Here is a 55,906-nt window from a genome sequence, read left to right as displayed (position 1 = left end):
ATGATGGAGGATTTATTTAAACATTGAGGGTCACTGTGGGTTTGGAGGTCTTCTGCAAGAAAAATTTGATCATAAAACACTTGTATTGAATTTTTATGCCTCAATTTGTGGCTTTTCTGAATATCTTTGAGAAAAATAAAATTCAGGAACCAAGTGATAATAAATTATGGAATACAATAAAATAAGTATTTATTGTGGGGTCACTTTTTCTCCCTTAACATGAGTCCTCAAATACATCAACTGGAGACCTGATTTATTGTAATCTCTTATTTTCTGTCTTTTGTGTGATCATTGCTTTAAATATGATGTGTTTGCACCAGTGATACAATGATGAACTGTAATTAACGTATATCCACAGTTCATATTCATATACAGTTCATTCATTTGTTGGATTCTTGTATTAAATTAGTGATAAAGGTGTTAAAGCACTTGAGGGGTAGGATTAAATAAGTTTATTCTTCTTCCTACTAATTTTCAACCATACAAAATTCAGACTTGCATGTACTTGGAGATAGATTCTGTTCATTTAAATGTTATTTTATTTTTGTCTTAATCTACTTTGTTTTGCTTTATTTTGTTTCTTTGCATGTTCGAAAAAATAAATAAATAAATAAATAAATACATTTCACATAGACTGTACAGGTAATACATGATCCTAGTCTACTTGAAAAATATATTGTAAATTTTAACTGAATTTTTAAAAAATCTGCTAAAAATGGGAATTTTGTCTATTGTGTCTTTGGATATTTGAGTCATCATAACCTCAATGTCAAAAAATAATATTATATCCATCCATCCATCCATCCACTGTCTGCCGCTTATCCAGGGCAGGGGCAACAGTCTAAAATTATATGGACATTACAATTCTTTACAAATTTTAAAAACATATTTTAAAACTTAGACAAAACATTTTCAATAACTGTTGATTGGGGTCATTTTGTCTTAAAACCTGAAGTTGGCTTTGGTTTTGATCTCTGAACCACTGACAGACTGGAAAACAGCACAAATCATCTCATACAACCACAACACATAAGAACTTTAGTGTCTTTTTATGCTTTAACCCTTTAACCCCTGAGACATTATTCCAGGTAAATGCTGTGTTGTGAATTTGTGTCTGTTTCAGTGTCATAAAAGCTGCTGTGAGTATGTGTTTGTGTTCCTTTTTTTTTCAGGGTTTTTTTTTTTACTGTGTGTTTTAGGGTCATAACAGGTGGAATAACAGAAAAAGGCAAAGAAAGGAATTGAAGTTTTATAGGTTTTTGCTAAATAAGGCACTCAGAATGTACATCAATAAAGAGATTTAGGATGTTGAACATGAACTGTGAACTGGAACACACTGAAAAAAAAATAGGACCAATGGCCCTGTAGCTTACCAGCCAAATTAAAAGCTTTGGGAAATATATCCAGATGCCATTTATTATCACCCAGTTCTGTGTATTTATTATATTACAGAAATAGCCCATGTGACTGTGACTGTTCAGAATTGCCTACCCCCCATAAGCTCTAATCTCCATTCTACTACTTCATTTCTATATATAGTAATTATTTGTTTTAATCTGTTTATTTCTTTGTATTTTATGGATTGTTTGTTTTATCTTGTTGTACAGTGTCCTTGGGTGTCTTGAAAGGCGCTTATAAATAAAATGTATTATTATTATTATTATTATTATTATTATTATGTTTTGGTCATATTCCAATCAGATCTGTAAAAAATTCCAATTCCAACTTGATATCATTGATATTTACTGATTTCTTGTATCAATCCACTTCCTATCTGTTATAATGGGAACATTTTTCAAAGTCGCACCAAATCCAGAATCAGATCTGTATTGAAATAATTGCAATACCATTTGCTGACATCATCATAAAGAAGCTGTATACCAAGTTCGAAGTCAATCAGAACTGGAGTTGGGGAGAAAAAGACGATTGAAATTTTTTCCCCATAAAAGCCCATGTTAAATTTTTCGTAAGTTCCCGGATCCAGAAGAAGATCCTGATCAGCATGTGGACATTATGTTTTGGTCATCTCCCCATCAGGGCTGGACTGTAGAAATTTACACTTGATATCATTTATATTTACTGAGTTATTGCATCGATCCACTTCTTATCGCTTATAATGGGGAAATTTTTCAAAGTCACACCAAATCCGGAATCAGATCCAGATCAAAATAATTTCACTAACTTTTGTTGACATCACCATAAAGAAGCTGTATACCAAGTTTGAAGTCAATCGGAATTGTAGTTTCGGAGAAGAAGATGATTGAAATTTTTGTAACAGATGACAGACGACAGACGATGATGACAGACGACGACAGACGAGGACGGACGCCGCATGACGACAATAGCTTACGGCCTGTCAGCCGGTAAGCTAACAAGCATTTAAATTTTGGCCCAGTAGTTTCTGTTTTGGAATTTTTTTTTTTTTTTTCTAATTCCAGCTGCTTTTTGGCACCTGGTTGAACTCCAAAAAACAGTTACACGGTCAAAAGTCAGTAAAAACCCAATAACAAAAATGTGTGAAAATCACTACAACACTGCAAACAACTGTAAAAAAAAAAAAAAAAAAAAAGACAAAGAAACCAGTGTAAAAAAAAGTTTATCTTTATAGCGAGTCAGTCTCACTCACTGCTCTGTGTTTTACCCCCCATTCCACAGGTGGCAGAGGGTGAACTGAGCATGCTCAGATGTCTATGGCAGAACAAGGCCTATTCTATCAGCATGTTTGGAATTTCTTCCTATTGATCTAATGGTTGAATTTTTTTTTTTTACAATTAGTTTTTATAAGTTATTTATCATTTTGTTATACAGAACATAAGAAACAACAATCGACAACAGACAATAGACATAATCCAATAACAAAGATAATTCAGGCGACAGTTATGAAACAGCAATCCAATGACACAATCACATTTTTAGAGCAGCACTTCACACAGCACTTCACATTACTATGAGATAAACCACACATTATTTGTCTCTAAAGAAACGAATCCATTTGCCCCACCGTATCAAACAGTTGAATTTTTATGAATATTTCAAATAAATCATACATTCAGAACACTCACCACTGACACATCAGAGGTTAAAGGGTTAAATTGTAGTGGGAAAAATGCATCTACATGCAATATAAAAATCATTTGTTACATACAATACTGTCCAAGCCTTATGCTTTATAGAGTGCCTATTTTGTGTGTTTATTTTATTAACTGTGCCAAAAAAAAATCTAAATTAAAACTCCCTCTCTAAGCATTTCCCCTCAGTTGTTTAATTCTGTTCCAGTTTCCCACATTTCAGCAGGATTTCTCCTCATGTTCACACCCTTGTACACATTTAACCCTTTCATGCATGAATTATGAGAATGTTAATCAAGATTTTTTTCTTTATTCCTCTTTAGGCATTTAAAAAACAATGAGATTTTTTTTTTCTTTTTATGAAGCTATTTTTCACGGAGTTGCAAAAATGTGTGTTTAATTTTTAAAGCAATGAAACATGCATTTACTGATATACTGTGTGAAAACTATGAAATAAAAACATTTAATGCTGCTAATTTGATGTTTTCTTCACATTTTAACATACATTACAAAGAAAAAGTTATGGATATTTAAAATCTTTGGGGCTAATTTTTTCAGTTGGGATTTTTTACACAACGCTTTTTACTTTTTTTATGTGTGTGAATTGAATTGAAACACAATTTTTTTTAATGACCAGACATAGTTTTATTTACAAATGGCAAAAATGACAAAAAAAAAAAAAAAAAAAGAGATATCATTAACTTTTTGTTTGCAGTGAACTACAATACTAGTCACTTCATGGAGATAATATGCAAAAAAAAAAAAAAAAAAACTTTTGTTGTTAATTACAGTTAATAACAATAACAGAATTGATTTACACTCAGACATGTTAGACTTGGTTTATCAAGAACAGCCATGTTACAGTAATGTTATTAATGTCAGTGTATTGTGTATTGTGTTGGCTGATATGAAACTAAAATAACAAAATCCACAAATATACAAGAGAACAGCTGGAGAAGAACTGTCCACTGGAGTGACCACTGTGCATGAAAGGGTTAATATCCTCCTGAGACCCAGTAAGTAAACATTTTCATCATTTACATTAAATAATTGCCTTAATTGGAAACAGCATGATGCAACCGTTTTTTCAGATACATTTTTTAAATTTTTTTTAATGTAATGTCCTTTTCAGTGGACTTTTTTTTTTTTTTTTTAAGTAAAGCTGTGAAACTCTTGTCCACTACAGAGGACAAAAATGCATTGCTGGGTCTCAGGAGGTTATAACACATATCTGTGCTTTACAATGATTGTATGTGAAATATGTGTGGTAGACACCAGAGTTACAGCGTACAGTATGTGTCAAGCAGGGCTGTTTTAATGGGATTTTGATATATTTCATTGAGAGTGAAGTGGGTAAGGCCATCAGAGACAAGATCACAGATGGAACTGTGAGAAGAGACGTCTTTTACTGTGGGAAGAATATGAACTCTATTAATAACCATATTATTGACTGAAAACTAAAACAGTGAATAAATCTATCAGTGTAATGGTGCTAGTACAAACATAGAATCCAAATGCAGAACTCAAACACCAAAAATATAGTTCAAAAGGTTTATTGAACACACACAGGTGAAAAATAATGATCAGTGACAGAATCTTGAGGATAATAGTTGGTGATATCCTCCTCTGATTCGTCCTCCGGATCGAGGGCGAAAGCCCGTCTCCCCGAGCGGTGTTAGGGGTGTTTTTCCCGACTAGGGAAAAGCAAAGGGAGGTCAGGGACGGAAACAGGTCATACACAGGTAGGCAACCAACCGGGCAACAGGACATAAGGACAAGGCAAAAACTCACGTACCGGTAGTCAGGGCGAGAAGGTCAAAACCAGGTATCAGAAGAGGCGGACAAAAACCAGACAGGGAGCAGGCAGAAGACGAGAAACCGAGGAATCCAAAAACAGGTCAAAAACAGGCAGGCAAACGAACAAACGAGGTCAAAACGCTGGTCTGAACTGCTAGAGTTACAAACTGGCGAATGACCTAGGGGAGAGACAGGGTTTAAATACACAAAAGGGAGGGAAGCCAACTAGACACAGGTGAAGCAAATCAGGGCGGAGACAGGTAATCAGAACAGAGGTCAGGATGAACAGGGAACAGGAAGTAAAGACGACAGACAAGACACATGAGGGAAAACTTATCAAAATAAAACAGGAAGTGACAAACAAAACATAAAAGATAGACAAGACCAGACTAGCGTCTGGCAGCAGGTATGACAATCAGAGAGTAGGATCTTGTGTTTATATGAGATTATAATTAATATTTTGGAAGTGAAAAAGACACAGAGCTGAAGGAAAAAAGATAATTATTACAATGTTGCTCATAAACTTTGAATTATTTTGTTTTCAGACACATTCCTGTTATTGTCCTGTTATTATGGAATCGAATTATTATTATTATTATGCCAGATAATCGAATAACCAAAAAAGTATTTGGCTGGAGTAAGACAAGGTCCCCTTGGGCGGCAGAGGTCAGAGCTGTCTTTGCAGAAGCACAACTACAATATATATTTCACAACAACCTTTCATGTAGTATTAATAAGATCAGAGCTAACCTAATGTCTGCTACTGAAAAAAAATGGATGAATGGGATCCTGACAAAACTGAAGCTGCAGACATACATTCAACTAAAAAACACGTATGTAGTAGCTTCACCTTTAACCACTACAACGGTGTGGAAGGGTTCAACCTGTTGTATTTTCGATGCGTGAATGAATGAATGTCCGGCTGGGCTTCTTTGTGTTTGGATATGCCAATCCATTTATGTTTCAGTGTAAAAGTCCAAGTGTTCATCACTGTTCACGATTTGTCTTTCTAAATACTCTCGATATATAAACAAAATAAGCCTCTTAACACAAAAGATGACATTCCAAAAGCCGACCAACTCAATCTCTTGCTTTCATGTTCTACGGTCAGAAAATTGTTTGGGGCTGTCCTCACACACACCTCGCCCACCTCACACAGCAGGTATATGTAAGTTCGCCACGCCATAGATGAATTGCACCTGTGGCAATCACAGCCACACCCACTAAACAATTAGTAAACTAAGGTCAAAACAAAAAGAGGAATAAACAAACAAAACTGTATTTTGGCTCCAACAACGTATAAAACAGAATTTTATGTCAGCGCAAATTTGACCAGGAACCAAAGGTCCCTAACTGCTCAGCTGTGAACAGGAATCCTTCCCTTGGCTTTAGAAACTGGGAGATTCACCCAAACCCCAGAAGAAAACAGACTTTGTGGACTGTGTGATTTGGGGGAAGTGGAAAATGAATCACATTTTCTTTTGTATTGTCCTCTACATGATGAACTGAGAGCCCTTTTGTTTGATATGTGTATCTGAAATCCTGATATGTTCTGGAGCACTGATGATGACAAGATGAAATGGTTGTTTAGTTCTAATGTATATAAATTAGCATTGTTTGTTAGTAAAGCCTGGAAAAAGCGGCAGATGTGTTTGTTTAAATAGGTCAGTATTTTGTTTTGTTCATATCTATTGTGCCTATTGTCTGGTGTTTGATTTTTGGTGTTTTATAAGCCCATGTAAGGGCTGGGCATGTTCTTTATGCAAGACACAATAACAAAAACATTTATTCATTCATTCATTGTTCCTATTTATACAGATGAATAATCACCTTTGACCAGGTACAATAATTACATATGAGTCCCAGTTACACTTATGATAGTTATCTATCAAAAATAAATCACATTGTCACAATGCTTTCATGAGAAGATGTGAAAATATTTTTATTTTTTCTTTATGGACGACTGTGTAAAATCATGTATTAGGTGTAAAGAAACAATCTGCACATTCAGAAGGGTTCATATAGAGGCTGATTGGAATGATTGGTTGAATGATAAGACTGGATTTGGACTAGAATTACCAACTATGAAGGAAAGTAATAGCTCAAACAAATAATTTTCATTCTTTTTGCGGCTAGTTTGATGTTCAGTTTAATACATATTCATTTTCAGTTCGACTCATCTGGTTTCTGGTAAAGTTGAAGATGATTCATTTCTGGTTGCGTCTGATTTTCTTCAGCAGGAGGATGGTGTGATATCAGCAAAAATGATGACGAATTTATCAGCTTTTTTCTGTTCCAAACTATTGCTATTGTATTTACCTTTAACAATCAGCTGATCTTTGACATACATACACAGTACAATTTACAGGAACAAAAATCTGAAAACAGAATCATGGCCCTAACACCAAGAAGATCATACAAACTTTATTTACTCACAGCTCTTGTCATGTTTAACTATTATAGCATGTTCTAGTGCTCCTAAATAAAGATCTAAAAAAAAAAAAAAAAAAAAGTATATTGACTTTAACAGATCTATATTATTGGCATCCTTCACCCTCCATAACTTCAGAAAATCCAGAGTTCACCCTATTTCATGAGGAGAGGTGCAAATATTTTATTCGAACTTCATGGGCAACAGTGTATATATGAGTTACAGCATTTTAAATACAAGTCATATATTTTGAATAATGAAAGGGACAATCTTCATCTGTTGAATTGACCTGGATGGATAGTTTCCACTTTCCTCAACTCTAGGATGATCTGAAATCCAGACAGAAGTCAGATCTGACCACTTTTCATCAGAAGGAGTCCTACTGTTATGGAGGATCTTCTCTAGTATTCAGTTCCTGTTTTAGCAGGACAGGTGATGTTTATATTTCAACATTATAAAATAAAATCATACAGACATATCAATTATTTACAAGTTTTAAAAGCACATTTAAAAACTTAGACAAAACATTTATATTTATGTCAGAATTAGAATAATTTATTAATCCCAGGGGGAAAGTATTGTGTTACAGTTGCTCCATTCAATCATCATAGAAACAGGCAGGGAAGAAATTATACAACAAAAAAGAAAAATAGAAAAAATATACATATATATGTAACACTCTAAATATACAAATACACACATATATACAGCTCTGACTACATATATGTACCAAATATATATGTTAAAACACTCTATTAAGACACAATTAGAACAGCAATTTGTAAAATATGTACTAGACAATATATTATGATTATGGTAATTACAGAAATATACATAAATGAGTGCAAAAATATTTTTGTGTTATAATATATAGTTCACATAATGACTTGATTGAAGAATAGAAGTGATATTTGCTTTAGTTTTACTCTCTGAACCACTAGTAGCCTGGAAAACACAAAAATCAACACGTATGATCACAACAGTATAATAAGAGTTACAGTGTTTAGAATCTGCATCTGTTGAATTGACCTGGATGGATAGTTTCCACTTTCCTCAACTCTAGGATGATCTGAAATCCAGACAGAAGTCAGATCTGAGCAGTTTTCATCTGAAGGAGTCCTACTGTTATGGAGGATCTTCTCTAGTATTCAGTCGTTGCTTCCTCAGTTTTAGCAGGACAGGTGATATTTATATTTTAATGTAATAAAATAAAATTATAGACATCTCAATTATTTGCAAGTTTTAAAAGCACATTTGAAAACTAAGACAAAACATTTCTATTTATGTCAGAATTAGAATACTTTATTAATCCCAGGAGGAAATTATTGTGTTACAGTTGCTCCATTCAATCATCATAGAAACAGGCAGGGAAGAAATTATTAATACAAAAAAAAAAAAAAAAAAAAAAAAAAAAAAAAAAAAAAAAATATATATATATATATATATATATATATATATATACACACACACACACACACATACACACACCCCAAATATACATGTTAAAACACTCTATTAAGACACAATTAGAACAGCAATTTGTACAATATGTACTAGACAATATATTATGATTATGGTAATTACAGAAATATACAGAAATAAGTGTGCAAAAATATTTTTGTGTTATAATATAATTCACATAATATAGTTCACATAATGACTTGACTGAAGAATAGAGGTGATATTTGCTTTAATTTTACTCTCTGAACCACTAGTAGACTGGAAAACAACACAAGTCAACACATATGATCACAACAGTATAATAAGAGTTACAGTGTTTAGAATCTGCATCTGTTGAATTGACCTGGATGGATAGTTTCCACTTTCCTCAACTCTAGGATGATCTGAAATCCAGACAGAAGTCAGATCTGAGCAGTCTTCATCAGAAGGAGTCCTCCTGTTATGGAGGATCTTCTCTAGTACTCAGTCGCTGCTTCCTCAGTTTTAGCGGGTGATATTTAAAACAAAATGACGCGGAGTGTAGTTTGCGCCAATGCCAACGGAGGGGGGCGTCTCCAACTATTTTGTTACAAACACGAATCCGGAGTAAGGAGTCTTTTTCCTGGGTATGTAACAGCTGGTTAAACTAAATAATATTATTAGTATTAGAGTTAGGAGCAGTGAAGGGTGTTTGTTTGGGAAGGGGGTGCTTTGCGTTAGCAGTCTGCAGTCTTTTGTATGGTGAAATGAATTGAAGGGGCTTTTTCTGCGCGTAAACGGCACCAGAATAGCCCAAAACAGAAGGTGTTTGGTGGTAAAAGGTGTAGCTGCTGGTTGGCTGTGGTGCTAAACAGTATAACCCGGGTTGTGTTGTGCCAATCTGTGGCATCCCGCTGTCTTGAAGTCGAAACATTGTGGTCTGCAGGGTTGTGTGAGCATGGAACGCTTGTTTGCAAATGGATCGGTAGGGGGAGGGAGTTGTTGTGGTGAGACAGGTTAGACATTTTACTCTGCCACTATTGAAGTAAACAAAGAATAGGGTTCAGGGGGAGGAAAGCGCAGCCGTCTTCATGTGGAAGACAATGTGGGCTTTGCGTGTGCGTGTTTTGGGGACGCGGGGAATGGCGTGGCTAAGCCGTGCCGATGTTTCCATACAGCTACGCCGTAGTTCCCGTTCCGTTTGACTTTGGCATTGTTTAGTAAGGGCAACTGGATCCGCTCCTGCCGCCGAGAAAAGATGCAATATTAGCCGCCCAGGCCCTCCTTGGCCCTGCCCCCCCACCCTCATCCATGTGTTGGTGCAAAGCGTCAAGTAAAAGGCTGATGCGTGTTAATGCCGTGAACCCTTTTGTTTGTGGAGTGGACTGCCAGCAAAATACCCACGTCGACCGACGCGGAGTGCAGGGGCTAGCTCCGGTGTTGTGGGGGGGGGGGATCTCCACGGCCCCGCACTGCGTTCTATAGCACGCCTTTACACCAAACTTGTGCATTTGACTTGCAAAGCTGTCGAGGATACACTTCTATGTCGTGTGTTGAAACATTACAACCGGCTGGATTTTCACTCGTTTTTTTTTTTTTTTTTTTTTGAAAAGAGAGCAGAATAAATGCGGGTAATATATATATATAGAGAGAGGGGGGTGGAGGGGGGGGGGGGACCCCGTCGAGAAAGCCGAGTGTTGTGTATTTGCATGTGTGTTCGTGTGTGTGCTGCTGCAGCCCACGGTCGCAGCTGAATCCCCCTGCCTGGCTGGAAGGAGGAATCCCGGGCTGGTGTTGCAGCTCCGCCTGTCGTGGGCGATGGTTTATTTTGGAAGTTCCACCTTTTCTGGATTTGTAAGAAAGACAGTGAGCGATGATTGGCTGAAGGGTTTCGAAAGAGGCGGGACGTACGTGCAAAGGCACACATACAGCCCCCTCCCTCCATAGCGCCCCCCCCCCCTCTATGGTCACGTGTCACCAAACTCCAGGAAGTATGTATGCATAGATAGATAGATAGATAGATAGGTAGATAGATAGAATTATTTATTTAACCCCTTCATGCATAGTGGTCACTATAGTGGACAGTTATTCTCCAGCTGTTCTCTTGTATATTCATGGGTTTTGTTGTTTTAGTTCCATATCAGCCAACACTGGACACTTACGCACATCCAAAACACTGCAATCCATACAATTACTGTAACTTTGCTGTTCTTGATAAACCTGATCTACAGTAACATGTTTTAGGGTAAATCAATTGCTAATTGTTATTAGACTGTAATTAACAGTTTTCTGAAACAAAAAGTTTTTTTTTTTTTTTTTTTTTTGCATATCCTCCTGAGACCCAGCAATGCATTTTGTCCTCCGCAGGGGACAAAAGTTTGACAGTTTAATTTAAAAAATATTGTCCATTGCAAAGGACGTTCCATTAAAAAATCAATCAATAAATAAAATAATTTTTAAAATGTATCTGAAAAAACTGTTGCATTATGCAGTTTCCAATCAAGACAAATTTTTAATGTAAAAATAGCTAAAATTGTCAGTTTCTTGGGTCTCAGGAGGATATTATCTCCATGAAATGAGTAATAACTAGTATTTGAGTATGATAAAATGTGATCATCATTCCATACACTGACATTCACACCATTACTGTAACTTTGCTGCTCTTGATAAATCTGATCTGCAGTAACATGTTTGAGTGGAAATCAATTTCTAATTGTTAATGAGACTGTAATTAACTGTTTTCTGAAAAAAAAAAGTTGTTTTTTTGTTTTTTTGCATATCGTCCTGAGACCCAGCAATGCAATGTGTCTTGTATAGGGGACAGAAGTTTGACAGTTTAACTAAAATGCTGTCCATTGCAAAGGACATTCCATTAAAAAAATCAATCAATAAAAAATATTTTAAAAATGTATCTGAAAAAACTTGTATTATGCAGTTTCCAATCAAGACAATTTTTTAGTGTAAAAAAGCTAAAATTGTCAATTTCCTGGGTCTCAGGAGGATATTATCTCCATGAAATGAGTAATATCTAGTATTTGAGTAGAATAAAATGTGAGAAAACATCAGATTAGCGGCATTAAAAATGTTTTTATTGTGTAGTTTTCACATAGTATATCACTTTCTGATGATGAGTTTTAAATACATGTTTCTTTGCGTCAAAAATTAAACGCATGTCCAGCTGAGTGGACATTTTTGTAACTCCATGAAAAATAGGTTCATTAAAAAAAAAAAAAAAAAAAATCAATTGCACTGTTTTTTTCATGCCAAAAGAGAAATAAAAACACTCAAGAAAAAAATATTGACTAAGGTTCTCATAATTCATGCATGAAAGGGTTAATTAGATATGTTCTTTGTTTGTTTATTTATTTATTGTTATTTGTATTTTATTTTATCTTTCCCCAAGGGTAGGGAACAGGTTTTTGTTTTTTGTTTTTTTTTAATTCAAGTTTTTATTGAACTTTTCATAGGCTTGGTACATGGCAAACTTAACCCTTTCATGCATGAATTATGAGAACCTTAGTCAATATTTTTTTCTTGAGTGTTTATATTCCTCTTTAGGCATGAAAAAACAATGCAATTCAATTTTTTTTATTTTTTTATTTTTTTATTTTTTAATGAACCTATTTTTCATGGAGGTACAAAAATGTCCACTCAGCTGGACACCATGTGTTTAAATTTTGAAGCAAAGAAACATGTATTTAAAACTCATCATCAAAGTGATAGACTGTGTGAAAACTATGAAATACAAATATTTTTAATGCAGCTAATCTGATGTTTTCTCACATTTTATCATACTCAAATACTAGTTATTACTCATTTCATGGAGATAATATCCTCCTGAGACCCAGGAAACTGACAATTTTAGCTATTTTCATATTAAAAATTTGTCTTGATTGGAAACTGCATAATGCAACAGTTTTTTCAGATGCATTTTAAAAATTGTTTTTATTTATTGATTGATTTTTTTAATGGAATGTCCTTTGCAATGGACAGTATTTTTTAAGTTAAACTGTCAAACATTTGTCCCCTGCGGAGGACAAAATGCATTGCTGGGTCTCAGGAGGATATGCAAAAAAAAAACAACAACTTTTTGTGTCAGAAAACTGTTAATTACAGTCTAATAATTAGCAATTGATTTACCCTAAAACATGCTACTGTACAGTAGATCAGGTTTATCAAGAGCAGCAAAGTTACAGTAATTGTATGGATTGCAGTGTTTTGGATGTGCATAAGTGTCCACTGTGTTGGCTGATATGGAACTAAAACAACAAAACCCATGAATATACAAGAGAACAGCTGGAGAATAACTGTCCACTGTGATGACCACTATGCATGAAAGGGTTAATATGTTTCTCCATACAAGAACAGGTAGTATATAATTAACAATTAACTCTGGTGACAGACTTGACATATTCTTTATCTCATAAACATAACAGATCAAAAATAAATAGATAGAATGTTTTTAAGAAAAATATCTTATTTCTGTTTCCAACTTCTTAAATGCAATTTTTTTCCTCTTATCTTTCACTTTGTGAGAACACTTTTCACCATTTTCTGACATTTAACACATTAAAATATAATGAGGCCATGCCATGCTCCTCCACATACTTTCACGAAAATTGCTGCTACAGTTTAGGCATAATCCTGTAGAAACACTGACATTAGAGGACTGTCAGGCCTTTGCAGATGTAACCTTAGTTGTTATTATGATGCTTGTATGGTTGTTATTTACCACAGCTACAGAAAAACCATAGGGTGCTGAGCACATTTACTCTGAAGCTTGAAATAGTTTTGCAAAATGACTTGCACCTTATTGAAACTCAAGCAATGCACACAAACCATTACATTACCTACTATTCACTGTACCGAAAGGAGACTTGGTACACTTTTATTCACATAGCATATAGCTTTCATCAACATTTTAAGAGGATAAAATAATGAACATTTATTGATTTAAAAAAAAAAAAAAAAAAAATCCAGTGCAAAAAAGGCAATAAAAAACAGAATTTATACAAAATGCTGTTTATAGAATCTTTGAAGTATAAAGTTAATTTTACTTCCCTAGTGCTTACAACAGTGTTACAATGATCTAAAATGTTATAACTAATGTGTTTTTTAATTCCGTGTTTCATGCAGTAACTTCTTTTGACTTATAATTTGATCATTTCCACATGTAAATATTATATTTTATTACAAAAAAAAAAACATCTTATCTATCTCAAATGAAAACAGACGTGGTGTATCAGTCCCTAAAAAAGAAGTTTGTCTAATCAGTTCAGAACAAACAGGAAACACTGTGAAGGAACAAGTGGTAGAAGCTTTTTTTAATCACCAAACCCACAGCCGTAATCCACTCTGGATTTCTTATCCAGGAAGACGCTGATGATAAAGAAATAATGTCCCAGCATCGGTCTATCAAACGTCTGTACTGTGTACATTGATGAATACATAACACAGGCTGGATGCTCACACCACAGGCATTGTCGCGCTTCAAGTCAAAATGGGCGTGCAGGGTAAGTGTACGGTAATTCTTTGACTGACAGTCCAAACTCAGAATCAGGATCCATCCCCCCGCCCTTATGCGGATCCTGAAGACAAACTGACCAATGGTGTTAGAGAAGGGGAGGGACGATAAATAGCAACCACGCCCCCTCTACAGCTAACCGAACGGAGATTGTTTTCCTCTGTCGGGGGAGATTTTCACTTTACAGCTCACAGCTTGAATTGTTTATTTTATAAATCACACGTCTCTGATAAGTTGATTTTCGCACACCCTTCGCTTCGGTGTCTTTTCCGGCTAGAGTTTTTGTGGCCATCCTTACACATAACGGATTATCATAGCAGCATCAACGAACTTCAGCTTGCTATTAAGGAGAGGGGTGAGTTTAGCTGGATTCATTCAGTAAGCTAACATACCTATCGTTAGCAGCCGTTTTAAGTCAACCAAACGGGGGAGTGTGTGTTTGTTTGCGTGTCGCATGTTCACGTCTAGACCTAATATGGACACTCAGAAATCGAACACAAATTATGCGGATCACCAATTTCAGCAACAGCTAACCAAGTCGTTGGTAGTTAGCTGCATGTGCTTCCTTGCTAACCCCGGACAGTGGTCGGTCTCGGGCGACTCATGTTGTTTACATTAGCTAGCAGCTAGCTTGAAGCATACAACAGATGCCAACAAAACAAGTTATCGGTGAAGTTGGTGAAATTAATCGCTTTGATATACTTTATAGCTGAGAGACGAATGCAGACCTCAAGCGAGTCCGCTACTTTTTCTGCTTACCTGCCTGAAATGGAGTGTAATTTGCTATAGTCCTGCGCCACGCTCTAAATGGCGGGCGGGGGGAAAGCGACGTGCGGTACGCTAACACAGGCTAACTCGAGGTCGGTGCTTGTGTTGCAGCCTAGGCCGTAATAGGGATGTGAAAGGCTGTTATCGAGTAGTTACATTGTGTTTGAATCCAACAGACATAGCTGCATTTACTTGTACGTGACTGTAACGTTACTACACCGACTGAAGCTGGTGTAGCTATAAATACGTCAGCCTAGCTTTCATTGGCTGCGGCTGTTGAGGGCGAGTGTTTTGTCGGTGAGCAGCCGTGTGCAGCTCCACAGTCGGAGGAACAAGCGCTGCTATCACACGGACACTTCAGCCCCACTCTCTTTGTGTCTCTTAGCTCGGTGTTCGGTTTTTAATATCTCGTCTTCCGCTGACCTTTTTTGTGTCGTGAACGCCATTCATTTAGTGGCCCAGAAGTTAACGCTGTCTTGAGGAAGTTGTGAATGGCAGACTAGCTCCCACGTTCCCACAGCACCTGTTTGTTGCGTCGGTGACGTAAGGTTGCTATAGATTTCATTGGCTGTGAGGACTGCAACTTTTACATTCAGTGCAAATTCACATTTGGATGCACTGAAGGTTACTTGTCGACATCAGGATTCGCTTCTGCAATGAATGAGTCCCTTGACATTCAGTGCGAGTGCAGTCGTTACAATAACACACATGAGCCCAAACGTGATAGAAATGCTAGCATACTTTCCATGTTCTGTCATTTAGTTTAAGCCAAATCAAGTGTTTTGTTATAGTGTAAGAAATCATACAAGGGTTATCAAATGAAGACAATCTACAGTGTCTTTTAATAGACTTTGTATTTTAAAGAGCTGCAACCGATTAATCGATTAGGTGCTTGAAGCCAATGCAAAAATTCCTGATTCGATTAATTGACTCGAATTGATTGAAGGGAGATATTCTATTGCAGTTTTCCTGAATTGAAGCTTCTTTGTCTGTCACAATAAGCGTCCGTGTGAAACACAACAGTGGAACCAATGTTTAACAGCAGAGAAATGAAGGAAACAAAGCTTTGATTCAGGAGAATTGTGGTTGAATGGTTTTTTTGGATCACTTTGAGTCGATTAACGGGTTGCAGCTATAATTTAATGTCATCATCTAACAGAGAAATCCTTAAAAACAAACAGTTGAAAAGTCACTAATCTGAATTTTAAGACATAAAATATATTAAATATGATAGAGATATGTGGATTAGGCCTGCCTTCATGCATTTTATCCTGTGTTCACATCAGGCGCATCACCAAAGCGAGACAGAACATGAAACATAAATTGCATTCATAATCATCTTAAAAATGTTACATTTAACTTGTTGAAACCTGCAGAAACCTGTAAATTCTGACATGTCCAGACTTAAATTATGGATATAATTCATGTAACATTGCTGAATTAAGTAATATTTCGTGCATTGTGTGCTGTGTCCCGTTTTAGGTATTTTCTTCCCTTGCCGACAGAAGTGGGTTTGCTGGCACAGTTTATTCATAACTGTAGTTGGGGGAAAATGACATAAGTTCCACCACAAATTATTGAATAAAACCCATCACTGGATTTAATATGTTCTGATAAATTGACATTGACACTGATCTGCTAGTGTTAAACAGAACCCATACGCTTTCTTTTGTCAGGTCTCTCAGCTCTCACGAGTATGAGTTCATAATGAAGAGGCGACTGGAGGATCAGGAAACGGTTTTTGCGTCCCAGCAGAGGCGCCTTGCTGGCAACGCTGAGGCTTTCCAGCATCGTGTCCTGGCCCCTGCTCCAGCCCCAGCTGTGTATGAGGCTGTGTCTGAAAACATGCAGCCCACAGCAGGCGTCCAGTACTCCGTCCCCCAAGGATACCAGGTACACAGTTTACCCTTTTCACAATTTGCTCTTTTCAGAGTCGTGTAAAACATATGCTTCTTTTAACTTAAAACTTGATCACACAGCAGTTTTTATTCACTCCTCACTTGGGCTGTCATGAGTCCTACTGCACTTGTACAAGCTGTCAGCATGTCAAACTTTATAACAACTAATTGCTGTTCACCTACTATAGTTTCACAAGTGCCTCTGCTTCCCCCAGGTTCCCACCGTGGCTCAGAACAGTGGAGGGCATGGACACACTCCGAGCCCAGCTGTCCACAGCAGTTCCCACCACCACAGTCCTGCAGTCCAATCGCATGGACCTTCAGTGATGTCAGGACATGGCCATACAGCTGCTCCTCCAGCCTCTGTGCAGGGTCAGCAGCAGTTCCAGAGGCTCAAGGTTGGTCAGCTAGTTTTATTTTGACAGGTTTCTACTGCGGTCATGTTAATGTTGTTGTGCTTTCAAACAACAGAAGTTACAACCAAAAATGTACTGAGTTGTAATAAAATTGGAGTTTTCAATTTCTAGTTGTTTGAGCGTGAGTTCAGCTATGGTGGATTTACCTTTTTTTTTTTTTTTTTTTAAACCATATATGAATTAGTCTTATGATTATCAGAGCATTCATCAAATGCTAGTGAAGTGTCTCAATTTGCAGTGATAGCTCAGAAACTTTTAACAATAAGTGTAATGGGGGTGGCATTTGTTAATTAAAGGGTTTAGCCCAGGGTTCAGCTCAGATTAATGTATTGTCTTGTTCCGTGCATCTGGTTAATTAATGTTGCAATCAGGCCCAATGCCAAAACCACAGAAGGAAAAGAGATTGGCAGATTGATTTAACTGATTTCCCATCCTGTCTCTCCCTTAGGTGGAAGATGCTTTGTCTTACTTGGACCAAGTGAAACTGCAGTTTGGCAACCAGCCTCAGGTCTACAATGACTTTCTGGACATAATGAAAGAGTTCAAGTCGCAAAGGTACGGCCATTGTTATATTTTGGACAACTTATTTTGGGTTATTACAGACAGAGATTTGACTTTTTGTTTAAAATCACTTCATGTTATTTCGAAATGTGTAATTTTACTTTTTACTTCATAATACAAGAAAGGACGTGGAATTTAAAAGCTGAGTTCCATTAGTCAGATAAGATGACAATACTGTCATGCAGAGGCTCCAAAAACATCAGAGAAACTGACGCAAAGGTCATTTAAAGTCCAACAACACAGAGGGGTTATGTTAGACTGTAAAATCAATATGTGGGTTATTTAGTACAACAAGTGGCAGATTGAAAAAGTCTTGTGTCTCATCTAGAAAACCCATCTCTACCACTGATATCAAGTGTTAACACTATTATCAACAGGTTAGATTCTGTTTTATTCTCTACTCTCTCTCAACGTCTGTATGTTGGGGTATGGGGTGCATTGGGGTCACTTGTTGTCACTGTTCACATTTTCACATATGAAATGCTCACAATTAAATTAAGTCAGGCGAGAGTTGTGTCTGTGCAGCAGTGAGGCATGAGGCAAATAGGAAATGGCATCAGGAAAGCATCATAAACTCTGCAAATTTCAATGCAAATGTAATGAATACCTATGCAATTGGCCTTAATGTTTATACAGCGCGAGAAAGTAGAGCTTTATTTTTACAGGACTTTTTAAAACGCAGCTACAAAGTTCAGTGCACACACATAAAACCAATTGAATACATTAATACGGTAAGAATACATTTATTATATAGTTAGGAATAATGTCCAAGAAGAAAAGAGAAGAAACGTCATAAAACACAGATGTGGGTTTATGACTGTGTGTGCTGGAAGACTGGTGTAGGTAATATGATATATATTTGGAAAAGGAATTTGAGAATGCAGAATACAAGACCTGTCTGACAATAGTTTAGTACTACCCGTATTTGTTCATTGTAGTATTCTGTATTTTTCTAGTATTGATACCCCGGGGGTCATCAGCAGAGTGTCCCAGCTCTTCAAAGGTCACCCTGACCTCATCATGGGGTTCAACACCTTCCTGCCTCCTGGCTACAAGATTGAAGTCCAGACCAATGACCTGGTTAATGTGACCACGCCTGGTCAGATCCACCACATCACCCCGCATGGTATTTCAGTCCAGAACATCCCCATAACAGGAGCAGCTACCCAACATCCACCCCAGCTCCCCTCTGCTGCAACCACCAGCGCTCCCCCACTCCTAACCCAGCCGACACCTGCCAAGATGAGCAAGGTGAGTCACAAAGTCAGAAAACCCCCCCCAGAAATGTCACCTCAATAGCAATAAAAGGCCTGCTTCACTCATGTTGTAAGATGTGATAAAACCACTCTGCACTGGAGTATAATTAATTGGTTTAATTGCAATGTTTTCCACAAAATTGTTTAAAAAAAATTGCCAAACTGACATCCTCATCCAGTCAAAAACTTAGAACCTCTAAATATGAAAATCTATCAAGTGCAGCAGTGTTTTAAAGCTACATCTCACTTCATCTCAACTGCATCTTGAAGGCTGTCAAAAGATCATTAATGTGTAAGTAAATCAGCAACTTACTAGACTGTAAAATGGTTATGACACTTCAGTGAAATTTTGAGGTTTTTTTTTTTCTCTTCAAAAGCCAAGAAAGTTATGTCAAGTTACACCATTAAGAATAAGAGATAAATGGATAATAACAAAAGTTTTGACAGTGATGTAGTTGAGAATATAAATGTAAGAATAATATAATAGTAGAAATTCTTAGTTCTGACAGATCTCAGCCTTACTCTTTTGAGACCCTGTATCAAAGGTACCTGGAACAGATGAGACTTGAGATGTGAAGATAAAAAGCAGCTTTATCTAATGTTTGTGTTCAGTATGTTAACACTGAGCGGTTACATTTCCATCACACATATAGCACCAAAACCACCAGTGATTGTCTCACTGATAAAACCATTTCAGAAAGTAATGTGCACCTCTACACTGTCACTGTGCTTTTTAGTAGAGGTTAGACAGAGGGAGGAGGGAGGGGATCTGTGACAGTCATAAACAGATCGAACTGCAAATTAGGATGAAAACCAAGGGTAGCGTGGTTCTCTGTTTGTATCTAAACATCGGCTGCAGTGGTAAAGTAGTGAAATCAACAAAATTAGTACGAAACCACTGCTGGTACAACTTCATCTCCTCACAGACAGGCTGTGGCACTGTGTGATTTTATAACAGCTTTACAATAGGAGCAAAAACATCTGTTTCTTTGTCAAAAAAATGGATTATCAGCTTAGGTATTTAAAGGAGTGTTATAGATGTAAAACATAACTCAGATTCAGGTCTATGCTGTAGTGTTCTAGTGAAGGGAGGATGTGTTCTGTGTGTGTGTATTATATATATTATATACAGTATATGTGTCTGTGTGCATGTGTGTGTATATATATGTATATGTGCCTTCTCTTGTAGTCTTAGTTAAAATACTGAGTTTTATTGAAGTAATTTTCAAAAGGTCAGTGAAATGACAGAATTTGATATATTTAAAGCTGACTCTTTACTGTGAATTTTTGCATTTGCTTGAAGTATTAAATCATAAATACAACATATATTTTCAGATATTTATATGTAGTCTTTGTCATTAACATCCTGCATAAATCCAGAAGAAAACATAACCTGCACCGTCCCTGCCTTTCACAGCCTCTTCAGCCCCAGGCAATGACACCAACCAGTCAGAGCAATCCGTCCATCCCTGCGTACCCATCTCCTCGCTCCCCACCCATGCAGCTCCACCCACCTCTCAGCGGGACACCCACCGGCCCACCCATGCAGAACAACCAGCCCGTAGAGTTCAACCACGCCATCAACTACGTCAACAAAATCAAGAACCGCTTCCAGGGCCAACCTGACATCTACAAAGCCTTCCTGGAGATCCTCCACACGTACCAGGTTACTACGAAAACACAGCACACAGCAACTGTTCACGCTGCACTTGCATCAGAATGTGCATTTGTCATTTACAGGGTTCCCACAGGGTCTTAAAAAGTCTTAAAAGTCTTGAATTTACAAATCTGCATTTAATACCTTAAAAAAGTCTTTCAAAGGCAGTAAATTTGATATGGTAGGTCTTAAGTTATGTTGCTATAAATTTGCTCAGTGTACTGTGTTTAAATGTGTCTGAGAAATCTACTTCGTATGCTCAGTTCCAACCTGACAATTTATATTGAAATTAGGAACCAGTTATCACTAACTTGGCAGCCCCTGGTGAGAAATTACTCGAACAATGGGAATTAAGGTGTTAGAGTAAATAAATACATTTTCATAAATTCTAGGAGTCACAAATTTTTTGCCAGTATGGCTGTGAAATGGGCATTCAGTTCTGTTCAAAGTAGTCTTAAAAAGTTCTTAAAAAGTCTTAAATTTAACTTGTAGAAACACGTAGGAACCCTGCATTTAGAACATCACTGATAGCATCACTTGTGCTCTCCCACCACAGAAAGAGCAGCGTAATGCCAAGGAGGCGGGTGGGAACTACACTCCAGCTCTGACGGAGCAGGAGGTGTACGCTCAGGTGGCCAGGCTCTTCAAAAACCAAGAGGATCTGCTCTCAGAGTTTGGACAGTTCCTCCCTGACGCAAACAGCTCAGTGGTGAGTGGTGGATTAAAGAGCTACAACAATGTGTAAAGTTTGCATGGAATGCATTGATGTGTACTGTTTACATTCACCCCCAAATGTGCCCAAGTATGTAGAATATAAAGCTTTATCATGAGCAGTTATCAGCTGTTTGTTTATGTATATATAGGCCTATGAAGTTAAACAACACACATTTCATTAACATTTCATTAAGCTCATATAAGCAACTTCTATTAGATGAATAATGTAAGTGAATTTCTGATTACAGTCGATTGAAAAAAACCATATCCGTTGTTAGCTGTGATACTTAATAGCTGGACATAGTAAATAACACCTTCCTTATTTATAGACATACACTGCATAAATGTTTAGGAATGTTATAGTGATATAAGCCTTTTAGTACAGAGTGCTTTATTTTTTATGTTAGGAGATTTCTTAAATGAATACTTCATTCCCATTGTATTTTGTAAGTTGTATATTGTATTTTTTTGTGTGTTTTTTTTTTTTGCCGTTTCAGAATCTGCTGCTAAACGGTCATTGTCCTTGTAACAGTGACAATAAAGGCCTGCTCTATTCTATTCTGTTGTATTTTAGGGCTTTTTAAATATTTTTACAGGTCAGTTTGTACAGTAGTACAGAGACCATGTTCACTTCTTAATGTTGTGTATTTTTATGCAGCTCTTAAATAAGACCACAGCGGAGAAAGCGGAGTCTGTACGAAACGACCATGGTGGTACCGCCAAAAAACTGCAGCTCAACAACAAGCAGAGGCCTAATCAGAATGGCTGCCAGATCCGTCGGCATCCAGCTCCGGGGACCACACCCCCCGTCAAGGTTGGCCTGCTCCACCTAGTCTCCGCTTACTGATGTTTTAATTGACTCCTGACTTACTCCTTTGTCTTACCATATATACAATTACTGGATTGTTGTGTAATGATTGCACCTGTGTGTCTTTGTTGTTGTTTGGGTAACGCTACAGAAGAAGCCCAAGTTACTGAATTTGAAGGATTCCTCAGTGGCAGAGGCCAGTAAACATGGCGTTGGAACAGAGTCGCTGTTCTTTGAGAAGGTGAGTTATTAGTTTTATTAAAAAAAAAAAAAAATTAAATTAAATCTAATCTGTATGTAAGATCCAAATAGTAAAAAAAAATCACTAATTTATACAGAAAGCTCAATTTCAAGGTATATATCCTTAACTCATACATAATTTTGTAATGTTTGATAGGCATTTATGTGTCTTTAAGGTTATATGAACTTCCATTTCCTAGAGCTGTTTTATTACATATTTTGTATACGACCAGGATGGTTTGATACAAATGTATTCCTCAACCCAGGTGCGTAAAGCCTTGCGAAGTGCAGAAGCCTATGACAACTTCCTGCGTTGTCTGGTCATCTTTAATCAGGAGGTGATCTCCAGGGCTGAACTGGTGCAGCTGGTGCTGCCCTTTTTAGGGTGAGTGCTCAGGCCTCATATTTGGGTCACGAGACTGTTACTTATTATGCCATTTTATCTGATAGGTGTTTTTGCTCTAATACTCTTCTCTGAAACAGAAAATTCCCAGAGCTGTTCAATTGGTTTAAGAACTTCCTGGGATATCGGGAAATGTCCCACATCGAAACGTACCCTAAGGAACGGGCCACTGAAGGCATCGCCATGGAGATAGATTATGCTTCCTGTAAAAGATTGGGCTCCAGTTACAGAGCCCTCCCCAAAAGTTACCAGCAGCCCAAGTGCACCGGCAGAACTCCACTATGTAAAGAGGTGAGAAAAAAAGAATAGGAGCAAGCATCATTAACAATTATGAACTGAATTATTAATTAGATTAGATTAGATAAGACTTAATTGATCCCACAATGGGGAAATTAAATGGTCAAGGCAACAGAACAAAGTGCAAGAAAAAAAATGTACATGCATAAAGATTGTGCAAAATACAAACAATAAAAAAATAGTAATAAGTTATAAAACTGTAACGACTATATACATGTTTACAACAGGGTGGAATTGCAATATGGCGGACAATAATTGCATATTTTGTTCTTCTTGCTCATTTTGACTACACTGAATTGTTAGACTTTTGGGAAAAAAAATCATACACGCATAAACGTACATAAACAGTGCTTTGTCAAGTTCATGAACAAAATAATGTCATAGAACTTTTCAGAATTGTAAGTGCAGCGCTCACAGATGACAGAGTGCTTGTTTCTGATGTGTCCAGGTCTTAAACGACACCTGGGTGTCCTTCCCGTCCTGGTCTGAAGACTCCACGTTCGTCAGCTCCAAGAAAACTCAGTACGAGGAGCATATCTACAGATGTGAGGATGAACGCTTTGAGGTGAGGAAGGATGTAACGGCTTTTCTTTGACGGTGACATCACATTGGATTTCTACCTGGCTGCTTAATGGCTCTACCGAGGATAGAACATAATCCTAAACCTATTTCCTTTTTCTGGAGTCATTTCTTGTAATCGTCCTAAAACATTTCAGTTCTGAGACTCATTAATTGAAGCTGCAGTGTACTGTAGATGTGATGAGCAATGCACCTGACCCCCTTTTTCTGTTTATAGAGACACTCCTTAGAGGCCAACACCAGAAATATTTGGAAATGAATGACACAAAACTGCAAAGTGTGCTTCATGATATGTTATATAAATAAGATAAGGATAGAAAAAGTGATGCATGTCTCTCTCCACAGCTGGATGTGGTGTTGGAGACAAACCTAGCTACCATTAGAGTCCTGGAGACAGTACAGCGAAAATTGTCCCGCATGTCCGCAGAGGAGCAGGCTAAGTTCCGCTTGGATAACACACTGGGAGGATCCTCTGAAGTCGTGCATCGCAAGGCCATCCAGAGGATATATGGGGACAAGGCACCAGACATCATCGATGGCCTGAAGAAAAACCCTGCGGTCTCTGTTCCTATTGTGTTGAAGAGGTATATGTTGGTCTCACAGAAAGATTTTGAATGATCCTTGACCTCATTATCTTTTTAAATACATTGAAGATTCTTGATTTCACCATGTAGTGGAGAACCAAATCCTCTTGGTTTCATATAGCAGTAAAAGTGTGAAGACCAGGTTCTTTATGGCCAAAACTGACTATTTGATCTGCAGCTCATAAATACACTAATCCACAGTGGGGAAGAAAAGCCAATTTGATGTTGGAGTGGAGGATAAAGACAATCGCTCCTGAGAGTCCGTGTGCTACAGGCGGCATTCTCTATCATCACAAAAAGAATAAGCAAATGCATCAACCAGAGGAGCTGCTTGGTTGTTTTCTCTGTAAACCGCTCACAATACTGTAAATAGAACACTGCTCTCTAAAATGCAGCAGATGTAAGGGTTTATTATACATGATAGTGATGCAGCAAGACAGTAGCAACACTCAAAGTCTTTTAACTGTAGTTTGAATGTTCCAGTTTTTGAATTTAATTTTTTATGTCAATGACTTTTTATTCAGTTTGTTTGTCTCATATCTCGATGAGATATAAGACACGACGAACCTTGATGAGGTTTGTTGTGTACATTGCTTTGACCATCTCCTTTTGTCATCAGGTTAAAGACCAAGGAGGAAGAGTGGCGGGAAGCCCAACGAGGCTTTAACAAGATCTGGAGAGAACAGAACGAGAAGTATTACCTCAAGTCACTAGACCATCAAGGCATCAACTTCAAACAGAATGACACCAAAGTGCTTCGATCCAAGTCCCTGCTGAATGAAATCGAGAGCATATACGATGAAGTAAATATTTCTTCAGTTTTGCTCATTAATGTTATCGAAAAAATAACAAAGGGTTAGGTTTATTTATTATATACAGGGTTCCTGCGGGGTCTTAAATATCTTGAATTTACAAATCTATATTTAATACCTTAAAAAGTCTTTAAAAGGTATTAAGTTTGATATGGTAGGTCTTAAGTTATGTTACCATAAACTTGTTGGCTGTATTGTGTTTAAATGTGTCTGGGAAATGTCCAAACTGTAAAGAAAGTAATGTTAGTCTGCTCAGTTCCACCCATTCCAACCTGACAATTTATACTGAAATTAGGGTCCAATTATTGCTAACTTTGCAGCCCCTGGTGGGAATCAAGGCATTGGAGTAAATAAATGTTTTCCTCAATTCTAGGATTCACAAATTTTTGCCAGTGTGGCTATTAAATAGGCTGTGAAAGGGACATTAAATTTTGTTCTAAGTAGTCTTAAAAAGTCTTAAATTTGACTTGTAGAAACCTGTAGGGACCCTGTATATATCATTAGCTGCTTTTGAAAACTGAATCTAAGACATTGTCATGTCTCTGCTTTGCAGCGCCAAGAGCAAGCGTCTGAGGAGAACGCCTCGCCACCTACAGGTCCACATCTGACCCTGGCCTACGAGGACAGTCAGATCCTGGAGGATGCAGCAGCGCTCATTATCCACCACGTCAAAAGACAGACCAGCATACAGAAGGAGGACAAATACAAAATCAAACAGATCATTTACCACTTTATCCCAGACATGCTGTTTGCTCAGCGTGGTGAGCTCTCTGATGTAGAGGAGGAGGAAGAAGAAGAGGAGATGGAGCTAGAAGAAGGTGCTTCCAAAAAGCACAACGGTGTCCCCGGCAGCGGGAGCCCTTCCAAGTCGAAGCTGCTGTTCAGCAACACAGCGGCGCAGAAGCTGCGAGGCTGTGACGATGCTTATAATCTCTTCTACGTCAACAACAACTGGTATATCTTTCTGCGTTTGCACCAGACATTATGCACACGTCTGCTTCGGCTGTACAGCCAGGCAGAACGCCAGATCGAAGAGGAGGTCCGAGAGCGAGACTGGGAGAGGGAAGTCCTGGGACTGAAGAAGGAGAAAAATGACAATCCAGCCATCCAGCTGAGATTGAAGGAGCCCAGTGAGTAAAAACACTTTTGTATATTTATTTCCTATATTCCAAAATTGGCGCATTTTCCATTTTTTGCTTTTCCTGTTGGAGGCAGTTAATGTTTCTACTGATTTTTCATATTCCTCATACAAGCACAAGCAATGTGCTAACATTAGGGAAAAAAGTTTTTGTTTTTGTTGGGTTTTTTTTTTTGTTGTTTTTTTTTTAAGTCTGAAAATCCAATAATTAGAATTTTAATCCTTAAAATGCCGCAAAATGTCTAAAAGAGATTGAGTGTCAGATTCACACATGCACATTGTCTTAGGGTCCAGTTGTTTGTTCCATACTGTTCCTGTTGTAGATGAGCAGATGACAGGGGAATAGGGAAAATAATTTTCACAGAAAAACGCCTCAAAGTTTTCTACCTCTAAACTATTCATTCAGTTAATAGACTGATACCATGGATGTAGGCAACAGACAGCTGTTAGCACAGAAAAGGAGTTGGTTCATGTCAACAAACACCTGAACCTTTGCACAAAACAGACTCCAACACAAACTTTAAGTCATCAAAAAGTCTTTAGTTAAACTTGACAAAACCTGCAGAAACACTGTTATTTAATGAGCAAAGAACCTGTCAAATCAGAATGAGCCCTGGTCCCTTAAAGTAATCGCTGTCTTTCTGTCTCTCATATGCCGAGTTATTTAGCTGTCTCTTGTTGGGAATTTTTTCTCTAGTGGACATAGAGGTTGAAGATTACTACTCCGCCTTCCTGGAGATGGTGAGGAATTTGCTGGACGGAAACATGGAGGCTTCTCAGTATGAAGATTCACTGAGGGAAATGTTCACCATTCACGCCTACATCGCTTTTACAATGGACAAACTCATCCAGAGCATCGTCCGGCAGGTATGCATCTGTTGTTCTCAGACCTGGATCGATCAGAGTTTATTTATAGAGCACCACATCATAACAAAAGGGATCTCATGACGCTTTACATTTAGAGCTGGTCGAATTAGTCTCTTAAGCCAATTCAAAGACTGAAACAGAATCTTCCAGGAGAAAACACTTGGTGACAGTGACAAAGAGAAACATCCTTTTAATAGGCAGAAACCTGGAGCAGACCCTGACTCTAGAGGATGGTCGTCTGCCTTGACCAGTTGGGGTTAAAGAGAGAGGGGTAGAGGAAGAGAGAGAGATTGGTGAAGTGGAAGAAGGGGGTAGATAGGGGGAGACACATGGATGCACAGCAAAGTGAATACTAACTGTTAAAAACTAGAACTGCTGTTGCTGTAGAGTTCATTTAAAGGTCACAACAAGCCTCCCTTTAGACAATGCCAGCCATTCTGTTTTTAAATAGTGGTTTTTCCATGTCAAACTCCCTTGCTTCTCTCCTTGCAGCTCCAGCACATAGTAAGTGATGAAATCTGCGTCCAGGTGACAGACCTGTATCTGGCAGAAAGCGCTAATGGGGCTAGCGGAGGAACCGTGTCCACCCAGTCCTCCAGGAGCTCTGTGGAGGCCATCTACCAGAGAAAAGCTGAGCATCTCATGTCTGACGAGAACTGTTTCAAGGTATTAAATAAATCAAGTTCAAGTACAAGGTCCTGCACTTGAAGTGACTTGAAAAGTTGTGAGAGTATGAGGGATTAATCAATTTACATAAATGCATAGAATATGGAAATGAGTTACTTTAAGAAGAAGTACTTAAAATGGATAGTTTTCCACAAGGTTGCAGCCATGGGGCTTAATTCAGATACACATTTGTTTACTGCAGTACACTGTGGATTCTACATGTTTTCATGAATGAAAAGAACTTATTTTCGTGCACATTGATAAGTTCTTGTCATGCATAAACACAGTGACAACCAAGAGTAAATAAATGCAATGCCTCCAGACATCACATTGGCTTTATCATGAGAAATGCTTCAGTGTAAAATGATGTGACAGAGCACCTGCTAATGATTTAGAACAGTCGATGTTGTTTTTGATGTTGCTCTTTGTCCTCCTTCAATGCTATGATCATGTAAAGCCACTTAAGAACCACCTGCGAATGAACCCCATTTGACCCACTGTTTCATTCTGTAGCCGATAACCTATTCTGCTCTCTAAAGTTTACTCAGTTTCTTTCAAAATAGCCAGGTAAAAATATCAGATCCATTTTAGAAAGAGATGACTGAAAACTGTGTGATACCCGTTGTTTATGTTGACTTTTCTGACATTTACTCAAATAAGTAAGAAGCACTACTTCTCAAGAGGGTAATTTTAGTGTGAAATGTTTCATCCAGTTCCGGTGAACCCTCAAGGTGAAATTTAATGAGCTTCTACGTGAACTAACACTTAAAAAATCACTTAATGACGCCTCTGTCATTTCGTCAGGTGATGTTTCTGAGGAACAGAGGCCAGGTGCAGCTCACAGTGGAGCTGCTCGACACAGAAGAGGAAAACTCAGACGAGCCCATGGAGGCTGAGGTGAGAAACTTGACATGTCACAGTAGGCGGTTTGGTTTCACTGTCATGAGCATAAATAGTCTGACTTTTTTTATTTCCAGTAAGGATGAGAAGGACCTCAAGTAAACCCAAACTGAATTCCAAACACTTACAAATGTTTGGCAATGATGCTCCATTCAAGAATTTTATGCCGCGTTTCCACTACGTGGTATCAGCTGGACTCAACTCGACTCGGCCTTTTTGCATTTGCATTACAAAAAAGGACCTGGAGTCTGGTACCCGGTACTAGTTTTTTTGGTATCACCTCCGCCGAGGTTCCAGGACTGGGGAACAGATACTAAAATGAGACCACTGATTGGTCAGAGAGTCGTTTCTGTGACCCGCCGTTTAACAAAAAACACATGCGGAAGTTTACAGTAAATATAGCGGTAGGTTAATCCACATGATAAAAGCCCGCGAGACTTACACCATGGTCGGTCGAGAAGGTTCAGACGTAAAAATTCAGCGTGAGCTTGACGAGAGAACATGCAACGAGCGAGTTTATCAGCAACTCTCTGAGGAGACGACATGGAAGTAACGCGCCGCATTGCCATGACGTCCAGGTACTCTAAAGTCAGTAGTATCCTGTAATGGAAACAGTCGCCAGGAATAGGACCTGGTACCCAAGTCGAGCTGAGCCGAGTCGAGCCGGTTCCACGTAGTGGAAACGCGGCATTAGGGATCATTGATCTCTAGAAGCAGCACTGACTGATGCTGATCACCAGGATATTTCAAACCTCTATCGTGTAGCATTATTTATTTATCTATCCTCAGCAAAATTCTATACTAAGCATTAAAGTGTAGAAATGAGATGAGTAGTGATGTGAAAGCATCATGGATTGACAACTGTGTATTTACTGGCAAGTGCAATATGAAGACCCAGCTTAAACCATAGCACATTACGCTTGGTAACTGGGAAACCAGTGAAACCCTTTTTGTTGTTGGAATGGCTCTTCTGATCAGCCTCTATCATACTGTTAAGAACAAATACCCATAGTGGCAGTTATTGACCAATAGCAGTAATATTTTTAGTTTTTTGCTTTTTTTTTTACTTATAGTACATTGTTAGCCTCATAGCATAATCGCCTAAGTCATATTTTTCAGGTCATAGCCAGTGATGCAAAATGACGCAGCATTGTTAGGAGAGTCAAGTTACACAGATGTCACAATTTGGTCAAAAATATGACTTTGGCATTTATGCGATGAGGCTAATGATATGTAAGTGTTGCAAATAAAAGCTGTCGTGTGTTTGCATTTCTTCTAGTAAGAAGGTCCCTTTTCTCCAGCTACAGTGAAACTACTAGTAAGGACCCTTTGGCAGCCTTTTGGACATGCTGACACAACAGTACACTTCACATAAATAATTTCTACTTAAATTGCTTTTGTGTTTGCAGCGGTGGTCTGATTATGTTGGACGTTACTTGAACCCAGATTCCACCACTCCTGAGCTGAGAGAGCACCTCGCTCGGAAGCCCGTTTTTCTGCCCAGGTAGGCGTGAATTCAGTTTGGTCTCAATGCTTAAGGTTTAGTTGTTCAACACGTCTTTTCCAGGTGAAAGTCAAAATGGCATTTATTGATTTGTTCTGAGACATCTCTCTCTTCTCGTATTTGTATTCAGGAATCTGAGGCGGATCAGGAAGTATCAGAAGGGCAGGGAGCAGTTGGACAAAGAGGCCTGTGAAGGTGGAAAGAAGTCCCTGGAGAAAGAGAAAATGGAATGCATGTTCAAGCTCAACTCTTACAAGATGGTCTACGTTTTTAAGTCTGAGGACTACATGTACAGACGCACTGCCCTGTTACGAGCACACCAGGTACTCACATGACCACAGATACCCGTTTAGAAAAGACGGTGCGAATGGCGAGAATTTAATTATTTTTTTATTCATGGTGTAATTATAGTGTTTATCTATTTCTAGATGTATTATAGTATCTTCATTTCACTGTTAAAAATTGATTTGGCCATAAAAGTTGGAAGTCCAACAAAGACTGTTAAAAGAGTAAAAATATGCATGAAGAAAAAACGTCACTACACATTTCCACATAAATTAGAGTGCTTGCACAGGTCTTGAAAGTCTTAAAACGTATGGAATTTTGAAATGCAGTTTTCCTTGAAAAGTCTGGAATTTTGTGTGAAAGTCTTAATGCAGTATGGACACAGGTTTTTTTCATAGTTAAATTTTAGAGTATGCTCAAAGGCACATAATTCTGTAAAATAAGAAATACACTAGGAAAACATAAAAAAACTGATATGATTTCACTAACTGGTTGGTACTGGAATGATTCTGGTGAAACTTGTTTGTGTGATATTCATGCACTTTTGTGATTTTCATATGTTTTGAAAACGTTTCTATCAGTAAAACATAATTTACTGGGAATTATGCATTCATTAATTCATTCATTCATGCATTTATTAAAACTTTATTTGACCTTTTCTACTACAGACAATAGGTACAATCTCAACCAGAAAAGTAGGCACATAAGTATAAAAGTATATAAAGTCAAGGTCTTGGGGGAAAAAATAGCAGTTTTGAAAAAATCTGGAAAAGGTTTGTAAATTTTATTTGGATTAAGAGCAAGCACCCTGTAAATCAAATCAAATTTTATGTGTATGTAGTGCCACATCATAACAAGAATTATCGTATGACGCTTCACATTTAGAGCTGGTCTAAACCAGACTTAAGCCACTTCACAGACACCAACAGAATCCTCCAGGATTAAACACTTGGTGACAGTGACGAGGAAAAACTTCCTTTTAACAGGCAGAAACCTGTAGCAGACAGACACACAGATGGGGGTGGGATAGGGGGAAACACACGGAGTACAAAGTACAGATACCCATAGCTGTTAACTGTTAATACCACTACCCCAAGTACTAACAGTGGATATACTACTACTGTAGTTATTATTAACCAACAATAGAAACCTCTTACATCCCAGTGGTCAAATGTTAAAGTAAAATGACATCCCACATGTCATTTTACATTTTTGGTTAAACAGATAGTGTCAGTTTCTTATCTCATCTGATCAAAATTCAGTTTTGGAACATAAAAGTATATCCTGTAACATTATTTTCCTGTTACCTTTCCAGTTCTGCAGGTCACAGTGTTGAAACATAAGCCATTCCATGGGTTACATTTGTAGGATTTTTTCAGAGGTGGAAGTTACAAATCACGTTTGTGGTTCATGTCATTTCCCCCTGCATGTCAAAGTTTGAGGTTTTAAGCTACATCACCCTTTAGGGGCAGGAACATGTTGTAACGTTATGTCAGCATTTGTGTTTGGTTTAGTTTGTGACTGAGTTGAACTTTTGTGACATTTGTGTTTGGTTTAGTTTGTGACTGAGTTGAACTTTTGTGACATTTTACCCTGGAGGTAACACCTTACTGTGTGTCTCAACAGATGTTTAGCATTTCCTTTTAAAGTGAGGGGAGCTCTGAAGTAAAAAAATAAATAAAAAGATGACGATCCTGGTTCAGAAATGTGCTGCACCAGGATCAATGAGAGCACTTGTTAGGTCAGGGTTAATGTCATTACACTGGTTGATTTGTGTCCATTTTAAAACGATTCTTGATCCATAACACACTGGTGATGGTAGACGGAACAATTTGTCTGATGTAAAATACATTATATTTTGTATTTCCAGTAAGTCAAGTCAGGAATAGTATAGTAGAGCTATACATTTTTTTTTTCTTTTGGGGCCATTAGTGATTATTAGTATTCAAGGTGACTGAGAACAGATCGTCGGAACCAATATATCTGCACCAAATTTAAAACAAAGTTTATGATGAAATAATAATCCTGATTTTTATCCTGTTAAGCTTTTTAAAAGAGAGTTTTAAGCCTTATGTTACAACAAAAAATAGGTATGCAGGGAGCATGTCTTAATAAAAAAAAAGAGCTTTTTATGAAGTAAAAATAAAAGGAGCAAAACCTAAATTTGTGCTGAAATGATGGTCTTATTTTAGCTGCACCAGACTGTGGTGTTGAAAGAAGAGTTGCTCAGTATGTCACCAAGTGGAAGCTGCATCAGAGCCAAAATAGCTTTTAAATTATATTATTCTGTTAGATAAAAATACATATACTTCTAACTGATGAGTACAGGCCATGATAAAGTCCTGAATCTTAACATGCTGAATGTAACCTCCCTGTCTTTTCTCCACAGTCACATGAGCGGGTGAGCACACGGCTGCACAAACGCTTCCAGGCCTGGGTGGAGGCATGGGTCAAGGAGCACGTCACCCGCGACATGAGCGCCGAGACTAACAAGTGGCTGATGGGCGAAGGGCGAGACGGCTTTTTACCGTGCACCACCAGCCGCCAACCTGAGGTCCTCCACTTCATGAACATCAACAAATACCGCGTCAAATACAACACATCCACCAAGGCTCCGTAGCCGAGCTGGAGGCGGGAACAGAAACAGGACAGAGACTCATTTCTGTTTTCAAAGTCATACAGGTCAGGAGTAGACATAGGGACAAGGGCGCGTTCATGTGTTTTTAAGGCCGACATGGGAGCACAATTAAGCTAGCTACCGTGTATGTTGCACCCGGGGCGGCAGGATTACCGATTTTTACCAGCGTTTTTAGCTGGGCCCATTTTTTCACAGGGCCTTTGGTGCCAAAACTTAGGAATGGTCATGTCCCAGTCACGGAGCTGAGCTCACACCAGCACTCAGAGCCACTTCTCAAAAAAACCTCCCTGAGCCTGTAAGGCAGCGCTCAGGGACATGAACATTGAGCCTGTGAGAGAAAGAGTGGTGCTTTTTGTACTTAATCACATCTGAAGCCATCAGAGTAAAAAAACTGATCGAAATCAATCACAGGGATTTCTCTATGATAGTGTTATTTTACAGTATCCATGGAAACAATGTGGTGGACAAGTGCACTTATTCAGGAAGAGGAAAATGTTTTATTAGAAAGTTTTGGAGGGAGCTCGACAAAGTCTGGCACTCGATAGATCTGGTTCAGACATTCCTGCGTTAAGGCCAAATCACAAATATGTATCTATCACAAAATGGAAAAAGAGTTCCTTTTCCAAAACACATGGCAGCATTATTAGAAACTGTGCCTGAGCCCCAGACAGTTTTGTCAGGTTAAGATCAAAAAGCACTGTCGCATCTTATTAGAAAAAAGAAAAACAAAACAAAAAATAGCCTCACAACACTGTTTGGTCTCAGCCTGTAAATTGTATAGCTCGTGAATGTCAGATACTGACATGTATTCCAGTTTAAGTGTTGTGTATATATATACATATATATATTATATATAGTTCTATTAACACACATGATCCTCGCCGCCCTGGTAGTCAACCTTTTTTAAATGTTGCTGGCAAACGCCCTCTGCCAATACACCAGCTTTTACACATGTGCACACACATACACACACACACTCACACACACACTCATCTCATTCTGGGAGGACTGTCCACATGCCGTTCACCTTGTAAATACACTGTAAATAGTCTCAGACTTTTTATGACAGATCTGTGTTGTTGTGCTAGTAATACTTTCCAAGCTTACTGTGGACTTTAGTGATAAATGGCTAAAGTTAGTATGTATATGAAAAAGACAAATGCAAGACCATTTATTACAGTTTTTACCAAAGGGAGTTGATTATAAAAAAAATAGCTGTTTTCCCCCTTTGTGTGTTCCTTTATGTCTTTTCTTTTTAATTTCTGTAGTAAAAACGTGGAGAAGTAGAAATGTATCCAGGTCTTTCAGTTTTTATATAAGAAAAATAACACTTTTTTTTTCTTTTGAATGTGACATTTGGTTTAGTAAAAAAAAGAAAAAGGAAAAAAAAAAAAATCACTGCCCCCCTTTTGAAACCCAGCACTGTCCGTGGTGCTGGTAGGACTCGTTTCAATGTTCGGTAAAAAGACTCCACAACGGTCTCACCTTGTGATGCACGCTCCACTCCCTGGATAGATTTCTGCTGCAAACATCAACCACACCATATTTTTGATAATGGAAGAAGTCACACAAGCATGTCTTTAGTCCCTTTATTTAGACATTATTTAAAGTAATAATAAAATGACATTTGTAGCCTACGTAGCTCTTTGTGACGTCGAGTGTTTTATTTATTCATCTGTTAACTTTTACCGTTGATGCTCCATCCAACTGCTGAAGAATTTCTGTTCAGCTTTTGTCAAAACATTCAGCTTCTTTAAACAGGAACCATTCCAACAAAAACAACCTCTGCATTGGATAAATTCAGCAGAATATCTGGAATAGTCTGTCTCTGTGTGAAATGCCTAAAAACAGCTGCAAACTATCACTTTGAATGTTTAACCCATCAGTTAACAGTACAGCGTACAAAAACTATTCCCTTCAGATCCTGCAGGGGGAGTCCTCACACTGTCCTGGACATCTTTAACCCAAGGATCATTCCCGGAGAAGGCTGAATAGAGACAGTGCATTATTGATTTTACAATATTTGATCATTTAAGTGTCTCTTTTTCCTTTTATTTCAACACACAATCATGAATGAATATTAAATCCCTTCATTGACCCAGAGAAAACTGCAGGTGCTCTAAACTGTTGCATAAATGTAATCTATAAAATGTGAAAACATAGAGGTAAATATCATCAGAGTCCAGTATGATGTATTCATGTCCTGCCTGGTATCTGACCAGACCTCGTAACGTCATGTATATTTCTGAGCTAAGTGAGATATTATTATGTGTACATTATCCACATGTGAAATCTCAAACATGTAACTTTAAGGCAGTGTTTTTCAACCTTGGGGTCGGGACCCCACGTGGGGTTGCATGGAATTCAAATGGGGTCGCCTGAAATTTCTAGTAATTGATAAAAAATTAAAACTTATTAATAAAAATTTACATTATATAGCCTAAATGTTGCCTAAAACTAATGTTTATTTGCAAACTATTACACGATCAAAAACAAATTAATTTTAGCAAATAAAATGTCTCTGTTTTGAATGTCTTGGGTCGCCAGAAATTTGTGATGTTAAAATGGGGTCACGAGCCAAAAAAGGTTAGGAACCACTGGGTTAACCCCTTCATTCAGATGTATACACTGGTTTAAGATGTTTGTGGCACAAGATTTTATCAGTTTGAGAAAGAACAGACTGTACCAAACAACTTCAAAAGGGGATTGGGAGCAGCTAATGCAGTGTTTTTCAACCTTGGGGTCCGGACCCCATGGGGGTCGGCTGAAATTTCTAATAATTGATTAAAAAATTAAAATTAAAACTTTCATTCATTCATTCATTATCTGAACTCGCTTTATCCTCTCTAGGGTCACGGGGGTCGCTTGGAGCCTATCCCAGCTCCATAGGGGCGAAGGCGGGGTGCACCCTGGACATTTCGCCAGTTCATCGCAGGGCAAAAAAAAAATTTAAATTTAAAATTAAAACTTACTAATAAAAATGTACATTATACAGTCTAAATGTTGTCTAAAATTAACGTTTATTTGCAACATATAGCAAACTATTACTCAATCAAAAACAAATTAATTTTAGCAAATAAAATGTCTCTGTTTTGAATGTCTTGGGTCGCCAGAAATTTGTGACGTTAAAATGGGGTCACGAGCCTAAAAAGGTTAGGAACCACTGGGTTAACCCCTTCATTCAGATGTGTACACTGGTTTAAGATGTTTGTGGCACAAGATTTTATCAGTTTGAGAAAGAACAGACTGTACCAAACAACTTCAAAAGGGGATTGGGAGCAGTTAATGCAGTGTTTTTCAACCTTGGGGTCCGGACCCCATGGGGGTCGGCTGAAATTTCTAATAATTGATTAAAAAAAAAAAATTTAAATTAAAACTTACTAATAAAAATGTACATTATACAGTCTAAATGTTGTCTAAAATTAACGTTTATTTGCAACATATAGCAAACTATTACATGATCAAAAACAAATTAATTTTAGCAAATAAAATGTCTCCGTTTTGAATGTCTTGGGTCGCCAGAAATTTGTGATGTTAAAATGGGGTCACGAGCCTAAAAAGGTTGGGAACCACTGCTTTAAGGGCTACAGTTTGCATCCATTTTTTAGGACTTTGGAAATACTTTGAGGTTAGTGTGAACTCCAAACCAGTTGAAAATAATGAATTTAAAGCTGGTTGCACCTTATATAAAACAACACTCACCTTAGGAATAGAACAAAACTTTATGCCAGTTGCTACCCACTACTGTCCTGTATTCAAATAGCATCCCTGACCAGTGATGCAACAGAGTTGGAAATAGGTCTTTCACTACATTCATCATGGTCTTTAACTCTTCAATTTAAGGTGTTGAAACCTGCAACAAGAACAAAAACATGTTTCCATGGCTACAGATTTCAAATATGTCATGGAGGAAGACAGAAGAATGGACTTGGTGATGTCACTGTAATTATTTGGAGGAAAATGTTCAATAAGTTTGCAGTTGCAGAGTTTTGCTGTGATGCTGTATGTCTGGAGGTGATCTTCAACAGATGATGTCGTCTGGAGAAGCAACAGGAGGCGTGTTGAACAGGGAAACTCACCAGGCCCCCATGGGTGGTCCTGTGTACAGCGTAAAGAAGGTCCCCCATGTCCAGTCCACCGCTGATCAAGGTTATAATAGTTTTGGATTTTTCCTTATACTTTAGTTTTATTTAGTTTTGACTTTTTTTTCTCTAATTCAGTTAGTTTTAATTAGTTTTTAGAGCAGGTTTACTAGTTTTTATTAGTTTTTGTTATTTTCTAAATGCTTAGTTTTAGTTCATTTATCTTTTATCTTCTTCACCGTTGTATTCAAATAAATCCCAAACAGGACTCTGGCTGCTTTCTCCCAACTTAAGTCTACATGTTTCCAGGTAGAGTGGGGACCAGAAGACGACTGGAAACCACAAGTGACGAGATGTGATAGACCGTTAAATATCATATGGTGCCAACAGCTAAAATTGCTTGAAGGAAATAAATCGATTTCATATCAATCCGACATTGACAAAGATGAAAACGAAGGGAATTTTATCTATGATTTTTGTACGTTCTTGTTAGTTTTGTAAGCACACAATACAGTTTCAGTTTATTTTTTTTCTTTTAATTATAGTTTTTATTTATTTCAGTTAACAAAAATGTTTTTCTAGTTCTAGTTTTTGTCATTTCGTTAGTTGTCATTAACAATAATAACCTTGCAGCTGATGCCCCTTTAACACACACACATACTGGACAGTCAGCCTTTACCCACTCCACTGTGGCACTACTGAGTCCCCCATGAGGAGGAGCGGGGTCGGCACATGCCAGCAGACCCTCCAGTGCCTCCCACTGACATTGGTTACAAAGGGACAGGGGTGGGGGGGTGTTTTTTCCCAAAGCTCTTCTGCATGATTACTTCCTTGAAGTGCACACTTCAGAATGTTCAGTAGCTTTCAGCTCCCTAATGTCAGCACTTCCGCAACTTCTGACTCACAGAGCACAGTTATTGTCACATCTACAGAGCTCATATTGTCCGTCAGGTCTGGAGGCCTTGGCAGCCACAAAGCAAACCAATTAACTCACTGAGAGGAAACACGGAATATATCAGCTCTTTATACTGGTGGTGGGTTGGGGGTTTGCAGTGGGTACTGTAAACCCAAAATTATCTCTCTGGGGCTGAGGACTGAACTGCTGACCTTTTATTGCATCATCATTTTTTTTAGATTCTGTATCAGGGGTGTCAAACTCATTTTAGTTCAGGGGCCACATACAGCCCAGTATGATGTCAGGTGGACCAGACCAGTAAAGTAATATTCATTTTCTGAACCCGCTTTATCCTCACTAGGGTCACAGGGGTCGCTTGGAGCCTATCCCAGCTACATAGGGGCGAAGGCGGGGTACACCCTGGACAAGTCGCCAGTTCATCGCAGGGCTGAACATATAGAGACAAACAATCACTCTCACATTCACACCTATGGGCAATTTAGATTAACTGATTTACCTATCAGTGCACGTCTTTGGATGGTGGGAGGAAGCCGGAGTACCCGGAGAAGACCCACGCAGACACGGGGAGAACATGCAAACTCCACACAGAAAGGACCCACCCCCTGTCGACTGGTGTTGGAATCGAACCCAGGACCTTCTTGCTGTGAGGCACAAGTGCTATCCACTGCACCGCCCAGTAAAATAATAATGATGAAAAAAGTGCAACTCCATTATTAAAATGTGTACATCTACAAAGTTACCTGGAATTTCTTAAGAAAAATAAGTACAATTCTAACAATATTACGCCTCAGTTTATCATTTACATTACAACTTACAGATCACAATGGATCTACAAGTAGACGAAAGATTTAGTAACAGGCAGAATGTTGTTGAAATTGCACTTATGTCTCTTAAGAAATTGTAGGATGGTCATTTGTTTCTGTTATTCACATTTTTTTGTAAAAAGATAGTTTATAAATATAAACATTTTCATGTAATTTAACTTTTTTACACTAAAAGAATATTTTGGGGCTGTCCTTATTTATTGGTCATTATGATAGTATTTTACTGGTCTGGTCCACTTGAGATCATATTGGTCTGTATGTGGAACCTGAAACAAAATGATTTTGACATCCTTGATTGTTAATATATTCAGTGTAATTTTTACATTTCACACATTCAGGACGGACTGAACCCTCTGGTGGGCCAGTTTTGGCCCACGGGCCATATGTTTGACACCTGCGTTCTGTACTGTGTTGAAGTCTTCCTAGTGTGGTTTTATACCAAACTGAGCTCATCAACTGCTATTATTGCATATTTATTGACAGATGTACTCTAGTATTCTACGCTAGTTCACATTTTATCAGTGTCTTTTAGGCCACGGGCCAGGATGGTCCCTCGTGTACCCCCCCACAATCCCATAAATTTGGTATCATTGGATTACTTGGGATGCGTGGATTACAAATTTAATTGGTCACAGTTAAAAAAAACTGGGACTCACTGTGACATATCAACAGCTTTATTAACCTACCGTAAAACATACAAAATGCCATTTTGCAAATAATGCATGCATTATTTAAAAAGTAAATGATTTGGCATACAATTAGTTTATATTTTGTGCTTCATATATTCAATTATCTAAAAAAAATGAGGATTTAATGAGTTTTAGTATCAAATGGTAAAATTACAGATTTTCTGTTCAGCCATTTTATATGTTTTACGGTAGAAAAATGCAAAATACAGAGGATAATGTTAAAATAAATGGTGATAAATCTCTTAAAAAAAGGTTAAATAGAGAGAAAAAGTCACAAAAGCAGCTCTGGGTCCTTACGGGTTACTATGGAAACGGAGAAGCAGTGATGTAAACTGCATTCCATTCAAATGATGTCAGAGCTACTGTGATGCTGTGATGGGATGTGTGGACCAACATGGCCTCATCTAAAAGCCTCTAGAATAATCCGTTAGTGCTGTGGTTAATTTGATCTAACGTGGATACCTCAGTCAGATCAAGAACAGAAGTAGGCCTGAAATTACATTAGTCATGTTGAAACCTTCACCTTCTGCTTCAGTGAAGACGACCGATCTAATGTTTGCAGCTTTTGTATGTTTTTTTTTTCACTCCTCACTCTCAATGTCAAAGCAATTTATGCAAAATCATGTATATTCGGGATGCATTATATGTCAGCTTAGGTACAAATCTTGAAGAAGTGTGAATCAGCAGCTATTAGACACAAAAGATCATTTTTCTAAAAACTCATCTGTCTTTGAACTTGGTGGGTGATTTCTTCCTGCTGCGTCTGGAGGCAGTTTGGGTCTAATAATAAGGAGAGGATTTTTCTGTGTACCACTGGATCCACAGCCCAGCTGAGACGTCTGCGTTATAGGCTGATTTGTCTTGATGATGAGAGCCCGTCCCTGCAGGCTCCTCTCTATAAAAGGATTAGTGAAGTCTGGCGCTCTTACATAATCGCTGCAAGCTCCTGAGCTGAATGCTCCGCTTTACATTTCAGCTCCAGCAAAAAAACTTCAACTGTTTTGACTTTTTCTAAACCATCATGGAGACGTTTGATGGATAGGATCAATGTGTTTTTATTTATTTATTTATTGGTATATTTAACAGGAACATTTTACATAAACCCATAAAGACCCAAACATCCACTAGCGACCAAAACCATCTACTGATGTAAAATATTTAATACCTGCTGATCCACTAATCCTATTAATATATGGAAATAATTGGTATCAAATACAGTTTGTCATCTTTTCATGGTCATCAGATATAATATGTGACAATATGTGGCTCAGATGATTTGTTAGCAGGTGGTGCAGCTTTTATGTAGTTTGTTATGTTACTGGTTGTTGCCATTGGGTTTTTTTGGTGATCAGGGGAATTGTTTTATTGTTTTATATATATATATATATATATATATATATATATATATAAAACCTTTGTATCTACAGTTAACCAGCAAATCATAGCATAAGTGTTCAGATCTTTTATTTAATCCATAAAGACCCAAACATCCACTGGTGACCAAAACCATCAACTGATATAAAATATTTAATTGGCTAAAATTTGCCTAGAGGTTTTATTTATGTCTTTGTGCATAAGACATCAATATAAGTGAATCCCCAAAGGAACTTTGTGTTGGTAAATGCAAGTTATGCAAATTTACAGGATTTCAGTTCTGTTACAACATGTTGATGGTCATATGAACTATGTTTTCAGGTCAAAAATGTCCAATTTCATCACAATTAATGCTATATTTTCATGTCACAAATGGCCAGGTTATATTTGAACTGAATTTACCTGAAAAACAAATATTCTATTCTTTTAGATTCCCCAGTTTTTCTTACAAGATTATATCCTACATATCACATGTTTTATTTTTACAGGTTGCAATATGGAGTATGGTGCTGATCCATCCTGCTTATGTTACGTCAATACATACATTAAGAATGTCACATATCACTTTTTAAATCAACAGTTTTCTAATAATAAGTATTTTTATAAAGAAATAACAATTCTATATTGTTATTTACTCTTTAGTATGATGATAAACTATACTAAAAATAATTCTGATCCTAGTTTTTGCACAGGGATCATTTGTGGAAACGGTGACATGGCTGCCGAGCATCAGTATGATGGGATCCGTAACAACCATGTCACATCCGTCCACTGCCACATTTTGTGTTTTTGTGTCAGCTGTTACTGTTTTAGATCCGCAATACTAACATTTATGAATAAGAGAAGAATTAGCAATAGTAAGTATATAAGTTTATTACTAATAAAGTACTGGTACTGACCAGAGCATCATGGGTAATGTCACGTCCTTCCACCAGCAAAAGTTTTCACATACACGTGCTATTCAAAATCCAATATTTCTGAAAATATAGCTTCCACTGTCAAATAATATCAGTAGTCTGTGCACAAATGTATTAGCATTATTTCAACACAGTTCTATGCATTTCTTACAGCTTTTTTTTTTTTTTTACAAAAATGGCCACTCATTTGACCCCCTAAGTAAATTTTAGTTGTAATACCTGTTGATCCACTAATCCTATCAATCAATGTGAATAATTGGTATCAAATACAGTTTGTCATCTTTTCATGGTCATCAGATAAGACCCATTTGGACGTTCAGAGGCTCCATAGTTATCGTATAAACTCCATCATCTCCTACAACAGGGGTCACCAACCCTGGTCCTCGAGAGCTACTATTCTGCATGTTTTAGATGTTCCCTCTTCCAACACACCTGATTCAAATGATAAGCCAATCACCAAGTTCTGCAGAAGCCTGATAACGACCGTCAGGTGTGCTGGAAGAGGGAAACATCTAAAACATGCAGAATAGTAGTTCTGGAGGACCAGGACTGGCATCCCTGTTTTAGATATTTCCCTCTTCCAGCACACCTGGAAGCCATTGCATCATTATCAGGCTTGTGCAGAGCATGATGATGAGCTGATCATTAATTAAACCACATGTGCTGGAAGAGGGAACTATCTAAAACAGGGGTGTCAAATTCATTTTAGTTCAGGGGCCACATTCAGCTACATTTGATCTGCAGTGGGCCTAAACAATAAAATAATTACATAATAGTATATAAATAATGTCAACTACAAACTTTTCTCTATGTTTTAGAATGAAAAAAATAAATTTACATTATGAAAAGGTTTACATCTACAAACTATTCTTTCAAAAGATGTGAATAACATGAACAAACTGACAAAAAGTGTGATTTTAGCAATATTCAGCCTCAGTTTATCATTTACACATGTACATTATGACTTACAGATCACAGTGGATCTGTGACAAATACACAAAACATTTAGTAACACGCAGAATATTGTTAATATTGTACTTACTTCTCCTAAGACATTTCAGGTTGTTCATATTTGTTCAGGTTATTCACATTTTTTGCGAAATTATATTTTGTTTTAGTGTAAATACATGAAAATATTTACATTTACAAAGAGAAAAATTTGGAGTTGTCATTATTTATATGTTATTATGATAGTATTTTACTGGTCCTGCCCACTTGAGATTGAATTAGTCTGAATGTGGAATGAACTAAAAGGATTGTTAATATCTTAGTGTAATTTTTGCATTTCACAAATTCATCCCAGGGGCCGGACTGGACCGTTTGACGGGCCGGATTTGGCCCCCGGGCCACGTGTTTGACACCTGTGATCTAAAACATGCAGGATACTGGCCCTTGAGGACTGGAGTTTGACACCACTGTCACTAGTCCCTTTTTCATTGGACATCTGCGCAAAACTTTACCGATATTTACTAAATGTCGAAAAAACAGAAGTGCGTAATGTCGGTTTTTCCATTAAATCACAAAAGCGATGATTTGTTTATTTATTATCGCGAGATGACACGAGAAGTCATTCCATAAACATGGTGACGAATGTAAATATGGTGTTGATTTACAGATATATTCATTATTATTACATATTACCCCTCTATCTCGTACTAAATTAAAAATTCCTGGTGTGTCCAAACCACGGTTATTATCATTTACAAAAAAATAACGAAATGACGAAAACCAGAATTGTAAAAACGTTTTCGTTAACCGAAATAAATAAAAACTATAATTAAAAGGAAAAAACAATAACTAACTGAAACTGTATTGTGTGCTTACAAAACTAACTAAAACGTATAAAAATTATGGATAAAATTCCCTTCGTTTTCGTCTTTGTCAATGTCAGATTGATATGAAATCGATTTATTTCCCTCAATCAATTTTAGCTGCTGGCACCATATGATATTTAAGGGTCCATCACTTCTCGTCACTTGTGGTTTATAGTCGTCTTCTCGTCTCCACTCTACCTGGAAACATGCAGACTAAAGTTGGAAGAAAGCAGCAGAGTCCTGTCTGGGATTTATTTGAATACAACAGCGAAGAAGATAAAAGATATAAAAAAATCCTAAAACTAAACTAAAACAAAGCATTTAGAAAATAATGAAAACTAATAAAAACTAGTAAACCCGCTCTAAAAATGAATTAAAACTAACTGAATTAGAGAAAAAAACTAACTAAAACTAAATAAAACTAAACTATAAGGAAAAATCCAAAACTATTATAACCTTGGTCCACATATACCATGCCATGTTTCTTCTTCGTTTGTTGTAACATACGTACGTCAACATCCGGTTTTTTATTCACCTGACTCTAGTTGCAAAAAAAAAAAGGTCTTTCCATTGCAGTTTTGCGTGATATACCATTTGCACTACACCTGAAAAACCACCTCTTGCCAGCACAAAAACTTTTAATCAAAAGATGAGACTTTTGGCGAAATTGTCGTTTTTCGTTTCGTTTGTTTCGTTTTTTAGGTAAATTTTTATCCACAAGTTATATTTGCGCAATTTAAGGTCAATGAAAAAGCGACTAATGATCAGAGGTGGGTAATCCCAGCTCCAGAGAGTACAAGTCCTGCCATGTATTTGTTCCAACCACTCACTGAACCAGCCCAGTTTGATGAACACAACTCCTCATCCAGGTAGATGAAGGGATAATTAGTGGACTCACCTGTGTTAAGTGAACAGGTAGAACCAGTACATGGCCGGACTTTTATACTATGGAGCTGGGATTACCCACCTCTGCTAATGATTCACCAGTATAACCCATGGAGTTTGATTAATGACAGTGGATGGACACACTGGTTTTTTGTCATAGTTCACACCAGGTTTTGCACTCTACTCACCCTACCTCAGCTCACACCTGCAGCTCATCAGCCAATGAGCAAGGCACATAAGCGGCTCAGTGTCTCCAGCCATTGTCAGATTGTTGCTTTCATTCAAGAAGAAGACTTCATGTTCCTCAGTCTGTGTCGTCCATGTTGCCCAAGACTTTTGTAAAGCTTGATTTTAACCCTTTCATACATTGTGGTCACTACAGTGGACAGTTCTTCTCCAGCTTTTCTCTTGTATATTCATAGGTTTTGTTGTTTTAGTTCCATATGAGCCAACACAGTGGACACTTATGTAGCATCCCATAATACAATACAATTCATACCATTACTATAACTTTGCTGTTCTTGATAAACCTGATCTGCAGTAACATGTTTAAGTGTAAATCAGTTGTTATTTGTTAGCCAAAGAGTTGTTTTTTGCATATTATATGATGTAATAACTAGCATTAGAGTATGTTAAAATGTGAGAAAACATCAAAATAGCAGCCTTAAAAATGTTTTTATTTCATTGTTTTCATTTTACTTTCTGATATTGGGTTTTAAATACATATTTCTTTAATTCAAAAATTAAATGCATGGACATTTTTGTAACTCAATGAAAAAAATAACTCAAACGCAACTTTTTTTTTATACCTAAGGAGGTATAAAAACACTCCAGAAAAAAAATCTTGACTAAAGTTCTCATAATTCATGCATGAAAGGGTTAAACTTTTGGAAGTTTAATCAAGCCTTAGTTAAAGATGTGATTTTTGTGAACAAGATTCCTGAGTTTTTTTGTTGTATCACGTTAAAGACTGTACGCTTGGCTCTTAGACGTATTAGAAAATACAACAGACACGGGACTAACACATTTCTAATATTGTCAGCTCCAATAAGAGAGAGATTATTCTTATTATTTATAACATGTCATCTAAGCTTGGATGTCAGCATAATGCATTCATTCATTGATTCATTAACACTAACATTTAATAAACACTAACAACAATTCTCAGTCAACTTGCACTCAAGAGTAACGGTTTCCCTAGTTTTTTTAATGTCTGACTCCGTTAAAAGCCTGTGATGCATCATTTTTACATTACTGTCAACTCTACCCACATGATGAAATTATTATCTCATAAACGTTTCCAATAAGCCATCTGTTCTGAATCACATCTAAACTCCTCAGCCATCTCTGGATTTATTGACCTAATTCTTAAACTCGCTCTCAACACGAAACTGGATGTTACTTGTTGGTCGATGGAATTTTTCAGTACATGACTGAGGGAAATCTTCAGGCAGGTCAGTCGACTTAACATGTTGTTGGCTCACCGGCCGATAGGTTAGGAGCTGTTGTGAAGGCTGTCTGTCATCGTCTTCATCGTTATTTTCATCGTTGTCTTCATCATCGTCTTTGTTAGAAATTTCTTCAAGTATTTTCTCTGACAAAACTACTGGTTGGATTCATTTCAGATTGCATATCTAGCTTCTTCGAACAATGTCTAAAAAGTTTGTTTGCAGTTTTGAGAAACTTATTATTTAATTTTTGATGATTTTTGGAAATATTAAAAATTTGCCTTTACTTATAATGGGCCATATTTTGATGGCTTATAACATGTAAATTGTTACAGATATCAATATAGTTACTATTGAGCACTGATAGTAGAGGTAAACATATATCAGCCAGCCGATATATTAATTTTCCATATCGGCCATCAGCCTTAATCTTTTCTGAAAGCCAATATTTGAGCAGTAGTAAAAATGTATTAAGATATTTGATCAGGCACCTGTGTGGGCAGCACTTAAAGTTCAATAAATGTTATGCTGTGTTCCAGGCCACCTGTAACTTGTGTTTTTCCAACCTTCTACCTGTGAAAATGCACTGGAATGGAAGTCGAACCCGTGACTTCCCACCTGTGAACTCACACTAGATCTCTTTTTTTTTTTTTTTATTTGAACAATGAACATTGAACAGTATATATACATAATAGTATACAACAAACAAGAATAGAAAGTTTCATAATTCACAGAATATTTTACATTACAAATATAAAGAAATACATGTAAGTAAAAAAATGTGAAAAATAAATAAATAAAAATATAATAAAAATAAAAATTGCTCGAGGTATAAGTAGAAATTATACAAATTAAATAAGAGTATACACTTGACATATTTTTTTTGTTTTATTTGCTTCAGAATTTATGCTGTTCCTCAAATTGTCTACATGACTGGAAAAGGGCTTTGAAAACAGTCATGTTTGGACGTTGGTGTGCAAATTTGGAGCAATGAATGTGAAATTTGGTAAAAATAATCAAAAAATTGATAATATATCTTTTTTCTGGTGTTATTTTATCAATTTGTGATAGGCCAAATAAAATGTGTTGCAAGTTTAATTTACATGACGAGTCAATTTTAGTGTTTATAAAATTATTTAAATCAATCCAAAATATATGTGTGTAGGTGCAATCCCAAAATAAATGACATATTGTTTCCTCTGCATAGCTGCAAGAAGAACAAAGAGTATCAATATTTTTTTTATATTTTGAACTCGTACTCGATCGATGTACTCCCAGTTCCGAGCTTTGATGTCACGTGGCCCATGAAACTACAATGGCGGCCCCCATGGATGCGATGTTTATGCCAATTGTTTATTTAAACAAGGTATTGCTACTGACATTATTTATCTGCAAATGTTCTGCATAATCAGCAGCTGCTCTAGCGTTTGCTAGTTTTCAGTCCATTGAGTGCAAGAATAAATGAATACCAAATGCATATCCAAATATACAAATAACAAAACATAAAAGGTAGAACAGCTTCTCTTACCTTATGCGCTGTGTTTACTCCTCTGTTTCCCCCAAATAAGCAAAGAGCAAACACTTTTGCCGATAGAAATGATTTTAAATGAACATAACGTACGGTCCGTTTTGCTGGTTTGTTTACATCTAACTACCACAATTCCTTGCGCTCAGGCAGTTTAGAGTGACTTGCATGGAACGCTACAAAGTCGTGAGTTGTGGTTTGAAGTTGTGACTTACGGGCTCAAAAACTGGCCTGGAACACAGCATTAGAGTACTATGCACAACCAGTGTACTATAGTAAGAGTACTATGTGTACATGTATCAATAATTTCATTTATATTGCTGCAAAAAAATCGTAATTATCTGAGTGTTTCAGTTGTATTTTATTGTCAATGTGCTTTTAAAAAAAAAAAAAAATCGACCTTAAATACCGGCTTCAGAAATCGGCTGTAGATACAGACCATCGGCTGACTAAATTTTTTCATTCATTCTTTCATTATCTGAACCCGCTTTATCCTCACTAGGGTCACGGGGGTCGCTTGGAGCCTATCCCAGCTACATAGGGGCGAAGGCGGGGTACACCCTGGACAAGTCGCCAATTCATCGCAGGGCTGAACATATAGAGACAAACAGTCACTCTCACATTCACACCTATGGGTAATTTAGATTAACCAATTAACCTATTAGACTAATTTTTTTTTTTTTAAATCAGCATCAGCCTTAGAAAATCCATATCAGTCGACCTCTAACTGATAGGAAGTCATATACAGACTTTCATTTAATTATTTAAGTTCTCCTCTAGTGAAAGTACCACCCACTTCTATTGCATTAAGACCACTGGACTCTAACATAGAAACAGAATCGGACAACCTCACACATTCAACTTGTTATTATACAGGGCCATCGGTCCTACATTTTTTTCCTCCACAGGGTTCTCTCAGTTACTGTAGTCCAGTGGTTCTTAACCTGGGTTCGATCGAACCCTAGGGGTTTGGTGAGTCAGTCTCAGGGGTTCGGCGGAGGTCAAGACACACACTCGACAACAGCAGAAGTCACACTGATTTGCAGTAAATATTCATTATTATTGTAGCCTGATGGAAATTAGGTGATGGGTGTGTGTTAAAATGTTAAAAATGATAAATAGCATAAATACAATAAGTTCATTATTGGAATACATAAGGTTAAAAATTAAAACCATTTCAGTGTGGTAGTATTAAAAAAGGTCATGTCTTTGTGAAAAGGTATGTAATTTGTTGTGAGTTCATGCACTGTATTGGTTTTGTTCTTTGAACACAGTGATGTTAATGCACGGTTCATTTTGTGCACCAGTAAAACATATACCTGTGTCTTGAATTTGAAAAAAATCATATTTTATTTTTTAATAAAGAAGGGTTCGGTGAATGCGCATATGAAACTGGTGGGGTTCAGTACCTCCAACAAGGTTAAGAACCACTGCTGTAGTCATTGTTGACAGTTGTGTATTGATACAATTAGTGGCTCAACAGGTATTAAACAGTTTAAATCAGTAGATCATGGAAAGTAGTCATGAAAATTATGTTATTGCATCTTGAAATTCCCAGTTTTTGTCTGTGAAAATGTGTGGGAACCCAGACGTTATTGTTTGGCAGCATTGCTGAATTATGTCATAGTTGGAGTCATAGATTCAATGCAGCTCCAAAAATATAGTCAGAGCAGTCAGCGCCTGCTATATGCAAAAAAAAACTTCAAACTGTCAAAAAGTTATGCAGCTGAATAAGAAGTTTGTGCAGGTTGGTTGTCATTTCCTTCTGCCTGTATGACAGGAAAGAGGATGTGCAGTAATGTAGAATAAGTACTGGAAATGTAATTAAAAGTCTATATATGACAAACGTAACCATTTTCACTCCATTGCTCTGAATTAGACTACGGTTAAATGGCTGAAATGTAAATGTTTCGTGACTGCCAGAGCGCTGTGAATATGTGTGCGTCCCCTCCTGAGAAAGCCATTTATTGAGACTTAAGCGTGACTACATATATCACATGATGAAAGTCATCGGGGACATCAGGGCCACAAAGCAAACTGGGTAATTTAATGTGACAGCAACCCACACACATACAAACACACACTTGGCTGAACTTGACCTTTTCCACCCTCCCTTAGTGTTCATCTCCAATACATGTGAGTTAATGTGCTGGATGTTACGCCTCTCGGACCCGTGTGGACGTACGCTTTCTGACACGTTTCAGAAATGTGTTGAATGTATTTTACAGAGTGGCAGCATTGGATGGTTTTATAAAAAGATGGTGTTGAAGTTCAAGTCTACCAGATTTACAAAAAAAAATCGCAAATGACCAATGTGCACTATAAAAAAAAATCCTGTTGTTTTTACGGAAAAAACTGGCAGCTGTGGTTTCCAGAACAATACTGTCAAAAACACATCCAACTGTAAACATATTTATGGAGTAACATGTAGATGTGACAGTTTAACCCTTTCATGCATGAATTAGGAGAACCTTAATCAAGATTTTTTTCCTGAGTGTTTTTATTCCTCTTTAGGCATGAAAAAAAACACATGCCTAAAGAAAATTTTCTTATGAACCTTTTTTTCATAGAGTTGCAAAAATCTCCACTCAGCTGGACACCATGCATTTCATTGTTGAAGCAAAGAAACATGTATTTACTGATATACCATGTGAAAACTATGAAATAAAAACATTTTTAATGCGTATTATAGGTAATTCATTTGTCAGACAGGGGTAGTTGTTGGTTTACCTGCTTTACTTGTTTGTCTGATAAATGAATTATCTACAAAAATTATATGTGGAAGACAGTATGAACATTTACCAGACAGTTTTAATGCTACTAATCTGAAGTTTTCTCACATTTTAACATGCTAATACCAGTCATTACTCACTTCATGGAGATAATATGCAACAACAAAAAAAAAAAAAGGTGGTTTTTGACTAATTTTATGTGGTTTTGAGGTCATTTTGGAGTGATTTTTAGGTGTTTTTTGGGTAATTTTTGGGTGGTTTTTAGGTGGGTTTTTTTGAGTAATTTTTAGGTGGTTTTGGGGTCATTTTTGGGTGAATTTGGTGATTTTGGAGTAGTAACTTATCATTTCTACATGAAAAAAAAAAAAAAGACAACTTAAAAAAAACAAACCCAAACTGTTAATTACAGACTTATAACAATAACAAGCACTTGATTTAGACTTAAACATGTTACTCTAGATCAGGTTTATCAAGAACAGCAAAGTTACAGTAATAGTATGAATGTCAGTGTATGGGATGGTGCATAAGTGTCCACAAACAACAAAACAAACAGCAAAATCCATGAATATACAAGAGAACAGCTGGAGAAGAACTGTCCACTGGAGTGACCACTGTGCATGAAAAGGTTAAACATGTAGATTTAACTGGTAAATGGACTGCACTTATTTAGCACATTTTCTCCACCTTCATGATGTCCAAATCCACCAGGTCCAACTGGGAACTATTTAGGCTTCAGTGTCTTCCATGGACATGTGGACAGTCGGAGCCAGGATTAGAACCACCAACCCTTTGGTCAGTGGACGAGCCGCTCTACCAACTCTACCAACCCATTAATTTACAAGTTTAAAATGTTAAATTGTAAATGTTTACTTTTTTTAATAACTTTTTTAATTTAAAAAAAAAAAAAAAAAAAGCAAATACGCCATTATTTCAGCATTATGGTCTTGCAATTTAAACGGCACCACATTGTTTTTGAATTTACAGTTTTATTTTCTAAAAACAATAGAAATACATCATTTCTACATACAAATCTGGTTTTGTTCATATACTCTTCCTGTAAAAACTACAGCTATATTTGATTTAATCGTTTACACAAAAATCTTCTCAAAAAAACAACTTTGTATTGTATTGTCACTTACAGTTTTTTTATGTTGCAATTTTACAACTTTTTGGTGTTAATTCTACAGTCATTTTTTACAGTGTGTCTACATTTTTAACAAAGATGTGGAACAAAATGAGTATTTTCATCTTGCTGCATCTTTTTTGTTGTTTTGGTCTTGTGTGTTTTATGTTTTTCATCATATTTTTATTTTTTTTCATCTTGTTATGTCTTTTCCATTTATGTCTCATTTCATCTTTTATCATCTTGTTGCTATATTTTGTTTCATGTCTCCTCTACATTTCTCATAACTTCAGTGAACTCAGCGTTTATAAACTCATTCAACAGCTTTGCAACTGAAAACTAATTCACATATCATCATACATATCATTTGGGATCCATAAAAAACAGCTGTGACCTATTTTAGGTCCTGACCCTGAGTTTGGGAAGAGACAAAGATTTTATTTGGGTCGCTGCATAAATTAGCATTTCAAGTATTGTTAAAAAAAAAAAAAAAAACTTAGCCTAAGCCTAAATGCATTCACTTTGTCCCATGTTACAAGTATTTGTTGAGCAGAAATTTAAATTAACAAAATCAACAACTTACCTCCACTTATGCAATTAAGTATTCTTTTTTGTAATTTTTAACATGTGTTGTCAATATTCAATATCACGAAGCAGTGATTTACAAACATATATACCATGTATCTTAAAAATCATTGGTTCAATGTAGAAATGCCAGTTAGATAATAATAATAATAATAATAATAATAATAATAATAATCAACAAATGTCAGGAAACACCTTTTAAGAGCATATTACAGTTTCTACAAACAAGATACAAGATTCAAGATTCACTTTATTGTCATTCAAACACAATACTAACACGGATACTGTGCAGAATGAAATTACGTTTCATCGACTTATTGCATAGACACAAGAAATGTAAAAACAAAAATATGTAGCAGCAGCTTACAGAACAATAAATAAGTAAATAAATAATAAACAAGTCATTGGTGTTCATAAGTTCTCACTGAAATTCTCTCCAGATGATTTGCAGTCCTTTTTTTTTTATATTTTCTATATTCATTGTAGTATTTTGGTTATTGTATCAATTAAATATTTTCCCAGAACTTGTTGTAGTGAATTAAATGCAAAGAAAGACTTTGTAATTACTAAATACAGTAGAAAAGTTTAAGAAACAAGACCCAAGTTGTTGTAAAGTTGAACTTCTGATAATTACTCTCAGGTCTTAAAAGCCTATTGAAACTTTTTTCATTCATGTGTCCCACTCCAGAGCCCACTCAGACCCACACAGGATGTTTCATTCATTCATTCATTCATTCATTCATTCATTCATTCATTCAAGTGTTATGCTCACTCTGAATATATTGAAGCGAAGGGATCTGAATGAATGAGAAGCTTACTAGCACAGAATATTTACTAAAATTCAAGACCTTTGCAATGAGTGAATCAATAAAACACAAGTAAAACCTGTGAGAATTGAACAGATTCACAGTAAAGAGCATATTTCCACCAAGGCTACCTACCACTGTAACTTTTTTTCATTTATTTAGCCCATAGTTACCTCCGCCAAGGAGGTTATGTTTTTGCCAGGGTTTGTTTGTCTGTTTGTCTGTCTGTTAGTGTGCAACATAACTCAAAAAGTTATGGACAGATTTGGATGAAATTTTCAGGGTTTGTTGGAAATGGGATAAGGAAGAAATGATTAAATTTTGGTGGTGATCGGGGGTGGGGGGGCCCACGGGGGGGCACCACTGATCAGCCTTGGCGGAGGTCTGCGCTCTCCGAGTGCTTCTAGTTTGTTATTCAACCTTCTTCGTAGGAGTCAAAATTGTGCTTGTGGTCACTCCAGTGGACAGCTGTTTAAAGCTGTTCTCTTGTATATTCATAGATTTTGTTGTTTATGTTCCATATCAGCCAACACAGTGGACGCTTATGCATCATCCCATACACTGCAATTCAAACCATGACTGTAACTTTGCTGTTCTAGATAAACCTGATCTGCAGTAACATGTTTGAGTTTTAAAAAATTGCTTATTGTTATTAGACTGTAATTAACAGTTTTGTTTTGTTTTGATCTTTTTTTGAGGTTTTTTTTTTGTATATTACCTCCAAGCAGGTATGTTAAAATGTGAGACAACATCAGATTAACAGCACTAAAAATGTTTTTATTTCATAGTTTTCACACAGTAAATCAGTAAATATATGTTTCTGTGCTTCTAAAATTAATTGCATGGTGTCTGAGTGGACATTTTTGTAACTCCACGAAAAATAGATTCATAAAAAAATCAATCGCAGTTTTTTTTTTTGTTGTTGTTGTTTTTTTCATGCCTAAAGAGGAATAAAAACGCTCAGGAAAAAAAAAAAAAAACAAACTTGATTAACGTTCTCATAATTCATGTTTGAAAGGGTTAAAAACAATTCTGTATTTCAAAGTTGTGGGTACAATTCAAGGCGCTGCTCTTTTCTGTGGACCTGTTCCACAACTGAATGGGCCCCATGTCCTACTCTGCCATCAGGTTTCATGAAAATCTGTGCATAAATTAATCCTTTTCACACATAGACCAGTGACCCAGCAGACACTAGGGTTTTTCAAGCCCTATCAGCCCACCCGCGGGCCGAAAAAATTATATTAATAGTAGGGATGTCCGATATTGGCTTTTTTGCCAAAAACCGATATGCCGATATTGTCCAACGCTTAATTTCCGATTCCGATATTTACCGATACCGCTGCCGATATATGTGGGATATTAAACTAATTTTAGGTAACATCACATATCTCCTGTCATGGAATTAACACATCATGCCTAATTTTATTGTGATGCCCCATTGGATGCATTCTCAAATGCAACAAGGCTTTTAAAATGTAAACACTGTCTGTGCAAAGAATACATACTTCAACTTAAGTTGTGGAAAAAATGCCATATTTATTTATTTTCTCTCCCTCCCTCCATGAGTCTATTACAGTGTGGCAACTCTACTGTACAATTGTGAAAACTGCACATTTCTTTCAGCTACAATGCTTCATTTACGCTGTGGTAAATGCCGGTGAAATCAAGGCATTATTTTATCGGTTTTAATGATAGGCAAAAAAATACGATAACGATATTCACTGATATTACATTTTTATGCCAACATTGGGCCAATAATATCGGTGGGCCAATATTATCGGACATCCCTAATGAATATTTATCTACTATAAAAATATAATAAATCAGGATAATGGATGTTTTTTTCAACTTTTGCTCAAAGTTTAGACCCTAATGTTAATAAAAGTACATCAGAAGTGTATTTTAGTCCAAACTTTAATGTTCAAACATGATTTTTAATCTTTGTGGGGTGAAATATACGCTATTAAAAATCTCTGACATGAACAATTAATTTATGCCAAAAAAAAAACAGGCGAGGATAAAAAATTCTAATTTCTCTTTTAGTTTGTTAGTTTACTCAGGCATAGTAATAGATACAATATTTTAGACAATGGGAATAGATTCTGTGAGGTCTCTAAATGTCCATAGACACCAAGAACATCCATGTGAACCAATTCTTCATTTACTTTGGGTATGTCTTTTTAGGCGTTTTTCCCCTGAAAATATGGTCAGGGTTTAACAGGTTAACTTCTCTACCTTGAGGATGAAAATCAAGACGGTTTGAGAAGGTTTAAGGAGCCTAATGCCTGGAAATTTTTTGATTTTCTGATTTCAGTTAAAAAAAACAAAAAAAAAACATCTGCGGTTTAGTGCTGTGTATGACAACAGCTAACATTAAAAAGATAGTAAAGGAGTCAAATAAAATGGTGAAAAAAAAACAAAACAGACTTTAACCCATAAAGACCCAAACACCCACTGTTGACGAAAAGTATCTACTGATCTAAACTGTTTAATAACTTCTGATCCATTAATCCTATCAATCCATGTAAATAATTGTTGTAAAGTACAATTTTTTGTCTTTTCGGGGCCATGTGGATGTTCAGAGGCTCTGTAGTCGTTGTAATTATCCAAATTACGTCCAAAAATAATGAAGCGAGACTCTCGGTTTAAAAATACGCATTCATTTTACTGCATGCGGCAACTTGAAAACACATACAACTTTTCTCACAACTCGTGGTATACATACATCTTCTTCCGTGAAAATTTTCTATACCTTATGGGTAATGCTAAGCCTCATGGGAAACGTAGTTATCTTAATCTTAGCATTCACTATGGCTTATTTTAGCTCAACTTTTAACATAAATCACAAATGAAATATACTGTATATTTTACTCTGAAATAAACCAACATGAAATTGCATATGTATCATGAAATTATAATAAATCCGAACACAAATTACTTGTACTTTATCTTTCCC

The 55,906-nt window shown here is 36.9% G+C and overlaps 1 protein-coding gene across 4 annotated transcripts; it reads left to right on the top strand.

Annotated features, from left to right (window-relative positions):
- The first annotated feature begins 9,328 nt into the window (after nucleotides 1-9,328).
- sin3aa (SIN3 transcription regulator family member Aa) lies at nucleotides 9,329-34,871 on the top strand. 4 transcript variants are annotated; one of them, XM_030136392.1, is made up of 21 exons: nucleotides 9,329-9,362; nucleotides 16,684-16,900; nucleotides 17,121-17,303; nucleotides 17,770-17,876; nucleotides 18,839-19,133; nucleotides 20,556-20,804; nucleotides 21,352-21,504; nucleotides 22,168-22,323; nucleotides 22,469-22,558; nucleotides 22,824-22,942; nucleotides 23,041-23,251; nucleotides 23,706-23,822; nucleotides 24,182-24,420; nucleotides 25,040-25,223; nucleotides 25,786-26,362; nucleotides 27,068-27,237; nucleotides 27,730-27,903; nucleotides 28,708-28,800; nucleotides 30,213-30,307; nucleotides 30,438-30,630; nucleotides 32,982-34,871. In XM_030136392.1, the coding sequence occupies exons 2-21, from the start codon at nucleotides 16,715-16,717 to the stop codon at nucleotides 33,210-33,212; spliced, it is 3,822 nt and encodes a 1,273-aa protein (XP_029992252.1). In that variant the 5' UTR covers nucleotides 9,329-9,362; nucleotides 16,684-16,714; the 3' UTR covers nucleotides 33,213-34,871. The 4 variants fall into 4 exon arrangements, with proteins under 4 accessions (XP_029992252.1, XP_029992254.1, XP_029992255.1 ...); XM_030136394.1 differs by lacking the exon at nucleotides 9,329-9,362 and adding an exon at nucleotides 14,356-14,594 and having other exon boundaries at nucleotides 22,472-22,558; XM_030136391.1 differs by lacking the exon at nucleotides 9,329-9,362 and adding an exon at nucleotides 14,357-14,594.
- The last annotated feature ends 21,035 nt before the right edge of the window (nucleotides 34,872-55,906 follow it).

This window comes from Sphaeramia orbicularis, chromosome 6 (assembly GCF_902148855.1).
Source record: "Sphaeramia orbicularis chromosome 6, fSphaOr1.1, whole genome shotgun sequence".
In the NCBI taxonomy this organism is placed as follows: Eukaryota; Metazoa; Chordata; class Actinopteri; order Kurtiformes; family Apogonidae; genus Sphaeramia; species Sphaeramia orbicularis.
The sequence above is the reverse complement of the archived record's forward strand: the minus strand, read 5'-3'. Positions and strand labels throughout refer to the sequence as shown.

Excerpts from the sequence above, each read along its gene's own strand:
- sin3aa (XM_030136392.1), top strand. The coding sequence starts at position 16,715 with ATGAAGAGGCGACTGGAGGATCAGGAAACGGTTTTTGCGTCCCAGCAG. Across the intron at positions 22,324-22,468 it reads GGACCACACCCCCCGTCAAG|AAGAAGCCCAAGTTACTGAA; the intron begins GTTGGCCTGCTC and ends GTAACGCTACAG. Across the intron at positions 23,252-23,705 it reads GAACTCCACTATGTAAAGAG|GTCTTAAACGACACCTGGGT; the intron begins GTGAGAAAAAAA and ends TGATGTGTCCAG.